The sequence below is a fragment of the Lutra lutra genome, chromosome 10 (genome assembly GCF_902655055.1).
Source record: "Lutra lutra chromosome 10, mLutLut1.2, whole genome shotgun sequence".
In the NCBI taxonomy this organism is placed as follows: Eukaryota; Metazoa; Chordata; class Mammalia; order Carnivora; family Mustelidae; genus Lutra; species Lutra lutra.
Genome location: NC_062287.1, coordinates 87,148,823 through 87,220,585, shown reverse-complemented (window position 1 = coordinate 87,220,585; position 71,763 = coordinate 87,148,823). Strand labels below are relative to the sequence as shown.

Here is a 71,763-nt window from a genome sequence, read left to right as displayed (position 1 = left end):
CAGTTTAAAGTTGCCTGGTTTTCCCATTTCCCATGGGGCCTGAGTCCTAAAACTGAGTCGAGCAGGAGGGCAGTGATACTGCATTGAGTCAAGGGAGGTCTGGCTCCACACTCACTCATCGTGGCCAGGAGCCTCTGAGATTGAAGACTGATGGCTCAGAAGGAAGGAACTGGAATAGGTTTTTGTAGTAGGAACCTTAGAGGTTTTCTAATCATTAAGGTCAGTGGATCTGTTCATTCTACATGGACTTTGTTGGCTTTGGAAAGCTTTGCTCAAATGAAATTTTATAGGAAATCACAAAGTGTAAAAGTCAACAAAAGTAGAATCAGTCTGCTAAAAATGAGTGGGAGAGCCAGAGTCTTAGCGTCTCCAAGGAGCCCTGACGTATTCACCTCTTCATTCAAGATGGTGGCCATTCAGCTGGTGGCAAAAGAATTACGTCATCAGCACGTGCATACAGACAGTGTGGGTAGTGGGAAGTGCCTGGGGCTTTGAAGTCCCTCGTTCATATCTCAGCTCTTCCATTTCTGATGTGCGTGGTTTGGGCCAAGAAAAGAACCTCTCTGAGCATATCTCCTCCCATGTAAAATGGCACTCTAGTCCCAACCCAAGAAAGTTGAGAGGAAAAAAAAGAGGCAGTAATAGATGAGAATGGCCTCAGACAGAAAACAACACAGAGAAGAAGAGAAAACAACTGGGGTGCCTGGGTGGCTCAGTCAGTTAAGAGTCTGCCTTCGGCTCAGGTCATGATCCCAGGGTTCTGGGATCAAGTCCCACATCAGGCTCCCTGCTTCTCCCCTGCCTGCTGTTTCCCCTGCTTGCGCTTGCTGTCTTGCTTGCTCTCTCTGAGTCAAATAAATAAATAAAAATCTTTAAAAAAAAAAAAAAAAGAGAGAGAGAGAGAATAGAAAACAACTGTTCGCTATTAGCTCATTGAACTGAGTTTTAGTTTTGGTTGGTTTTTGTGGTTTGTTGTCTTTTGTTTTTGTGGAAGGAGGAAGAAATTTGTAAGGGTTAAAATGAATAAAGAAAACATATCGTAAAACAAGCATACATAATCACCAAAGCTGAAAAATGCACATCCTCACCCTCACTCAATATTTACCTTGTGCCTAGAACTGACATGGGATAGACAATAGGACTATTACCTGTCCTGGAAGAACTTAGAGCCCACTGTATGCCCAATTGTACACACACACACACACACACACACACACACACAGAGGAAATTTCCAAACTCCGCTCATTGTGGCAAAACATGACAACACTGCAGCCCTGAGTCCTGGACTCTGGGAAACCCTACCCTGGTTCTTACTGAAGCAGGAAAAACACCAGAGGCTTCTTATATAGGTCTTCTCAACAGGGTATTTTTCCTTGATCATTATCAACATCTGCCTTGATTTTGCCCAGGTCTGGTATAAGGGGATAACCTGAAACCCTTATTTTTTTTTTTTCCCACACATGCCTCTTCCACCTCAACCTACCCTCTAGAAAGAAATATGAAGAACAGAATGGAATAATTTTCAAATGTTGCTTCTTTCAGGAGCTCAGACATAAGCTTTCTGTTAACATATTGAAATTTGAGATGAAAACAAACCTGGGGGGAAATAATTCCCATAGTTTCTGGATGCATAATAAGGTCAGAATTATTCTCTCATAAGGAGAACAGGCCCAGTCATTGCAGTGGAGAGGGACCAAGCCGAGTCAAGGGACCCACAGTCTAACCATCTCGCCCCATCCGGTTGCAGGCAAGATGTGAGCAGGAAAAAGACCTCGGGAAATGCCATGATCAAGAAACAAGAAGATGACTCATGGGTATGGAAGAGGCAAGTGTGGGATCTTGGGAAAGTTACTCAATATGTTGAACTTAGGATGAGAAACCAAATACAGGTGCATTAAATTATTCCACAAATATTTATTAAGCATGTATAAGGGGTGTGTTAGTATCTTTAATTATAGTTACTCTATAATTTAGCATCTTAAAATAAGAAACATTTATATTCTCATGCAGTTTCTGAGAATTGGGGGTCTAGGAGCTGCTTAGTTGAGTAGGTCTGGCTCACAATCTCTCATGACATTGTAGTCAAGTTGTCAGCCAGGGCTTTAATCATCTGAAATCTAGGTTGGGGTCAAAGGATTCATTTCCAAGCTCACTGATGTGGCCATTTTCTGGAGACCTCAGTTCCTCATTACACAGGCCTCTCTGTGCTGACTTCTTTTGGAGGAATGAGTCCAAACAAGAAAGAAAGAGAAGGGAAGGCTGGATCTCTTCTGTAGTCTGTTAGAAGAGACACACCATTACTCTGCCATAGTCTATTGCTCCCACAGACCAAACCTGGTACATGGATGGAGCATATTATACAAGGATATGAATACCAGGGAATGGGAATCACTGGGAGGTCATCTTAGAGGCTGGCTACCACAAGTTTTTTTATAATCCTCAATGCCTTTACCCCAAGGCAGTGAACCCGACTATTACTGTCCCAATTTAGACAACTGTAGAATTCTAAGACTTTGTCTTTGTCCTTCATCAAACAAGATTTTAGATGAAATCTAGTCATAGTCCAAGTATCCCTTGCACTTATTGAGTGGACACCCTATGTCAGGCAATGTGCAGACTTTATACAGATTACCACTGGGCTCTAAGCATCTTCAAGAGTAGGGAGTTCTGTGCTCCCAGAGACAGAGGAAAGGACCAGATGCTCTTTTGAGGTCCTTTCCAAACTGGGATAGTTTTCCCTTCTTCCCAAAGAACTTTTTTTAGTATTAATTTTACAGTAGGTATGTTAATAGCTCATTCCAGTAATTTTTTTCTGTCTGGAAAGTCATTATTTGGTTTTAACATTTGAAGGATATTTTTGATGGGTACAGAATTTTAATTTAGAAAACTTTTTCAGAACTTTATAGAAGCTATTCCATTCCAAAGTCTTCTGGCTTCCATTATTTCTGAAGATAAGTCATGGAACTAATTTTTTTCTCTGGTTACTTTTAAGAATTTCTCTTTGTCTCTTGCCTTTGTTTTTTGTTTTTCAGAGTGTAAAAGTGAAGCCTAAGTGTGGTTTTCTTTTGCTTCTTTCTTCTCAGAGTTTGCAGAAATCACTGACCTTGTGGGTTTCATCTATTTTGGAAAATTCTTGCCCATTACCTCTTCAATGTTGCTTTGGTTCATTCTCTCTTCTCTCATTCTGGCACTCCAATTATATAAATTTTAGATCTATTTACTGCCTCCATTTATATTTTCTATTACTTAGTTTTTTTCTAGGTTTTTGTCTTTTGGTCCTAGTAATGTTTTATTGAAGTATGTATGAAAAACTGTAAAGACATTGAATAATGTTATCTTCCTCTTTTTTTTTTTTTTAAGATTTTATTTATTTGACAGAGAGAGAGAAAAAGCACAAGCAGGGGGAGCAATAGATAGGCAGAGTGAGAGGGAGAAGCAGGACCCCCGCCAAGCAGAGAACCTGACTTGGGGCTCCATTCCACGACCCTGGGACCACGATCCAAGCAAGGGAGGATGCCCAACCAACTGAGCCACCCAGGTGTCCCTGTTACCCTCTTGAAAAGCTTCACTCTTTTTTTTTTTTTTTTTTTTTGTGAACCAGACAGATGAGGGGCTATCAACTTCCACCAATCAAGTAATTAGCTGATGTGAAGTGGATTTGCAATTATGGCAAGGATTCACCACTTGGGTAAACTCCACCTTCCGGAATTCCCAATAAAAGCCTCAGATGTTTATTGAATATTTTTCTGCCTGCTTGGTCCTGAATCCTAATCCTCAGCCCTTTAGCATTATGACACTAACAACATTCCATTCTGCTTTTCAGAGCCCAGGTTTATTCATCTCTTACCAGAAGCAGTTTCAGAATTTGGCAAATTGTGAGGGGTGGGGAATCTGATGGAGTGTTGGGATTAGTTCTTCAGTCCTCTTTTCTCATTGTTATTCTAATTCCTTAAGCGTCCACTTTTTGTCTCACCAGCCCCACAAGACTATCAAAACTTCCTTGGTTGCTCTGCCTCTTGGTAGCTGCCTCCTACCTGAGCTTTTTGTCTCAAATCCAAAATTGAAAATGACCTGAGATTAGAAAGTCACTCAAAATGTCAATTCACCTGGCATGATTCCATTTTCCTTGGGACTTTGTCCCCTCAACTCCTAGTTGCCTTAGGAGCTCTCAGTGTCTTCCAACCTTTCCAGTCCTCCTACTACGAGCTACTGTGTTCTGGTTGAAAGTAGAAGTCTATAGTATCATTTAAAATTTGAAAAAAAATAAAAAGATAAAAAATAAATAAAATTAAAAAATTAAATAAAATTTGGAGAGTTGGACCATAATTTTCATCTATTTTTATGAAAGGTAAGAATGGAAATATGCAAAAAATATATATATATGCAAAAAAAAAAGAAAAAAAAAGAATGGAAATATGCAGCTAGAGTTTGATTTATAGATAATGGGAAGACTTTTTAAAAGATTTTATTTATTTATTTATTTGAGAGAGAGAGAGAGAGAGAGCTCAAGTTGGCAGGGGTAGGGAGGGGCAAAGAGAGAGGGAGAAGCAGAAGCAGACTCCCCACTGAGTATGGAGCTCCCACGCAGAGCTCGATCTCAGGACTCCAGGATCATGACCTGAGCTAAAGGCAGGTACCTAACCAACTGAGCCACCCAGGTGCCCCCATAATGGAAAGATCTTGAAGGTGTTAATGCCCAGTGATTGCATGACTGGAGCTGTGTAGTACAGTTTCCTGGTAAGACTGTATGAAATAGAATAGAGGTGAAAGCAGCAGAAAATGGAGAAACTGGCCATTGTTTCCCCAGCTCTTATCTGCTTGAGAAATGACCCGATCTTTTAGGCTCCCATTCCTTGTTCTAGAAAAGTCAGAAAAAGGTGTTCTTCCTGCAATAGTGAGCTTATGGGTGACATCTAACAGAAGCGATAAAAAATAGATGAGGGGTAGAAATAAGGACTTTGAAGCCTGATTGACCCTGGTTTAAAACTTATCTCTGCCACTAACTAATGGTATGAATTTCATAGCATCAGAAGATTTTGAAAACTCTTTTGCAACCTGTACAATAGAAGTACTAATATCACATAGAGTTATTTTGCAGGTTAAATGGGATTTTAGGACCATGCTTGAGCCAGGATTCAAACTCAAGCAATCTGGCCTTGGAGCCTAGTGTTTAAGTACTACAATATACTGCCTCTCTAAGAATCAGAGATTGTTGAAATTCCCCAAGTCAAATATTACAAAGGCAATCTTCTCCATCATGCAGGTCAGTTTAGGGACAATAGAGATCGTGCTCAGTCACTCAAGTCCTACCATTGTTCTGGCTCATAATTCCAACCAGATGAGAGATCCGTGGCTCCAAAGCTGGACTCTTTCAGGAGGTTACAAAACAGGACTTTGTCCTGTAGATAGACAAACTGCAATCAAAATTTCTGATAAGAAGTTGTCAGCTTCATTAATATGAGGGAAGGTTGCTCTTACTCAGGATTTTGTCTCTACTTGTCCCAGGACTGAACTGTAACGAATGCCTTATAACATTCCACAAGAGAATGAAATGAGCTTCATCCATTTGGCAGGACAATTCCTTCCCCTGTTTCCCCACATCCCCACCAGGTTCTTGGCTCTTTTACATTTTCCCAGCACCACATAAGATCTTCCTATAAGGAGGGAAGCCTGGGTGACTCAGTCAGTTAAGGGTCTGACTCTTGATTTCAGCTCAGGTCATGACCTCAGGGTCATGGGGCTCCATGCTAAGTGGGGAGTGTGCTTAAGGTTTCTCACTCTCCCTCTCCTTTTTCCCCTCCTCCCACTTGGGCTCACAGGCGGGATCTCTCTCTCTCTCTCTCTCTCTCTTTCTCTCTCCCTAAAATCAATCAATTTTTTTTTAAAAGACCTTCCTACAAGGAAATATATGCTGTGATAGTCAAGTCTTCAGTCCAAGGTTCTACTCCTCTTTAACAAGAATAAGGCCCCTTGTAACTTGAGAAAAAACTAAGCTTGCAAAGACCAACCCACATGTTGACTGTTCTCTGGCCTCTAAAGCTTTGTTCATGCCCTTGCCTTTAAAGGAATGCTCTTTCCATCAATTCCTGTCACCAGCTATCTTCATAATTTCATTCACTAGTACTCTTCACTTTGCAATCAACAGAAAAGTCAGAAATCTAAAAGAAGAACTTATGCTCCTCTTATGAGGGCTTCAGGTGCAGCCTGATCCAGGGTCCATGATATCATCAAGGATCCAGTATCAGTCCTCTGAAATTTGGTTTGTTCTGCCCCTCCCCACTACAGTAACTTTATCCTCAGGCTAACTTCCCTTATGGAAAGAAAAAAATAGTTGGAGTAGTTCTATGATTCATATCCTCACATCATACAATCCTGAGAAAGAGAGTTCTAATCCCCACCTTCCCAGAAAAATCTACTGAGAGTCACAGAGCACATGAGCTTAGGTCATAAAGATAACCCTCCTCAAAGATATAGAATACTCTAATTTGCTCAGCCTGGGTCATTGGCTCCATTCCTGGAGCTCAAGGAAGAGCTAGTTTCCTCAAAACGACGTGGGTCCCTGGTGAAGACCAAGCACTACTGGAAAGAGAGAATATATACACAAGAGGGATTCAAAGGAATTCACCACATTATGAAACCCAGACATCTGAGAGGTGAATCCAAATAAAGAAATAAGTAAAAAAATGGATAACCAATGTAGAAGGACTGGTGGCAAACATTTAACACACTTAAATTTAGATCTAAGACTAGACAACTTTGGGAATCAGGGTTTTGATTTTATCAAAAAGAATGGAAGTATTTAATCCTCAGCAATAGCAAAATGGGAAAAAAAAAACACTAACTTGAATCAGTAAATAGGGGAAGGGAAATATGAGGGACAACACATGTTAATTTTATCGCCTTTCAGAATAAGGATTCAACCAATCCCATCTAAAATGGCAATATGTACCTTTAGAAAGCATAATCGCTCCAAGGTCAATATTCTTACTTTATTGTCTTGAACGTAGAAGTATCTTTTTGAACTAAACATATTTTATATTAAAGAAATATTTATTTGAATTCAGAGATCCTTTCTATTTCTTTTTCTATTTCTTTTTCTTCAAACTGAGTTCAAGTCAAATTGAATGATTTTTTTTGTTAAATAATGTTTAAGATCATATTTTATAAAATTCTTTCCATCTACATACCTATTTTGTATTGAGTAATTAATGCATTAATATGGTTCAGATATAAAGTTTCACAGGGAAAAGTCATGCTTTCCCCCATATCCTCTACCCTCCTAGTTCCCAGCTCTCAATCCATCTATCTTTTTATTATTCTAGAGACCCGGAATGGATGTCTACCAAATGTGTACACTGGTTATTTTGAGTGTGGGAATTTGATGTTTTTTTAACTTTCTACTATATTATATAACATATACATAGGTATGTATATGTATATATATATTTGGATATATATGTATTATATATATGCATATGTATATATATTAGACATCATTTTTTAAAATTATATTAAAAATGAAAATCCTGGGGTGCCTGGGTGGCTCAGTGGGTTAAAGCGTCTGCCTTTAGCTCAGGTCATGATCTCAGGGTCCTGCGATAGAGCCCCGCATCAGGTTCTCTGCTCAGCGGAGAGCCTGCTTCCTTTCCCCTCTCTGCCTGCCTCTCTGCATACTTGTGACTTGTGATCTCTGTCTGTCAAATAAATAAATAAAGTCTTTTTTTAAAATGAAAATACTTTCTTTCCTGCAATGGCCAATTAAATCCCACTCTTGTGAAGGCTTTGAAGGTGGTCAGGACCAGAAATTACCTCTTATCTCCATAGTCTGCATCCCTTCCTCAGCACTACTCACGCAGTACACACTTATTCCCTGAGACTAACGTTGTTTGTGGACATAGAATGCATGCCTCCTGCAGGAGCTCCCTGGGCGTCCAATCTGTGGTTCTACCACTAGCATTACTGGGATCAATCAGACTCAAGAAAAGGTGGTATCTTTCGTGAGTTTTGTATTTCAAATTGTACTCAATACCTCAGGGACCTGCTTATTTTTTGCACTTTTGGAAAATTCTACTTTCTATTTCTAAGAAAGCCTATTCAAAAAAGGGACTTTACCCAGCAGTTGAAACCTCAGGTGGTTCTTCCCTGAGTAGCTTAGGAATTCATGCAGTAGAAACACTGTTGCACGGGAGCTAGGTTTAGGTCCTAATTCTGCCACTTGTCAAATGCTCTAATCCTTCTGGTCCTCAGTATCTTCATCCAAAGGGGAAGATGGTCATAATGATATTACCTGCCTCATAGGATTAAATGAGATCTTACAAGCAAAGTGTATGATACTTTTCCTGACACAGGAGCACTAAATAAACATCAGCCATCACTGTCACTGATGAGCCTTTTCCCCAGGGAGCAAACTCACCAAGTGGACACGGTTCTTAGATCTGAAAGGATGGCTTCTGCTGAAACTGGCTATATACATCCAGGGGTCCAGACTCTACTGCTTTGTCTCCACTCCTCTCCCACTGCTACGGTCCTATAAAACCACCAGTGATGCCTCCGTGTTCACTTTAGCAACCCAACCCATCCCAGGGCAGAATCATAAACATTTACATGATATTTGGACTAGACTCAAACTTATTTTAATAAATTCCTGGATCTTTCTATTTGCAATGACTCCGGAGATGATCTAGTCCAAACTTCCAATTTACAAATGAAGAAACCAAAGCAAGAGGTTCGAAGAAACTTCCCGAAGGACCATGGCTAGTTGGTGATGGAGCCATGACCAGCTCCAAGGATTTACCTTCCTGCATTCTCCTATTATTGAGCACACTGCAATGTCATACCCAATTATTTGTCTGTCTCCCCTAGAAAGCATAAGCTCCAGCTTAGGAACTCCTGCTTGTTTATGAGGAACTTGAGTTTTAAAGAGAGAGGTTAGGTCAATTGGCCAAAGTCACCCAACTTATAGTAGAAGGAATGAGATTCGGAGCCGGAGTTGTTGCAACTCAAAAGCCTATGCTTTGTACTCTGTTGGCCTGTTTTCCAGTTCCAGTAACATAAGGGTATCTCCTTCCTAGAGAAAACATGGACATTGATGGACACAGCACAGTGGAGTAGAACCAGAAATGACATGGGCTCCCACACTAATCTGCATTGTGAGCCAGGACCAGTCACTTGATCTTGCCTTGAGTCCATCGTGTGCTCTGTGGCAGTGCCTGGTACAGTGCCTGGCACCTTGGCTGTAATCATTATGTACTTGGAAACAGTGAAGTACTTTGTCCTCTGTGCCATGCTGCCACATCCTTTACTCCTTGCCTTCCATCTCACCAGGAACTCAGTGGAAAGTCCAACATGGCCCCAGAATCCTATGTATCCCCATTCAGATGAGTCGTGTCCTCAGGTCAAACTTAAGAGATCACGTCTGTTTTCACAGCTTTGGCAGGGATCACTGACTCTATCAAGTGTGAATACACTGTTTGTTTTCCTTCTTCTCTTTCTGTTTGCCCTTGGAAAAGTCCATTAATGCTGAATGACATGACTAAACAGTCAAGGGGAGAACAGGTGATGTGTTAATGACTCTTAGGTAAATACCATTTGTTATTGTCACCACTGAGGCTTTCAGAGAGGTGGCACCAATCCTGGTCCAGGACTGTCCTCTTGTCAGCCCTCCATCTTTCAGCAACCTGGAAAGACGGGTTTGAGGCGGGAAGGAGTCTGAAAGGGACTGGTGAGCAAGAGGAAGGAAAGGCATGGGAAAGAAGTGAGAACTCTGAAAGAGACATAGGGTAAGAGCGAGGAAGGTGCACTTGCGTGCGCATGCACACACACACACACACACACACACACACAGAGAGAGAGACGCTGAGCAGAGAAGTCGGAGAGCTGATGATTCATCACATCTTCTATTTGATTTTGTATTCTCCATGCCTCCTCCTCAGCAGTGCCAAGGACCCTTGCATTTACGGTTTCTGAGCAGCTCTAACTTGGTCTCATCTGCTCTTCCACTGACATCGAGGAAGTGTGGGTTTTCCTCCCAGACCAGGCTAGGCTCCAGAGGGAAGATGATGTTGACTGGATTCAAAGAATCAGCATAAGAAATGTGCATGGCGTCGCCTTGGAGACAGAGGAAAGGGGGGTTCCTTGAGGATGTCCCCATGTTGGGGATGGAAGACCCCTGTGATTATGAGAACCTATAACGTGTACTTGTAAGGATTCATGAACGGGAAAACAAGCGAACTGGCTTCCCCTCCTAGCTAAAAGCCTGTGTGACCTTGGGTCTATGCATTAAGCTCTCTGTGCTCTTAGGACAGGGTTTTGCACCAAATGATCTTCCAGCTCTAACTGTGATTAGGAAAGGAGGCTTTTTGAACTGAAACCCACATGACTGGAGGTAGCCAGCCACATGACACTCAAAGGTGCTTTTTGGGCAGAGGGAAGAGCTAAAGCAAAGCCCCTGAGGCAGCAGTGAGTTTGGCTGTGACCTTCAACAGAGCATTTTCAGTGACTTGATGTGCACAGAGACCAGATCACGCTAGTTAATGGAAAAGCATTGACTTATAAGGCAATAGCCAATAATGGGTAAATGATGATTCAAAAAGTGAGTCTTGAAAAAAAGGAAGTATCATTTGTGGCAGACAGTGGGAGTTCCCAGCCATTCCTGCTTACGGACCTCTCATTTCCCTGCCCATTTCGGTGATCTTCCCTCAAAGCCAATATTCCCAACCAGAAAGCCGTATCCTTAGAACACTCATATTAATGACTGTAGGGTATGTGTGGGGTTTGGAGATAAGAATAATAAAATCCTCCCACTCCAAGTCTCCACTGACAGCATCAAACTTGTTTGCACTGGTAGCTACTGTCACCATTCCAGCAAACACAGAGAGATTTGCTTTGGATCTTTATTTTGATTGTTCTCTACAATTCAGGGTCACCTTTAGTTTCCAAGGCTCCCGGGATCTTATTTCAGCCTGAGTTAGTTTTGTTCACTACCCTTTCCACCCTTAACCTTATCCTCCCAGTCAGATTCTAGATCCCGGCTGTCCCTTCGATCTTTCTCTGATTATGGAAATGTTCTACGGCGACACCGTCCAGCACTGGAACCAGTAGCCATACGTGGCTGGGCAGCGCTTGGAATGCAGATATGTGACTAATTTCTTTTTTTTTTTTTTTTTAAGATTTTGTTTATTTATTTGACAGACAGAGATCACAAATAGGCAGAGAGGCAGGCAGAGAGAGAGAGAGAGAGGGAAGCAGGCTCTCTGCTGAGCAGAGAGCCCGATGCGGGGCTCGATCCCAGGACCCTGAGATCATGACCCGAGCCGAAGGCAGAGGCTTTAACCCACTGAGCCACCCAGGCGCCCCAGTGACTAATTTCTATAATTTTAACTCATTGATACTTCAACAGCCACATGCGGCTAGTGCCTGTAGTTTAGGACAGATAGTCCTAAAGAGTTAAAAATTCAGGGGGGTTCACAGTTCCCCAAATGGAGTCACTTGGCAAGTCCACTGTGATTGCTGACCAATCTATCAACGCAAATAAATAACACCCAGGGCAGAGAGGGAATTTCTTCCTAATGAGAAAGAAATAGAATATATTCGAAGTTGGCCAAGTGTGATATGCATGAATATTACCAGCATACTAATTTGGCCCAAACAGGAAAATACTGCTTCTCCAAAGTCTCCAATATATTGAACCATGAAGCCGTGTGTGTGCATGTGGTATAAATTAGTATCCCAATGAACTAGAGAACATCAGAATTAGGAAGATGGGTTTTGGGGAACTGAGGTCTGAGTGCACAAGGACAGCTTTACTGCTAATTTCTAGCTGTGTGACCTTAAGAAAGTCATTTAACCTCTCTGATCACTGTTTCCTTCATGTGAAAATTGGAGATCATATCTATATATCTGAGACTTGTGGGAGGATTAAATATAATTATGTATGTAAAGCACATCCCATGGTTCCAGCAACAAGAGGATCTTCCCCAAATGCTCACCTATTATTGTTTTCATATTATAGGCTATGAAGTTAAGAACTGAATGAGACTTTCTGGGCCCCAGGAGACAACATAGCTCTACCTATGTTATGAACAGATAGAACTCACTGCCTACCTTGAAATATTTGTTAAGCATCGTATGGGAAGCCTGGGAGTGAGTGGGAGATTTTCTACCTCCTTCTGTCCATCCTTCCGTAAGAATGTATGCTTGGCATTGAATGAATCCCTGCAATTCATTCGCAACACAACAGCCAGAGGGATTCTTTTAAACCAGAGGTGAGAGCAAGTCACATCTCTGTGGCTCCCCACCTCACTCAAAAGAAAACCCGGAGCCTTCATAATGTTCTCTGTGTTCTATGTCATCTAGCCTGCCAGAGACTAGTTTACATCATTTCCTACTATTGCTTATTCTGCTCTGGCAAATAGACTTCCTAGCTGCTCTTTGGACATGCCAAGAACACCTGAAGGAAACTCAGGACATTTGCACTTGCTGGTCCCTTTAGTACATTATCATTCCCCCTTATCTGCATGGTTCTTTTCCTTCTATCTTTCGGGTCTTCACTGAAATCCTTCCTCCTTACCCCTGGTGAAACTTGCATATATCCCTATATATCCCAGCACTCTCCAGTCCTCTTGGTTCCACATTTCTTTATGACACCTCTGATATTTGCTTGTTAGTGTTTGGTTTCTTGTCTGTTTCTATCCAATGAAACATGAACTTCATGAAAGTCAAGATTTTTATCGCTTTTATTTTCTACCATAGCTTAGAGTCTAGGGTAGTGCCTGGTACATAGGAGATGCTCAATAAATGCTTACGGAATAAATATGTGCGAGAATTGCATGCTTTTTGTTGCTGTAGACCAACTGCATTTCCTCTGGGCGATTTGCTGAAGCATGAAACACAATTACAGGCTGATCTCTGTGGTTTTTATTCATGTTTTCTGGGACCCATCGAACAAAAAAAACCATACTTCCAAAAATAAAATTCTTTCATACAATAAAAACACTCAGTTTGAATTTCACATAGTTTAAAGGATAAGATTTCTGATTTTTTTAAAAATAGTGGCAGTAGGATTGTTTCCCAGAAATTGTCAACCCAGAAGCCAAATGGGAGAAAAGCAAGAATTATGCAGATAGCTACAGAAAGATTAATCCCAATTAAGCTAAACTTGTGAGGGCTTATACGTTTCAATGGTTCATAAGGCACAGTCTCAATGGGTTTTTATTAAATGCTCTATCTCCTATTCCAGAAAAGGCATCCTGAGAACCAGTGCTGAAGCTAATCCAGCTCTGGTATTGTGACTACTATGCTGTTCCTTCTTTCACAGCGCATGTATCCATGCAACAGTGTCCTGTGGAACATCTCTTAAGTTCTGTAGAATTAAAGACGCTCCTCACGTAGATGGCTCCATTCTATGCCCACAGTAGGCACTCAACAAATGATTTTTTTAACTATAAAAGAATAAGATAATTGCCTTTCCCTCTTACTATTTTACCTTTTCCTCTATTGTATAGATTTGAAAAGCAGCACACTTGCAAAATTAAAATCTAATATGCACGACTAACCTTATCAAAAGATCCCTTTTTTTCAAAAAGACAAAAATATATATATAAACCAACCCCCAAACACTAGAACTGCTTTACACTTAAATAGCAATGTACATCATATAAACACATTCATAACCTTCATTGGTTAAAACAGGTCAAAGGTCCATTACTGGCTTCTCGTACCAGATAAGTCTCACAGCTCCTAACAAGGGAACAGAATTCTCATTCAACATATGTTGACTGGTGGAACCAAACAACCTGACTGTTTGGTTTCATTTCAGGACAAGTAGGAAGGCAAAGTAAAAAGTCTCACAGTAGAATGCTTATCTAATACATAATATGTTCTCGAAGTTTTGGCCATTGTGCTCTTATTCCAGTAAAGAAATGATTCACATCCCAATTGTGGATATGGAGAAGTCTTCCAGAAGACGTTCATTTATTAAGTCAATACATAACTTACCAAGGACCGAGCCCATGCTAGGTGCTGGGAAACAATATGGATAAGATCTAGTTCCTGCCCTTTAAGAGCTTACAGTCTAGAAAGGCTTGAACTTTGAGGAAGGACCAGCATGTTCAAAGGAAAACTCATCACCTGGGTCTGCCCTGTTCAGAAGGCAAGTTCAAGAATCTGTGGGTGTATGTCTCTGGGATCCAGGATCTTGCTCAAATTTCAAGAAAAATATCCAGGAGACTCAGATTATGTGAGTCTGGTAAAATCTTAGCAACACCTTTCTTGCCTCAGATTCCCATGAAAATGGCAAAAAGGCTTAAAGCCTAAGCCTTGGAGCTCAAGGAAACCAGGTGTAGGGATGTTGTGAACATCCAGCAGAGCTAAGCTTCTTGAGCGAGAAGCTGTGAGTCCCCAAGAGACGGGGGTTTGGGGGGAGGCTTCACTTGATGCTGGCTTATCTCTGGGATTTTGCTCTCCCTTGCAACACTGTGGTGGGAAGTACTCTGTTCACACCCCAAGCTGGCATGGCTCAATTCCCTTGAGTTCTCCAAGTCACGAACAGCACATAGAAAATGCATCAACTCAAGCCAAGACAATAGAGAGATATGCTGAGAACTTAATACTCCAGCCTATTTAAGCAGGAACTGGGTGCCAAGAAACCGTCACTTTCAACAAATAGCACAATCTGTTAATTATCTGCAGAACTGTTCCAATCGGTACTCCCCAGATTTACTTACTGCTGAGCAGAAATTGCTCTTCAGCGGGAGAGTGCAGAAAGAGCCAAGGCCAATTTGGAGGAATGTGAGAAACTTGCTGGTTTGGGGAAGGGTGAGCTCGGGGAAGGATCTAGCATCCCCCCCACCCCCGCCCCATGATGAATAGGCAAAGCCCGGGAAGAAAGAACAGAGAACGAATTAGCAGACGTCCCTAATAGCTCCACACGATTCAGATGCACACAGACATGCAAACATTTATGCATTTATACCAGTTCAGATGTTTAGATGTTTAATTTATTCCAGGTGAAACGTAGTAAAATGCTGGAAACGCCTCAGAGTCCTTCAGCTTCGCTGGGAAAGCAAGGTGCGTCTTTTAGGCAGCGTGCTTCGGGTCTGTGTGGCTCATTGTTATTTCTCTCAGGTCCCTCGGTAACTGTTACAACAACCAGTAACACCTCTGTGGAAGTGACCAAGCCAGGCAGAAGCAAAAACGGACTTGGTTGTACCTTCAGAAGATCATCTCGCTAAGCTGCCGCTCCAAGGTCACCATCCGTAATGGTTCTCGTTATGATCAGGACAAATTCTTAATTCTTACTTCCAACCTTCTGAATACATTACAAACACTCCACAACCTTTGACTATGACTCGTTCACCTTCGCTGGGTGAGACACCGCGTTAGGTGTTCTATTCGTTGATGACATTAGCTGTCTCCATCCCCATATTATTGCTCAAAATAGAGAGGCAAAAGTGGGGAGAAAGCGAAGGACGTGGAGAGCCAAAAAGAAAAGGTGCAAAAGGGATCTCAGGGTTCAAACCCATTTTCAAAGTGTCTACAGGCTCATGTTCCTCCCAGGCTGCAAGGCCCAGGAGTATGTCTCCCGGCAGCCCGGAGCAATGCCACTGGAGAAATCCCCAACTCCTTACTGACCATAACCCCTGAACTGAGCATTCTGTTTCTCTTCCATCTACCTTTCTTTTTTCTGTCTTTAAAAAAAAAAAAAAAAAAAATCCCCTGGACACAAATCTAGGCAACACACCATTCACTTTGGGATGAGTCCAGATAAGACTGGAAAGAAATTATCCAAAAGAGCAAAGATTTCCCCTGGATATCTCTCACTCTCTCTCTCTCTCTTCCCCCCTCTCATTCTTCTCTCAGCATTTCCTTTTGCAATGTAATTTTTACTCTGCATTGTCATTCTAGTGAAATGTCTTCTATTATAACTCTTGTTACATTGCTCTGTTTAACTTCTCTGACTTTGGCTCTCATCTGGGATTCTGAAAATCCCCTCTAGATTTCCCATTTCTAAAATTCCCATTGTCCCTAATATTTTAAAACGTAAAAATTGATTGACTTTGAAGTCTTACTTTTACTTCACTCTGGGAACTGAAAGATCACATATTTTTGTTCTGAGAGTAAATCGCTGTCTTCGTCTCGGCGGGCTGCCTCAGTGGTTCTCAATCAGGGACAATTTTGCCCCTTTTCAAGGGAAATATGGCAACATCTGAAGATGTCACAACTTTGGGGAAGGGAGGGGACTGGCATCCAGTGGGTAAAGGTCACAGATCCCGCTAAACAACCTACAAGCACAAGACAGCCAAATAATGCACAAAAAAGAATTACTCAGCCAAAAACATCCATTTTGTTCATCGAGAATCGATGGGCTGTAGGAATACAAGAGCAAACTCATCACCACTTCCTTTTCCCCATTTATTTTCAAACAATTGGGATTGAAAACAACCAAGGCTAAACTCTCTCTTAAATACCTAGAAGTGAGCAGAGACGGCATTTGAAGTTTTTTTCCCCCAATCATCGAAGAGGGAGGGAGAGAGACAGCCTTGGTGTCAGGTAAATCATTCTTGAATGAGTAGAAAGCCTTCACCATTATTCTGCTGATTTAAGCATGGCAAGTCATGTGATTATGAAGTGATTATAGTCCACTTGGATTTTGGAAGTCTTCATGCTCCCCTCACTGGCTCCAAAAGGTCAGGTTAAACTTCCCAGCATCCTTGGGTTCACCCTGTCAATCTGAGACCTTGGAGTTCACCTTAGTGACCTCTCCCGCCTCTCCCGATGAGACCATGTGGATGCTTACACACAGAGGACATGTCACCTTTTCCTAATATAAAAACATTTAATGCCCTCTAATTTTTTTCTCTTTCTCTTAGCAAGAAGCACAAGGCTACAGATCCTGCCTTTCTTGCCATGGAAAGGAACTTCACAATAGAGGCAAAAACAAATCACGACCACATACAGCATCATATTTCACAGAAAACTGTGTACGTTTGTCCCCCATATAGGACATACTTCAAAGTAACAAAATAATTTTATCAACTGTAGTGTTCCTTCTTCCCATTAGAAGTAGATGGTTTTCCCCCTCAAGGTACATAAATATCAGAGAAAAGTAGTCTTTGAAATACTTATGTCCAGGAGCTCTTGGCTGGCTATCATTTGGGGGAATGTTTGGGTTCGTGCTCAAAGTGTTGGCAGGTTCAGTTTTCATTTTCTCGCCATCCACGTGCATTCTTCCCAAATTTGTATACGAGTCTTCTTCCGTCTACACGTTCCAGAATTTCTCTTTTGTAGTAATATCTGTAACAAAGGTCATCACATAAGGTGGCCATTCAGACAAAGACCACCAAGGGAAACAAGCGGTCTCGGTCGGGGCTGGAAACACCTCACCTCATCGCTCGGCTGAGTTTTTCATAGGTCATGCTGCTGTTGTTTTTCTTTTTGCCCCATAACTGGGCCACAGCCTCTGATTTCAAGAACCTGAAGATGCCCTCAGACCGGTCTTCCCACTTGATTAACCCTGGGTTCTTGTCTGGGTTCAGGAGGATGTCACGGATGAATTCCCATAAGTGGGTCCCTCGTGGATCTGAGGACGAGTTGGAAAAGGAATTTATAAAGGGCCCAAGTCACAGCAAAGAAGGGGGAGAGGAAGCATAGAGTTGCCACATCTTCTATCAAGGAGAACATACTCAAATTTCCCCTATCCACCGGCACAGTCAGATCACAGAAGCACCATATATTATATCTTTTAAAAGGGCATTTGAGAACGAACTGGCACAATTGTTTAGTTTATACATCAAGAAACGGAGACACAGGGGCGCCTGGGTGGCTCAGTGGGTTAAAGCCTCTGCCTTCGGCTCAGGTCATGATCCCAGGGTCCTGGGATCGAGCGTGCATCGGCTCTCTGCTCAGTGGGGAGCCTGCTTTCCCCCACCCCCCGCCTATTTGTGATCTCTGTCTGTCAAATAAATAAATAAAATCTTTAAAAAAAAAAGAAGAAGAAGAAAGAAAAGAAAAAAGAAAAAAAAAAAAAAAGAAATGGAGACACAGAGAATTCAAGTGACTTAACCAAGATCACCCAATTAGCTAGTGGCAAAGCTAAGACAAAGGAATAGATCTTAGACCTCCTATGCCAGGGGAGTCTCTTTTAATTACTGGAGGATTCCTTGCTCAGGATTCCCTGCCATCTGTCCTTTCCCAGAAGAGCAAATTTCAACCACTTTCATTTAGAACCTCAGTCCAGGTAAAGCACTCTCACCCAGCAACTGTGGTTGGGTCAAATGCATGTCAGCACGGCTCTAGAACTCAAACTCCTAGATTATACTGGGACAGGGTCTGGTAGGAGTTGAGGGGGCCAATTTGACAATGAAGCAGCTACTACAGTAAGATTAGCAACCAAATCCTACTTGACCCCACAAGACCTGCCCCACACAACCCCTCCCTGCCATTTACTGTGCTGTGTTCATTCAGTTCTGGGGAATGACATGGAGTAACAAATAGTAACAATGTCCACTTGATTTCTTTCTGAGCCCTCCCCTCCACGTCTCTGACAGCTCCTATATTTTCATAAGGTTTTATTATCGGGGGAATGGCAACGTCCCAAGAACACTGTTGACTATTAAGAGTAAACAGTCCTTTCTTAGATCAATCACTCAACAAAGGTAGGAAGCCAACAGTCAACAAAAGAGAAAAAGAATACATCTCCATTGTCTCTGCTCATCTTCTCTTCCCATCCATTTTTCTGGAAAGAGCGAAATGGCTAGCCTCTTGCCTGCAAGCAGTTCTCACTCACTGGGTGTCTCAGTTTTCGAACAAAAAGAACAGCACAGGGAGAAAATATCCAGGGGAATCTCCACTTCGAGAAACTACGGAGAGACTCACTGTGCCCGTGAGGGGTGCTCCCACTGTCTCACCCTAAACAGGCTGAGATAAATAAGAGGAGGGGACAGGCAGAGGCAATATTTGCATAAAAGCTAGAGGCCTCCGGTTACACCCACCCTGAAGGGAAGGGGCAACCGCCACCAGAAAGCCAGCCGACTTACTGTGCTTTTTGGCGTGGGACTTCGCAGGGTGGTCTTGCTCCTTTTTCATCTCAGGTGACTCTGCTGAAAGGAACAGTGAGAGCTGCTTAATTTACCTGTCACCTACAGTCATCCATGCCACTCATTCATCCAGTCATTTAATTGATATTTATTGAGCACCTACTACATGCCTGGCACTGTTTGCGTGTGTGGTATATGAGCAGAACAAAACAGATGATATGTACTATGAAGAAAAATCTTGCAGGGTAAGAAATGGGGATAGGAGTGTGAAGGTGGAAATAATTTGTCATTAAATATAAGGCAGTCACAGAAGACATCTCAGAGAAGGGGACCAGAAGATGTGAGGGGGACAGCCAGCCATGCACAGACCTTGCAGAAGAACTGCCAATGAATAAGAACAGTAAATGCAAAGGCCCTGAGGTCAGTATGTGTTTGGTACATTCAGAGAATACAAGGATGCCAACGTGACAGTAAACAAGGGGCCGAGGTTGAGATCAGTAAGGCTTTGTGGGACTCTTTTTGGATTTTAGCTTTTATTCTGAGAGAGATAGGAAGCCACTGAAGGATTTAGGACATTGAAAGAAGTATGTGTGTGTGTATGTGTATATATGTGTGTGTGTTTTTACATAATACAAAATGTAAACACTTATAACAAAGAAAAATGGCTTTTAAGCCAGAGGAGTGCCCTTTTTTGGCATGCAAAGTTATATTTTAATCAGTCTGACAAAGGGGCCATTGACTGGTCTGCACTCAGTACAGAGGGCCACCAGTGGACTATGGAAACACAGATTAGTTAACAAATGACTCATTATGGTAACCCTTGTGAGTATCACCAAAGACACAATGACAGAGGCAGATCTGGTGAAATAAAACTTCTTAAAAAGAAAAATAAGTGGTCTAGTGATGCCTGTGCGCACGTATGTGTGTGTGTGTGTGAGTGGGCACTTCAGGCATCAGGAAGACCAAGGCATAGTTTACCAAAAAATCTCTCAATCAGTAACCCAGCAATCTGAATACAGAGCAGTCCCTAAATGCAAGCCAATCCTGTTAAGCAACCGGGCCGGTAAAATGCATCTCCCAGTGCATAGTACATCAGCGCTTCCTAAGCTAGGGTTCACTGATCCCCGTGTGGCCTTCCTGGGCATTATGGACTGACTAAAACTCCATGTAGATGGAGAGGACACATGGCATTCACTTCATTGTCAAGAGTGGCTGATGATTCGAAAAAGTTAGAATAACCATTAGCTCCTACATTCGACGGTTAAGAAAAAGCGCTACTGTTTACTGAGCCCTTACTATGTGCCACCACTGTGCTAGGCTTGGTACAAGAATGACCTAGTCACCTCACTCAATAGGCTTCTGAGGTGGGGACTATTACGAACCAAAGATCTGTATAGGAGCCGAGACACAGAGAGGTCAGGTGACTTGTCTAAAGTCACACAGCCTGAAAGTGGCGCCAAGATGTGAAGACACATGATTTGGATCCAGAGGCTTCAGTCACAACCACCATTCAGAACCAATCCCAGAGACAATGGCACCTAAGAGATTTCACAGAAGTCTTTCCTGCCGAGAATCAGGCTCAGTTTTCCAATGCCCGAGTTCGTGGGAAAAAGTCATTCCAGCTCAGTGATTCTGGATTCCCCAGCATGCATGGACACATCCTCACACACAGTCACCTATAGGAGCACCCAGCTCATCACGGCTCAATGTTCCCGGCTGTTTCTCCGTGAGCCGTGGTAGGAGGAGGAAAGGGATGTCATAAGCTCTGGTCAGCTGAAAAGCCTCTTCTTCATGCGGAGGAGCTCTCCCCCCGCACTGTCGGCAGGCGGGCCTGCACCTGACTTGGGTTTCTCTGAAATCTGGAAGGGCAAATTCGCAGGAAAGGCAAGGAGACTCCGCTCTCCCGCCCTGTCGGTTTCAGGGTGAGATTGCGACATCCCGTCAGGATGTGACAATATTGCGACAGGTCTGGCACTCACCCCGGTTTCCAAGTGATACATCACTCTGACAGGGCCGCGTTGTTCTGCGGACAAAGGGTGGCATTTACCCAGGAGGCCACAAGCAAAGTTCATTTTCCAGAGGCATCCAGAAGGGATACAGGACCATTACTTCAGAGCCAAGGTTGAATTCAGGAAAACTCAAGGGTTTTCAGTGTATTGGCCTCTATCATTGTTCAGGCATTTCGAGCAGTTATAGAATCAGTTACTTTGGAGGCTCAGGCACCTTTGTGACTAAGAAGGAAACCGTGGATCCTCTCCCCAGAAAAACGCATGTATGTGTATCCTCATGAGAATCTGTAAGCAACTTCAGGGATCTAGGCTTTCTCAAGGAGTCCGTGGACTCCAGACTTAAAGACCCCAGGCCAGACAGACCATGAGGGAATGTTCTCTGTGCGATGCCAGCCATTTACCCAGAATGGACCTCCATCCAGCTTCAAGAAAAACCAAAGACAGAAAACAAAATAAATCCCCCAATAAAAATGTTTCCATCATCACATGGAGGAATATGCAGCCAAAGGCAAAAGAAACTCGGATTTCTTTCAGCCTCCTCTTCCCGTCCCCAGTGTGTGTGGGCAAGCTGTGGGATCACCGAACCTGCCTTGGCACTGAAGTCTTTTGATCTGAAACCTCCCCTTAATACGATGGCCTCTCCCCCCGTGTCTTCCCCTCACCCTAAAATAAAAGCCAAAAGCTTTGAAGTTAGCCATGTGGTTAAGTGATTCAATCCTGTAAAATAATGGCTTGCTCTGGGGAAGTCGTCCGGCCCGGCTTTCTCTCGCTCTGCTCCCAGGCCCCTGAGGCTGAGGTCCCGTCTGGGCAAGGGGAGCACCAAGCCACGGGTGTGTGACGCAAGTGCCAGGGCATGACTTCAGCTATGCCGCTTTGCAAGAAGCGAAGATTAGAAGCATTTGCATGTGATTCAGCTGTGAGCCATTTCTTTACGGGATATACAAATGTCAGTGTTATAAGAGACCATGACACCCTAGCTCTAGGCTCAATAAGTCAGTGAATAAACACATCAAGCCCGAGTTGGCGTGATTGGCTCGAGGACTATCGGGCAGATCAGGAACATGGGCAGCGGCCATTTTGTGAAATGGGCAGATGACAGAGAAATCAAAACAAAGCCCGCTTCCCCGCCTGCGTTTATCACAGAGGGTATCAGTTTACGCGGAGCCTCGCCTACTTGGCTTGTAACTTGCTTTAGAGCATAGCAAGATGTTTAACTGCACCCGATTTCTTGGGAACTTGAAATCTACAGACTCCGACGAATGACAAAGGTCCTTTTTTCAGGGGGGGTGGTGTTCTGGTCCCCTCCAGTAGAGATTAAACCTTTCCGAAAGGAATGGACCCCCAGGCAAGGCTGTAATTAACTAGCCTTCTGGAGGACCCAGGGCTAGTTAATTACTCCAAAGAAGCTGCCAGCCCCAGACGCTGTGTTTACTCTATAAGGAATAATTCCAGTAGAGGTCCCCGGTTTCTTCACCGTGTTACAATCCAAGGATAGGAATGGGCGACAAGGGAATCCAGGGTCAAGGGAGATAAAGGAGTGCAGATCTGCAAAGCCCGTTTTAAGGATTATTTTTAAAATACTTTTTTTTTTTTTTTTTTTTTTTTGACAGAGAGATCACAAGCAGGCAGAGAGGCAGGCAGAGAGAGAGGAGGAAGCAGGCTCCCCGAGAGAGCAGAGAGCCCGATGCGGGGCTCGATCCCAGGACTCCGAGATCATGACCTGAACCGAAGGCAGCGGCTTAACCCACTGAGCCACCCAGGCGCCCCTTAAGGATTATTTAAAAATGGAATAAGGGGACAGTAAGTTCCCTATTCCTGCAGATATGAAAACAGAATGGTCCCATGTGGACTGTGAAATTCTAGAGGGTTAAGTCAGGACACAGAAGAGAGAAGGGCGGCCAGGCAGAGAGGGCAGGAGGGTTGTGACTATGGCTTTTCTGTTTTCCAGGCACCTCAGGACCCAACAGGCCCCGAGGCTCAGGAAGTGGTCAGTGAAAGTTTATTCTAAGCTGCAATTTTTTGCCATAAGCCAGAGACAGAACTGGAAGGACACAGGAGGTGCCACCTGATGAGGTGGGAGAGGAAGTCAGAGTGTGACCTGGTGGTTTCCTCGGTTCTGAAACCCTCGGTCTTGACTGGGTGACAATGATTGTTGCAGAAATTCCACGCCCCCCAATCGGCTCAGTTCCCCCAGAACAGCAGACCCACTGCAGAGCCTTCCCAGTATCTGATCTGTTTCCAAAGTTGAACAAAAACTAAGAATGACACCTAACACGGTACCCACTGTGGGAAGTCGAGAAACGAATTGCCCTTCGTTCTTAACCTCAATTCTAGAACCACTGACATTGGTTCCCATCCCTGTTTCATTCAAAACCTCAAAACCTCATGATTTCATTTCTTAAAAACACACTGAACAAAAGCAAAAACAAGGGAAGTTTTCCGGGGAGGAGAGGCTGTGTGATTCCAAGTTCCTTCACAGGCATGCATTTAAATCCCGATTCTGAAGATGCCCCAGCTTCAATTCCAGGAAAACAGCAATTGACCCATGACAAGTCTAAGCTCCAAATCTCATAGACCCAAGCGGTTTTACAAGTTCGCACCCAAGTCAAGGGATACCACAAAACCCTCTGTTCACCTCCCCTGTGCATTCATGCTCACAGGGCATGTCCCAATGGGCTTCTTTGTAAGGGGAGGGGGAATTGTCATCTGAAAACCCCTCTCTGGACTCCCAAGGGACCAACCCTTTCAGGGGAACCTTGACTGGGAGTCAAGTATAGCCCCCACTTGCATCCATTTTTAATCAAGCACAACTATCGTCAACGTAATTCATAAAGCACAGGGGTTCTGACTAATCAGAGTCTTAATGAGCCATCAGGGCTCAGGCTTAAAGGCTGATCTGTGATAGACAGGGTTCTAGAAATTTCCAACAGCTACCCCACTACCCAGAGATCATCCCTTCAGGTTCTCTGACCTTTGAAGGCCACTTTTAGGTTTTCTTTCTCTGAAGTCAGACATAGTTTGTTGAAGATTCAATACAGCCTTCTTCCCCCATACATAGACCCAAGTCCAAACACTTTTATCAGATAATTCCCTAAGAGCAAGCTTTTGCTGAAAGGATTTTTTGTTGTCACAAGAGACTGACTTGATTTCACAAGGGACAAACACTTTTCCTAGAGGCTTCCTTGCTGGTCATTTTCAAAGTACAGATATTGGCTCAAAAACAGACCTTTTAAAAATAGTAACTCCATTCCCTTCCCAGTGTTTTAACGAGAAAGACTCCAGCAAAGTGGAAACGTAGGGTATTGTGATTCTCATTAGTTTTCAGTAAGCACTTGCACGAGGCACCCTCAGCCCCTGATGTCAGGACCCCTTACCGACAGGAAGGTGACCCATGCTTGTCATGGAGATCTGGGCCCGACAAAATGTCTTGCTGTCCAACAAATCTGTAGCAATGAAATGACAAACGACATTAAGAGCCCCCTCCTTAGAATGTAATTCTGTGGCTGTTAGAAAACAGAAAAAAAAGAATGTCAAAGGCCCTTAAGTGTTGGGGAGTTAGTTACCTACTGTGCTACCATAGTTGGTGTCATATAAAAAGTTTTCTTCTTTCCAGGTGTTCATGATGGAAGGGTCTACAAAAGACAGAAAATGGGAATGGTCAGCCATCATATTTTCCTAGGTGATGAGTTTGCCTTTTCTAACTCACTGCTCATCAGAGAGGTGCTGGATCTTGTGGGTGGTCCTCTGAGAGGCAGGATAACATTCTGCTTCTACCACATGTTATTTTATAAGAATCTTAACTCCTTTTTCTTCCAGTGTCCAACGGGAGATGGGCTTTGTTTTGGCCCCAACCTTGTGTTCTACACCTATGCCTCTTTAGAAAGGTGAAGGGAACACTGTAGTGAGACCCTGGCCTAGGTCCATGCTTTGGCTTCCTGGGGATCTTCCCAGCATGCACACAGCAGGCAGTGGGCTCTGGAGCCTGGCCTCGTCCTGCCTGCTATTGTATAATCACCAGAATATTCTTACAGTAGAAAAAGAAATTATTATGGTCAAATAATTCTTAATTAATGACCATCGTTTCCTAGAAATATCTTCCTGGGAGAATTAATGTTTCTCTCAGGAAAGTCTAGTCAGTCTTCATCGTGGTGTTTTCATGACTGAAATTCTGGAAGCTCTCCCTCCAGTGGAGTGACACCCCCCTTCCTTCAGCATTTCTCCAATTAACTCAAGCGATGACATAAAATTCTCAAAACAAAACAAAGGAGAAGGCAAAGAGAGTGTTACCAAATCAAGCAGACAACTTTTAAGAGGGAAGCCCCATTGCCTCATCTCTGAAAAAGAAGAGCGCCCCCTCTCCCCCCACCACACCCCTGCAGAGGGCTGGGGAAGCATGTCTGACTCTTTGGATTTCGGATTCCAAGGAAACTCCCGTCCACCTACCCCAAATGAAGCCCAGCTCCTACACAACCCCCACGTCTGGGCTGATCTCCAACAGGAGCATATTCTTTCCTAGCCAAGAGCTGTGAGACAGGGCAGGCGTTCTCAGCTCGTCCCCACCAGGAACTTCCTGCTTTCCCCCCTTCACAGACGGAGGCTGCCCTCAGCTCCCCTCCTGTCTGCCTTCTGAATTTCAGGGTCAGGGTGGTAAGCCACTGGCCGAGTTTCATTTTGTTTTTATAGCATAAATAATATAAAGCCTGACTCACCGGCTAAGTCCTCCTGTTTACGACATAGGGATTTAGCTGGTATTTTAACTAATAGCTACGTGTTTGGGCACCCCAAGCCCGATCTCTTGGGGCTACACCCTCTCTCCTCGTTGGGTCACCTCGTACACCTGTTGTTGTCTCTGAAAACAAACTGAACCTAAAAGGTTTGGGGGGTGTTGGCCCCTCTAAGAGCCTCTTCTCCCCTCCTCCTAGGGTGGACCTTCTTCTCCACCCCTTGGCTCAGCTTTTCTGAACTGGCAACACGAGTATGTCTGGACGGTCAAGGAGGAATTACCGAGTTATTTGGGCCCTCTCCAATACCAGCAGGCTCCTCCAGTGGGGTTATCCATCAGGTCCCAGTGGGAATGGGGGTGGAGCCCCAGCCTCTGGGCCAAATCCTGTGTCTGCCTCTAGGGCAGTCAGACCCAGAAACACAGGCCATCCAGGGAACCCAAACCCTGGCTTCTGCAGTGGGTGGGGGTGGGGAGGTTGTGCAGGGTGGGGTGGGGGGCAAGGCCAGGAAGACCTAATGAACATGCTTAACAGCTATTGCTTTTTCTTTAATAATGGTGACTAGCCCCTCATAAAAGAGTAAATAACTGCATGGGGCCAATTTCAGCCCCTAGCAACTCCCAAACCACCCCGGGTCAAATTCTGTCCGTAGTGACCCGCATGCACGCCTCAAGGAGGCCTGTGGCGACCTCGGCCATCCGACATGGCTCCCAGTCTCACTGCTGTGGATGTGGGGAGCGACTCTGGGGCAGCAGCGGTCTTATCATGGCCAGGGGACCCTGGGGGACTTACGGAGCTCTCCCCGGACTGAGAGGTCATAGGTCAAAGGTCAACATGCAAGGAGCTCTAATGTATGCAAGGCGAGGCCCTGGGGCACATTTCTCCAGGCAGTACTGCCTGCCCCTCCCCCTCACCACCACCACAAGTCCAACAGGTCCCCAGGAGAAAGATTTGGGACAGAGAAAGGAGGACTGATTGGATCGGGAAAGGAGAACAAAAAATAAACGTAGATCCTATGAGACCGCAGACCCTACTCAGAGTCCAGAATAGTGTCATTTGTCTAAAAGTGCACCTGAGGTAGGAGTGGGTTCCGCAGCTGCTTTTGGATGTCCACCAGACCCTCCAGAAGCTACAGAAACTGCAACAGCAAATCTGTAGTTTCCTCCTTTTTGGGAAATGCACTCCCACCAAAGGATGAGCAGGGAGGAAGCGCTGGACTTTTCTCTTCTCTCCCCTTGTTTCTCCTAACTTGGCCCAGCCCAGGACCCTGACTCTCTTTGTGTGAGAAGGAGTCCCTCCCAAACCCTGCATTTTCCCCAGCTCTTGGACTCCAACCTGGATGATGCCTTAACCAGCAGCGGGAGGTGTGGACAGAGGTGTGGACAGCTTCAGTCTAGATCAGAAATAGTTGGCAGTCCCTGGTCCCCAAGGCAAGGAACGAGACTCACGGTGGGGTGGCCCATTGGAGAGAGCCAGGGAGGAAGCACCCCTTGGCTTCCTGCCAGAGCACTAGACTCGCCCTGCTCCCACCCTCTCCTGACGCCCTCCCAGCTGTCCTCCCCAGGCTTGGCCTCCCAAGTTGGCTACTCACCACTTTGTTCTGTCTTGACGATGACATTGTGTGTGGACTGGAACAGGTCGCTGCTGCACTGGCCTGTGGAGGACAGATGGGGAAAGTCAGAGCTGGACAATATGAAGCCAGAACTAAAACCAGCTGCAAAAGGTCCAACAAGGACAAAGCTGGCCTCTTGGAAGGGTTTCTGCCAGTCCTGCCACCTATCCACCTCTGTGTGCTTAGGTCAGCGGGCTTCCCTCTCAGCGTTTATAAACTGGAGCCTGGAGTCCCTGGCCCGAAAAGCAGGAACTGGGGCATCTACATCTGATGCAATTATTTGACCATGTCGAGGGAAGCCATCCCAGGATGGTGGAAATAGAACTTAAGAAGTCAGAAGGCCAGTTTTCCCACTGATAGTCACAGGCACTTGGCCTTTCTGGCTCTTGGTTAGCTCATCTGAAAATGGAGGGGATTAAACCAGATAAAGCCAGTAAAGGCCTCCAAGGTGCTTTCTCCTACTAATATAGATACAAGAAGAGAGCAAAAATCCAGGAAGAATCATTTTCATCAGCTTGATTCTTCTTCGATCTTAAACGTAATCAAACCCATTTTGATTAGATCCAATCTATGAAATATATCTGGATAAATGAAGCAATACTCCTCTTTTATGCCTTGCAACTCCTTTCTTGGAGATATATATATATATATATATATGTACATATTTTATATTTATATATTTATATATCAAATATAAAAGCATATATACACCACACATGTGAATGAGTTTAGCATGTTTTTTCCTCCCCAGCCAGGTTTTTACAAATATCTCAGGAGCAGAGGTCATAACTTTAACCTTTCTGACCTTCATGTATCCCATCTGTAAAATGGGTACAATATTTGTTTTTTCATAACGTCATTAAATGAATCAATTCACTTAGAGTGTCCAGTATTAACACTCAATGAATATAAGCTAATAGAATGTCTACAAAAAGGTGAACAATGAAACAAAGGAGAGAAATCTGGTCATTAGACAGTCAGAGGCACCGACAGCATGAAATGGGGACAAAGAAGTTATGGAAGGGCAAAGAGGGACAACGGCCACCGCCCTTTTGCTCTCTGCCTCCTAAGCCTCTGCCCCTGGCTTCAATCAGGGCAAAGCTTTGAAGGAGTGGATCTAATTGAAGGTAAGGAGGTAGGTATATTTACATCTTCAAGTGTAAGTCTGCTCCTTCTGAAGACTCCTGGGGGTTATTTATAGAGCCTTGTTTGCTTTGGTTCTAGTAAAAGAAAAATGAGCAACCATCTCTGTGAGGTGGATGGGAAGAAGGGAGTGCCCGGGAGCTGAATGAGGTCATCCAAAATGGCTTCCCCAGCTGCCAGCTTCATGGCCAGGCCCTGGGTCCTCCTTAGTGTTGATGCAGCTGTCAGGGTCTGAATCTGGTTCATAGCCCTGGACCTCACGCTTCCCAAAGTTCCAGCTACCTGCTCAAACATAGGTTCTGCTCAGACGTGCCTGTTCTGATATGGACAGGCCGGCTCACTACTCCTGTATAATATTACTGTCTTCCAAGATGCTTGAAGCTCCCAGAAGAACTTACTTTTTTTTTACCATCATTGTCAGGAGAACCTTATGTCAGTGTCAAAGACATTCTGCAAGACTGGTTGTTTTCCCTGTCGTGTCTTAGAAGCCAGGATAGAACATGTGTGAAGAAACTACCGCGGACGGACAGTGTTTGAGGCACTAGGCTGCCTCTGCTCTAGGTGGGGCCTCCAGATAGACACATAGGGGGCTCTAGGGCAGCACTAATTCCAGAAATCTGCAGAAACATCCCACATGTGTCAAGACCACTGGTTCTAACCTTTTCCCTCCCTCTCTTCTCTCTCTCTTCTTGAGTTTTGGACTCTAAGAATCTGTTGAAATATTGAGAGCCTTCTTCTCCCCAAAACAAACACAGACCTAATTAATCCTCCATCACTTCTTAACACATATAAGTCCCATCTTAAGAACCTCAGTCTAGAAGTTTAAAGAAAAGAAAAAGCACCCATGATGATCTCAACAAGCAAGTGACTGGAAACTAGGCTATCCAAACCTGTTTGTAGAGGTGGGGCAGGGGGCAGAAGAAGAAAAGGTTTTCTTTTTTTTTAAGATTTTATTTATTTATTTGACAGAGAGAGATCACAAGTAGGCAGAGAGGCAGGCAGCGAGAGAGAAGGAAGCAGGTTTCCCGCTGAGCAGAGAGCCCAATGCGGGGTTCGATCCCAGGACCCCAAGACCATGATCTGAGATGGTGACCTGAGACCATGACCTGAGCCGAAGGCAGAGGCTTAACACACTGAGCCACCCAGGTGCCCCAAGAAAAGGTTTTCTGAGAGCAAGTGTTCTGTGAATGCCCAACTAGCCTTGTCTCCTTAAAAATTAACCAGAAGGAGAAAAGCAATGACCTTGAGTTCCTGTGGGTTTGGACACCTGGAACCTCAGATTGTACCTGTTCTCTCACCTCCTCTCTCCCTCCCTCCCTCGGGAGACAGTGATTTGGAGGTGAGACACACACACCCCCACCCCAGCCTTGGATGTCTAGCGGGGTAGAGAGAGGTAATCACCATTCCACTTGAGGTGCTGCAGGTTGCCGTAGAGAAGCTGGCCCGCCGCCCCCGCCGCCCGCGTGAACTCCTGCAGGCTCATGCTGCACAGGTGCTCGCCGTTGACATCGAACTCCTGGAAAGGGATGCAGGTGGCGTCCAGCTGGTTGGTGTCCAGGAGGTGCTGGAGCCACTCCCACACCTGGTACTTGGTCCAGTACTGAGGATGGATTTCATGCCACTGGCCTCCGAAAAACCCGCTGGCAACTGTAAAACAGGGGGCGGTCCCGAGAGTGACCCGTGGTTCTTCCGGGACATAATCTCAGACATGGGGAGGCACCGCTCGGCTGCCAAGTGTGGGCACAATGGCAGTGGGGATGTTGGAGCATGAGACAGGCTCTAGAGAGGAGGCTGTCTGGAATGTGCCTCCCTAACTCTTCCCGTCCTCTCTAGCAGAGTACTTAGCCCTGGGCACTTCAGGAGGACACAGACCTGAAATGCCCCGAGATTAGGAGGGCATCCCACAAAGTACAGAGAAGGCTAACACATCGTTACAGTTTCGCCAACCTATTACCTATCGTCCACACCCACACAGTTCCCTTCCTCTCCTTTCTCACTCCCATTTTTACCTGTCTCTTACACATACACACACATAACCCCAAATTCAGACCATTTTCAACCAAAAACGAGGCCTGAGAGTAAGATTCTTTTTCTCCATGATGCCTTTGCTCCTCCCCAGAGTGGTCCTGCTTAGCCGACGGCTAACTGTGCTGATCTACCCCAGCCCCACACCGGTTAGAACAGCCGCTGTGATGTCACTTCCCTACTCTGCTGCCTTCAGGAGCTTCCCGTTACTCACTGAAATTGGGCAAAAAATGGCCAAGCCAGGCATCGAGGCTCTTCCGTAATTCTCCTCCAAGTGACCCATCACTTCTGCCCTTCTTCTCTGGTTCTTTCAGCCTGGTTTATATTCTGCCAGTCATTCCCTGTTGAATACTTAGCCAGTTTGCAGAGTTCGGCCATCCCAAAAACCATCACAGACCATCCCCCGCCAAAAAATTATGATTCAGGGCTTGATGTCCCCTGAATCTCCAACAGATGTTCTTGATATTTCTCCTAATGGCTTTTGTCATGTTCTGCTTTGCTTTACGCATCTCTAGGTTCTGGCTTATTCTCCTTTGTAAATTGTAAAGTCAAGGTCATGGACTCTGTCTTAGTCATCTTTGCCTCTCCTACAAAAACCACCTCAGAGACTATGCCATCATCATAGGTGCTCTCTGTATATTTCTTGGTGGAATTTTTTGCCAAAGAAGAGATAATGTAGAAATCTAGAAGAGTTCCAGGTGCATTCACAACCTGATTAAATTAAATACCAGTGAAGAAGTCAAGTTCGTCCAAGCTAATCGATATTGCTGAACTGGAGATGGGCTAAACTTCTACATAAGGGAATTCCCCGTGCTCCCTTCAGAGAACATCACAAAGTTAGCCCAAAGTGCTGGGAGGGGATGGAGAAGAGAGAGCTATCCTCTGGGCACATGGTAACGAACCTGGGATCTTACCGACCCCTTGAAAACAGAGGTCACAGGGAGGAACTCTCATCCAGGAATGATGAGGGGCAGGGATGAGGGGAAGACACTACTGGAGCCCACTGAGCTAAAGTGGGGAACTGAACTTAAGGATAGACCAACAGCGGAAAACAGAGGGCAAGAAAACTGTCCCTACTTTTTTTTCTTCAAAGGCACGTTAGATCAGTACTTCTCAAAGTCTAATGTGATTGTCAATCACCAGGTAATGTTGTTCCAATGCAGATTCAAATTCCATAGATCTAGAGTGAAGCCTGAGTTTCTGCATCCCTAGCAAGCTTCCATACGATGACGATGATGGTGATGATGACGATGAAGATGATGGCTCATGAATTCGGTTTGGGTGCCAAGGAGCTAAAGAGCTCCAAAGGTTTGAGTCTCATAATGGCCATTCCCTAGCCCTCAGCACCCCCAGAGAGGCTGAAGGGGGAATGTGTCCAACCTAGTCCCACTTGTATTCATCCCCTCTGAATCCATCCCCTGCTTCCAGACCTCAGGAGCACTAACGGCAGGAGATGGAGGTCATTTAGGGACAAAGATGAGTGCCATGGGTCACGCTTACTACTCACAGTATGTCTTCACTCCTCATACATCATGGCCAGACAAAAGCAGCCCTAAAACCCTCTGCCTGGGGCCTGGAGGGGAAGCCAGTTGTGGTGGGGAACAGGGACAAGGATCGGAACAATCCTTATAGAAATCCTAAAGAAATATTCCCAAATATACAAACACACGGAACTCAGACTGAATACTTCCATGTCCCTCCAATTTTGGGGTGTCTCACAAAAAAGAGCTGTTTAAGGATGGGATGTGGTTTTACGGCTCCCTGAGGCTTTGATCTTTTTTTCCAAAATAATTACATGACTATGACAGTACAGCTCTGAGTCTGCAAACAAGAGACAATAACTCTCAGTAACCCGACAATAAGCTTCTCTATTTCCTCTTCCAACTTCACATGATCCAGACAAAAGAACAGTTCCCGATATCATATCCTGTTAGAACCTGGGAGAACCAGAGGATTTTGTCTCAAATCGGCCAGGGGATTCTTCTAGCTGCCGGGGGGCTCTTTACATCCCCAAAGTTTTAGGAAAAGCTGTGAAATGCCTCTGAGTTCAGCTCTTGTCTGTTGATCAACTTACCTCCCACACAACATCAATCATGATTGGGAGCTGGGCCTTCTTTGGGGACCTCTGGAAGTTAAAACATACAAGTGGAACCCAAATACTACTCCCTGAAAAGCACACTGCCCCAGCTTTCTCCAAAGCATGCAGGAGGAACGCTGCCATGATCCAGGGCCCAGACTGGGAACGCCAAAGGCTTTCCAGTCTGAAGAAACTTCCTACCCAATTGGGAACCCTCCTTTGAGAGCCTCACAAAGAAGCTGAGGCCTGCCACAGCAAAGTTCACCACCCAGAAAGGACAGAAGTTTTGTGGCTAAGTGACCAAGTAAGGGAAGGTCCTCTGATCACACTTCCCAGCCCTGTTTGACTGGGGTTCCGCTGGAGAATACAACCCTTCCATTATCCTCTGCCTCCTGCTTTACAGACTCCACTCAGCGGCAGGTCCTCTTCTTTCCTCAGGAGAAGCAGGAGCAGCAGGACCTCCTTCGAGGAGATCAGCAGCAAATATGGGGCAGGAGAGGGCCTGGAGCTCCTTAAACCCAGGGCAGCCTGAGGCACCGGAGTCTGCAAGACCTAAGGCCTTCACGGCAGGGGGTGGGGTCAGATTCGGCAACGTCTGAATTCTGCTCGCGTCCATAGTAAGCCACGGCTTGATCCCCAAACCCTCTATTAAGCCCCCGAAGCAGGCCCTCCCTTTTCTGACCCAGGGCTCTAAATGAAAGCGCTTAAGGGAGGCACATGGTCTCCTAACAAATCTCTCCCTTTACACAGGGAGGCCACTGAAAGATGAAGCAGAAAGGATAAGATGCTGTGACCCTGTCTTCCCTAAGTTCCATGCTTCTGCACAACACACGCACACAGATGCACACGCACACATGAATGCAAACACGCACGTGCGTGCACACGTGTGCACACACATACACACCTTCCCCCCCACGCACCCCTTTCTCGATATCCTATCTTGATATCCCAGCCAAACACTGTTAAAAACATCAACAGGTGGCCTTCCCTTCTGGCATATCTTCTAGCACCTTCTCTGCCAGGCTGCCTCGGATACTGGGAAGAAACGATGGAAAATCTCCAACGGGCTTCTATCTGGAGCCCCAGCAGGCCTTGGGGAGCTCCAGCATGATGTGTTCTCCATTTCCCTGCATCCCCACACCCCTGCTGAATAAAACCTGTATTTTTCAAACATGAAGTTGGGAAGTGAAGCCTAACGAGAACAGAGGGGGTAAAGCCCCTGGGGGAGTGACACTGACACCCATGAGGTCCCCTTACCATTGCATGTGGGGTAGCCGTCTGTCCAGGCTGGCTGCTGGTGGAGGAGGTTGTTGCTGGGGTTGAGATTCATCACACCACTTCCTTCCAGAATCATGATCTGTAAGGGGACCAAACAGGGCGTTCAGTCAGGGCCTCCTGGACTAATGTCGTCTGAGAGCACAGATCATAGAGTTAACCCAGGAAGAAAAAAAAAAAAAGAATTTGTCCTTCCATCCATTGCCTCCAAAGCGTGTTACCACAGTGCTTTCAGTAAGAGCAAAACTCCCCGGCAATTAAAAATTTCCAGGTTCAGGGGCGCCTGGGTGGCTCAGTGGATTAAGCCGCTGCCTTCGGCTCAGGTCATGATCTCAGGGTCCTGGGATCGAGTCCCACATCGGGCTCTCTGCTCAGCAGGGTGCCTGCTTCCCTCTCTCTCTCTGCCTGCCTCTCCATCTACTTGTGATCTCTCTCTGTCAAATAAAAAAAAAAAAAAAAAAAAAAAAAAAAAAAAAAAAAAAAAAAAAAAAATTTCCAGGTTCAACTTTCATATGCATGAGGCAAGTTTTTACAGCCCCTTATTCATAAATGAATAATCTCTGATCAGGAATGAAGCAGAGGAAAAGGCAATAGCTGCTCGCAGGGCGAGTCTGGCCAGCAGCCACGGAGCTGGGGTTTTTTTTTTTTTTTTTTTCCTTTTTACAAAAGTGAAAATGCCAAAGAGATTTTGTGTGAAGTGGAATTACAATCAATAAAAATCCAAGCCTGTAGCGGCCAACCCCGGGCACCTGTGTGGGAGCTCGGATCTGAAATCCGACGTTCACAAGTCCCCACAGTGGAGCAGCCCTGCACTCAGACACGTAGACACTAAGATTCCTTAGTGCAGACAGCCGCCACGGCCCAGGGCCACGGCCACGGCCACATCTCTGAGGACTTGAGTCCTGTGTCCCTAGAGCGCCTCCAGTATTGGGCTCCATGATAACATCAGGGATCAGTCAGTTTCTCCAACAAGACACTGCCCCTGTCCTTCCTTCCTGGTGAAAATTCTGACAAGCTTTCTCTCTCCTTTTAGAGCCCTGGAGAATACCAGAGGCTTCGAAGCTCACCTGGACGTGACTTTCTCATCTCGTTTTTGCAGGAAAGGGCATGGAGGAAGAACCTTTCTCACATGGGGCCGTTTGGATTTTTTTGAAACGACGTAAAAATGTTACACTTTAGAAACAGTCACCTCTGTCCTCGGAGTGTATATTGTTCCCTTCCCTGAGGCCGGCCACCCTCGTCCTTTCAGACTCAAACCCTAGAAATGTGTTCAATCACTCAAAAGAAGAGTTGCCTGTTTCCAGAAGGCGACCCAGCGTCCCTCATGGCCTGTAAAGATAACCTGCTCTTTCTAAGCTGTTGGGGCTGGGAGAGGAGGTAACCTTATAGCAGCAGCTCATGGAAATTTTTCTGCCTGTTTTGGGGAAATCTTGCATCCTTGGGTCTCACCAATGTCCCCAGGGTTGAAATTGATCAAACAGGGCAGTTCCAGCCCCCCAAAGCCCTCCCTCTAATTTAGCTCTTACTTCTCTGGTTCTAGGTAGGGCTTCAGAGAGGGGAAGGGGGGTCTGGCATAGGCATAAAAATTCATTCGTGTATTGATTTATTCAACAAATATTTACCTGCCTTACAACGGGCTGGGTACTGTTCCAGGGACCAGGGACAGAGCAGTGACTAGGAGTCAAGCTAGTCCAAACAGGACATTTGTGATTATTATTAACAGTGTCATGGTTGTTTGGCAAGTAATTAGGCCTGAATTCTGCCTAAGTAGCAGGTAGAGAAGGAAAGATAGGACCCCAGCAGACCACGGGCTGGGAAGAGGGCAGAGCCGGGTTCTGGGTGGTGGCATCATCTATGTGAGCTTCAAAGCCAGAAAGAGCTTGATTCCAAGCTCTACCCCTTACCAGCTGCTTAGTACTAACCCAGACAAGTCACTGTCCTCTCTGAACCCATTTCCTCCCATGCAGACTGCAAGTCACCGTACCTACTGTGTGCTTTGGCTGGAGGTTAAGTGGGTCTCTATGCCTGGAGTGCTCAGCACGAAGTAAGGCACAGCTATATGGCTGGTGTGATGAGAAGCAGACTTGCTCCCCCTCTGGTAACTCAAACCAGAAACAATCGCGGGCCTCAGTTTCCCCGCACAAAAATATAAAGAAGGTGACTACTTCGATTCTTCCGTGCCAGGTCCGGAAGCCTCTTTGCTTCTCAATCCCGGAGAAGGGAGACCAACCCAAGTCAAACCTTCCTCTCCTTTTTCCCATCCAGCTTTCTAGAACACTTGCCCTCAGCTAAGCAATCCGATGGGGGGACTCCAGGGCAAAAGAAAACCTGCAGGTCCCCCAGAGAGGTGGCTGGGGGAGGGGAGGGGCATGGCCCAGTGTTCTGTTTGCTCAAGGCTGGGCTTGTTCCTTGGGCGTTTGTTCAACCACAAGCAGTAGAAAGGTTACTGTTTAACCCTCAAAAAGCTGAAGCTCGGAGCCCTGCCCATCTGCAGAGAAAAAGGACCGGCCCTTAGGCCTGGGGTTGGGGGGTGGGGAAGCCTTCCCTGAAACGCTTTCGGAAGGGTTTGCCTACAGGGCTGTTTCCAAGCGGCCGTTCAGTGGGAGCAGGCCGGGCCCTGGGCCAAGCCCCAGCTACTCCTCAGCCAGTTCAGGGTTTCCATTCCCCCTCCGCCCTCCACATCTAGAAGGCAGGCTGATATGAGGGCTAAGCACCCCAACTTTGGGTCTGGGGAGAGGTGGGCTCAGATCCTACATCCCCCACTTGCCATGCATGAGGTCAAGCCAGTCCCAAGCCTGTATAACCCCCAAAAGTTTCCGATCCTCCCTTTCCCCAGCCATAAAATGAGAACAACCCCAGACTCAAAGCTGAGAGAATCAAACGAGGTCGTGTGTGTGGAAAGCTTAGCAGGTTAGAACAAGGAATTCAATAAATGTCGCAGGACAGCACGGGCCACTTCTCCACTTGTGACCAAACGCCCACAAGCCCCTTCCCTTGGGGCAGGTGATCTTTTCTCTCTGCCATCTCCTGAAGGCATCTGGAACTACTCTCAACCCACAGAGAAGCCTTTAGGACCAGGAGGGCCCAGCAGCCCCAACACTGCCCGCCCCCCCCCCCCCCCCCCCCGCAAGAGGCTGGCCTATGTGCAAGAGCACTGCGCCCTTCTGCTCCCCTCCCCCACCTCCCCCCATGCCCCCCCCCCCCGCCACGTCCCACCCCCCACCTCGCCAGGGAAAGCAGCCAGTTCAGTGAAGGGCCTTTTTTTTTTTTTTTTTTTTACAGGGCACAGTAAATGGTTACTACTCATAAAAGAGTTTTATGTATCTTAACCCTTACTGAGTCAGAGTTCACTTGAGCTCACCCAGGCTCCTGAGAAAAGGAGGTCAGCCGTCATGGCGCTGCCTGGCCACTGCCCTGGGGTGGGCCCAGGAGGCCCAAGGCTAGCATCCCTCAGAGCCTCTCCCCAAGTCCTACTCCCTCTGAGGCCCAGTCCCTCAGGTGGAAAATGAGGACATTTGCCCCCCCACCGACAGCCTCCCAAGTGTCTTGAGGAGATCAAATGAGATAATAGATAATAAATGTCCCTGGAGAATTGTAAAAAAGCATGATTATAACCAGCTCACCCACACTCCCATATACTAAAGTACACTTTCTATGACACGTAGGGATTACTTTATGGGGTATAAAAAGCGATCCTTTTAATTACAAAGTATGGGGATTTTTTTAATGCTCCTCTGTAAGCTTCCCAGTTTACCATTAGAGTAGATTTTATTGTTTCTTGAAGAAAAAAGCATCACTTAGATACAGGTAGAGAGCAGATGTCCCATCCATACACCACGTGACCTTGAACAAGCTAACCTTTCCAAACTGAGTTTCTACTCTGGCCTTCAACGGGGCATGGAGGGGAAGGTCGATGACCTGTTTTGAAGGATGAATAACCTACTGGTTTGAAAGAGGGCTAGTCCAGCACGGCACATGTGTCCTCCAGCAAAAATTAGTTTCTTTCCCTTTCTTTAAACATCAATTCTGAAGGTGTTTCTCCACCACATTTAGCTTGTTCCCAAGACTGGAAGAAGTAAATTCGGAGCCTCAATAGGAGCAATTCCACCTTTTGAATCAAAAGCAAGCAGAGAAAAGAACCCTCGTCTCCTCGTCTCTATCTCAAGGGGGAATTCTGGCAATGACCCTGGCCTCGTGCTCAGGGTGAGAAGCCGACTTTCTCAGAGTCTGTGAAACTGACATCCTGGGCTGCGAGGGCTCCATGGCTGTCCATGCAGGATGGTAGCGTCCTCCCCAGACTCTAGCCACTGCAAGCCAGACACAACCGCTGCCAGGCCCCTCCCCACAAAACGTCCCCTGGGGCCAAATCACACCCCCCCACCCCCCCACCCCCCCACCCCCCGCCAACCCCGGAGAACACTGGTTAAAAGGGAGCCTGTGGTGGCCGCAGGCTTTGATCATGCTGGTGTGGTGACCTTGGGCTGTCCCCTAACTTTTCTGAGCTGCTATAGCCTCTCCTGGGAGGCCGGCATGGCATTAGGACCCACCGCAGAGGTTTGCTAGAGGCTTAAAAAAGATAAGGGGATTTAAAGCCCCCAGCCCCATGCAGTGCTTGGTACAAATAAAGAGTAATTGCTTGGTAAGTAGTGGTGAAGAAAATGCAGGGGCATCCGGGCCGCCTTTGTCTCTTTTAGGTGCTGTGCGTTCTGGGAATAGAGCAGAAACTTCTTTCAAACCCAAAGTGAAATGAAATATGGATTATCCAGAGGTTTTTTCCATCTGCATTCTCTTACCCCTCCCTCCCTTCACAAGAGGCATCAGGGAGAATGGTATTTGACTCTGCGCCCCCAGCGATGGTCCCGAATTCCACACGCAGCCAGGACCTCGCCCTCTGCACTGCATTTCCTTTCTTTCTCCCTCCCTCCCTCTCTTCTTTCTTTGACACAGAGAGAGATCACAAGTAGGCAGAGACAGAGGGAGAAGCAGGCTCCCCTCTGAGCAGAGAGCCCTATGCGGGGCTCGATCCCAGGACCCCGAGATCATGACCTGAGCTGAAGGCAGAGGCTTAAACCACTGAGCCACCCAGGCGCCCATCTTCTTTCCTTCCTTTTCTCTTTCTTTCTTTCTTTCTTTTTCTTTCTTTCCTTCCTTCCTTCCTTCCTTCCTCTCTTTCTTTCTTTTTAAAGATTTTTTTAAATTATTTTTAAGTAATCTCTACACCCAACACGGGGTCCAAACTCACAACCTGGAGATTGAGAACCACATGCTCTTCCAACCAAGCCAGCCAGACGCCCCGATCTGCACTGCAGTTTCTAAGACCGACACTTTTGGAGACAGAAGCCTGCTCTTCGTTTGAAAAGAGGGAGGCACGCACACTGCCAGTAGACCGCACCGACGCCTACCTCACGCCGGGCTTCCAGTCAGGACCTATTTGACCTTGGGCATCAACTCCCCTACAGATGATGAGCCGCTAGAGTTTGGCCAATCCCAAAGGCATTTTTGCAGAGAGACAGCGCTGCCGTGTGCTGGGGCAGCCACAGCCCATGTTCTGGGGGGAGAGACAGGCCACTTTCTGCTCCCCCCACCACTTTATTCATGGAAAGCTGCAGGTTAAACACAATCCCCACAGTGCCCTAATCGATAAGGACTTGGACCACAACTGCATCATTCACACGGAGAGACAAGCCACCATCCTCGTGGCCAGTCCTCCTCCAGGCTTCCGTCAAAGCCTGAGTTCCCATCTAATACCAGCTTGACCCCAACGCAGAGGGTGGGGTGGGTAGTGGGGATGGGGAAAGTGGGGGAGCCAAAGGGTTGACGGGGTGACCCAGCACCTGGCCTGGCCCTGAAGTTTAAGAGTCTCACACTTTGGGGGCACCTGGGTGGCTCAGTCGTTAAGTGTCTGCTTTCAGCTCAGGTCATGATCCCAGCATCCTGGGATTGAGCCGCACGTCAGGCAAACCCGCTCAGCGGGCCTATTTCTCCTTCCTCTGCCTGCTGCTCCCCCAGATGTGCTCTCGTACTCTCTCTCTCTCTCTCTCTGTCAAATAAATAAATAAAATCTTAAAAAAAAAAAAAAAGAGTCTCACACTTTGGCTACTGCTCAGGGACGCAAATGGGAGATGGTGGAGCCTAGCACAGAGACTGAATGTCCCTTATATAGTCAAGGTTTGCGGAGCTCCAGACCTCGCCTCGCGTTCGCGTCTCAAATGGCTCGTTAAGAGGAAGAGCTCATGCCTCCAATGGTAAGGCTTGAAATCTTTTTTTTTTTTTTTTAAGATTCTATTTATTTATTTGACAGAGAGAGACACATGAAAGAGGAAACACAAGCAGGGGGAATGAGAGGGAGAATCAGGTTTCCCGCTGAGCAGCAGGCCTGATGCGGGGCTCAATCCCAGGACCCCCAGATCATGACCTGAGCTGAAGGCAGACCCTTAACGACTGAGCCACCCAGGTGCCTGGGGTTGAAATCTTGATTCTGAACCTTGGCAGGTTGTGTTGACCTCCAGGAAATACTATTTTCTCTAAAGCTTCAGTTTCCCTATATGACAAAAAGTGGGGGGACATGGAGCTGATGTGTGGGAAAAGTGAAAATGTTTGTAAAGTTCTCACATATTAGCTTGTGCGTGACAAGTGCCCCCCACGCGTCAGCTATTAGAAGTTCTGCCCGTGAGTCTCTCTTTAAAGTGTATTGGTTGGCTTCAAGGACAGTCTTGGGGTCAGGGTAGACCCTTCAGAGACTGGTGAGTGCAATTGTTGGGAGCGCCAGGCTCTGGGGTCAGACAAACACAATTCACATCCTGGCTTTGCCAATTTGCTAAAAGGGCAAGTTTGGACAAGTTATTCAGTTTCTCTGAGCCCTAATTTTCTCATTTATAAACTGGAGATGATATGAAAACGGTTGTTGAAAGACAAAATGAGATGATGCCTATAAAATCCTCGGAGAAGTGTTCAACACATAGTAAAGACTTGGGGAATGTTAGCTGGTTTTTATAATTATTATTATTATTATTATTTATTTATTGTGTTATTACTAGGATTTTATTGAATCTCCAAGGATGAAATTGACAGCCAAGTTTTTTCAAGCAAGGCCTGGAACTTCTACCATCTACACAATGTTTTGCAATTCTAGCTTTAGCTGGCACAGTCAAGTCTATGTTGGACCTCCTGCCTCCCCACCCCTCGTCTGGGGCCTCTGTGTGGAAATGCTGTTAGGCTCAGCTGTGAACCGCCCCTCTTGGCCCCAGCTCACAGAAGCCGTGCTATGGTCCTCTGGGCATGGTCCTTGCTCAGGGACTAAAAGCCATCCCTCCTGCTCCCCTTCCTCCCAGCAGACACACCATGCTTGGGACTGCCAGGAACCATGGGAGAGCACAGCCCCACAGGCTCTGTGTTCTGGCCTCCGCATTGGACTTTCACCTGGTTTGCAGGTGCAAAGGACAGCAGCATGTCTAAAATAGGGGTTCCTGGCAGAGGGTGGCCAGAGAGCTTCTCTGTCCTCCAGGCTCCCTTAGCACAAGGAGCGCTCTGTCACTGCAAAGCTGGGATTCCAGCTCACAGGGACAGAAAAGCAGTGGGAAGATGGCACCCCTGGGACTCTGGCAGGTTGCTGGAGCCATTCACCCCAGAACCTAGAAGGTTCTGCCCATCTCAGGGCCCCTGACAAGGCCAAGGACTGCTCGGCCGCTCTCTCTTCTTAAATATACAGAGAAAACCTGCCAGCAGAGACAAACACAACCAGCTTGGGTCGGGAGGGAAGTATGCCTTTTGCTCCGTATGTGGAGGACTGGACGCTTTAAGCTATAAAAATACATACGTACATACACACATACATATGTAATAATATACTATAGAAGCTGGGGTTTATTGAACATTTAAGATGTGTGAGCTCTGTGCTGAGTTTTACACATATTATCTCAGTCAATACCCACAATAGCTCTGTAAGGTCTGATATCATTCAACAGATGGCTTATCTAAGGCTCAGAGAGGTCAGGTAACTTGTTCAAGGTCACACAGCTTAACAAGAATTAGAACTAGAAGAGATTTCAAACTTGGACTGTCTAGCAACAAACTGTGGGAAATGAGCCACTTTCTGCTGAGAAGGGGCTCCTTTGCCAGAGCATAAAATCGCCTTCAACCCATCCTCACCCCCACCTGCTGTCCATATATAGTCACAGCCTTCTCCCTGGGCCATCTGGGGCCTCACACCTTTACCAAGCTTCTCCAAAATTACAAAACTCTCTGGCTCATTCAATTATGCTGGGACCCCGGTTGAGCCCCTCTTCCCTCTTTGTCAGATCAACCTGTAGCCATCTCTCTTGGCAACGTATCCGAGCGAGCCTTCAGAATGAAAGAATAGAAAGTCGCCTTCATTTCACCACTTCATGATATGAGCAGGTAGGAATGCGTTCATGGCTTAAAAGCTAGGCCGTGATACTCCTTTAGCCATTAGAATAGATCTCTGCATATATACAGTATATGTGCACACATATATATGAACATATATGCCATGCATACATACATAATATAAATACTTTTCCTATGACTCAAAGTTATTTTTATTTTTATTTTTAAAGATTTTACTTATTTATTTGACAGAGAGAAATCACAAGTAGGCAGAGAGGCAGGCAGAGAGAGAGGAGGAAGCAGGCTCCCCGCTGAGGAGAAAGCCCGATGTGGGGCTTGAACCCAGGACCTGGGATCATGACCTGAGCCGAAGGCAGCGGCTTAACCCACTGAGCCACCCAGGCGCCCCTAAAGTTATTTTTATTTTATATTTTGGAAATAAACTACCCATAATTATTTTCTTCAGCTGAATTAGACCTCAGGACAGAAAGCCTGGTGTTTGCTGTGAAGGTGAAAATACACTGGGAGCAATCAGGGTCACAGAGTAGATCTTAAGCAAGGCTTGGCCTGCATTCCCTGTCACCAGGCCCAGAGGACTGTGAGTCAAAGTCACGGTCTGCCTTCCTCCTGACTCCTTTATTCATTCAACCACATCATCCCCAAAGTGCCACAGAATTGGCTATCTTGTGGGTATTTTTACTCCTCAAGCCAGAGGAGCAATTAGGCATTTTAAATAATTACTTTTGTGATGACAGCGATATACAGACCATTCTCAGGCCTTAATCAAAGTTACCAGCAGGTGAATTCACAGCATTTGCCCTAAGGATATTGTAACAGCTTGCTGACTTCCTGTTTCAATATGACTATCATTTCAAAAGAACTACTCACAAAGAGGAGAAAAGAAAATCCACAAACATGTGAAATTTAACTGGATTAAATCAGGCAATAATTCATGCTTTCCAAATGAATCAAGATGTGAATCAAGCTTAGGGAATGCATTTGATCCTCTCGGGATTACATCACAGGTAATTTCATACCCTCATAATGTGTTTTGAAATAGACATTTCATGTTCCCAGGGGCAACATCTGAAGTATTATTCCTGGGCTTTCAAGCGTTTTCATGAGTGATGATGTCGTGTCGGGAAGCCAAGTGTTGATCCATGATAGATACACTTTCCTGACGGTAAGCCATCTGGAAATATACATGTTATGCCGATCGTTATCATTCTTGGTGCCAGACCCAGACAAGATGCAGATACTGACAGAGGGCAGGCACCAAAGTCGATCCAAAGACAAGATCGCCTTACATGACTTTCAGGGCCTTTATCAGTCCCTTTCAGATGTGGCAAACTAAGAAGAACGAGGCAAGCTTGACTCTAAAAGGTCATAGAACCTTTTGACATGGGACTCTCATCTACACTCATCCCTACCTTGCTTTGCATATATTCTGGGAGCGCTGGGCCCTCTGAAGACCATCTCTACAGATCATTGACCTCTACCTCATGGATCTTTAAGAAATCTCTCTTACATCCACGTTGGATTGAAATCTAAAGAAAACTTTGTAGTGGAGTCAGGGTTAGGAGATGTAAATGTATTCCAACCTATGAGAGAAAGCCTCAGAGATTTTATTCTTGCCCTCTTTCTTAGAATGGGCATGGCTTATTCCCCTACAGTGACACCGGGAAGAGCCCCACTGTCCCTCTTCATTGACAGGTGAAGCAGGAACCAGACTGCGACCAGCAGGGCCATTCTGGACCTCCATTTGTCAATGCAGTAATGAATTCACCATTTTCCTCACATCACTGTCTCCCTGCTAATCCCCCTTCTCTAGTCTGAAACCAAGTAATCATAAAATAGAGAGGAAAATGAATAGGAGAAGAAAAAGAGGCCTTGCTTCCTGTACACCCGTAGGTCTCTGTAGGTCTTTGAAAAGGCACAGATATGGAGACGGGAGCATCCAAAATTCCCAGGATGCTTCATTTCCATCCAGGCTGAAGAGGCCATACAGGGCTTCTCAAGGTTTGATCTATAGACCACCACCACCATCATCATCACCTGAGGAGGGGCAAAACGTCAGGTTTCCTGGGGTCCTACCCCAAACCTCTGAACCAGAATCTTCATATTTTAGAACCTTCCTTAACCAATCCTCAAGCATTCTCATGGTTGAGAACCTCACCTCCTTGCCTTCCCTCGATGTTCACAAGAAGATAACCGACTCCAGGAGATAGTATCCTTGAAGGAAACACCTATGATGGAAATCCATGTAAAGCCAGAGACAACACATCCCATCCAGAGAATGGGAGCTCCAAACCAGCTGTGGAGACTCTGTCGATGTATTATTCGCCAACTTGAAAAAGGTCAGCTCCTGGGGCTCAGTACCACCAAACTGTGAAATTCATCAGCGCTCGGTTACTCACAAGTACGAGATTCTGATCGCTGAGTGAGCAAACCTGGCCTCAGAACACAGCATTTGCCAAGGATTTCTACGACCATCACTTCCATCCAGAGAATGGAATACCTGGCCGAGACACCCCTTACCCAATCCCACCTCCATCTTAGACCTTCAAAAGATGACTTAGCCCCCCTGGATTGCAGGCCTCATACCCCAGAAAATCGACGTCTTAGCCTTCAGTGGAGAGAAAGGGTCAAGGAGACATGCTTGTCTTGCTAATATAAATATTCATTCATCCCCTCCAGTTACTATATATTTATTTAATGTCTACCAGATGCTGGGCAGTCTGCTAGGGGCAGGAGACACAACGATGAACAAAACACAGAGGTGTCTTGCCCTGATGGGACTAATTCAGCAAAGACACCACTTCCCAAACAATGGTGGCTCTTTCCAAAGTCTTCTGAGCTCATTCCCCACCTCCTGCTGCGGACAGAGTGAAGCTTGCCCAGAGGGGAGCCAGGCCACCTGTTGGCATCTGGAAGCAACCAACCTTGGAAAGAACTTCGACTATGTCGAAAAGCAGGTCCTCTTCTGTCCGGTAACCCCAGGGCCTTGCCTTCACGGGAAACCCTTACTGAGCTGTCGAGTTGGCGGCCAGGATCATGCCCCCGAGTTTCACAAAGCAGCCTCAGCCAAAACCAGTCTCCACTCGGGGCAGGATAAAGTAGTTAGTTGTCTGGGTGGCTGATTGTCTCTCCCCGAGACAATGGCGTGTTTATGTGCAGGAGGGTAGGGAGCAGGTTGTTAACACAAAACCCACCGTAAACAGAGCTGTTAATTCAGTTGCTGGCAGGGTCTTCTGTTATCTTCTGAATACCTCCCAGAGGGTATAAGCCCTACCTTTTCATTTGAGTTGGCAGTAGAGTTATTTTTTTGCACCTGTTGCTCTGCTCCAATAACAATGCAGTTAAGCATTGATTTGTTGGAAAATAAACAGAAAAAAGCAAAGAAAGGCATCTGCCCAAACAGCCTGAGCTGGTTCGGCTAAGCATTCATGCCAATTTGTTTTTCCTATAAAAACCAAAGAAAAACCTGTGCCTTCAGTTTGGATGCTACCTTCCCACTCCCTCAGAAGAAAAGGATGTATCGAATTGACCCGCCAGAGCTGGCAGGGCCAGGAAGCCAGAAGACACTGTACTTTTCCATTGGCTGGTCCTGTGAGGGCACTGAGGGGTGTCCGAGATCTGCAGAATGACATGGCCAGGCTCCAGTCAGCCCAGGTTAAGCTAATGAATCAGATCAACAGGGGCAGAGAAGGGACTGCCAGGATGTGATCAAAACCCAAACCACACCCTTCCCCATGGTTGACTTCCGAAAGTCAACACGGCCCAGGGAGTAGGTGTGGTCTACAGGTAACCTAGAGCAGAGACTCAGCGCGTTGTGCTGAGTCTCAGTCCAGCCTCTCCCACAGACTTCCTACGTCCAGCCCTGGGCAGCAGGCATAATTTGAAAACCTCTGGTCCCTGGACCAGTTTTTCCATCGGTGAAATGAGGCTAGCCATACCTACCTTGAACGTGGGCTGTGTAGACTCGCTCATGTCCTGCTAAGTGACTTGAGATCCCACGTCCCAGGTAGAAAGGACCTGAGATGTCTGGGTTCGGGGTGTGATTTCTGCATTAACTCAAGCATCACCGCACTCCCTTTCTCATTGGTTTGTCAATATCACATGAGGAGCTCAAGCCAAAAAGGGCCACAAAGTGCTAAACAAATCACTCCAATGCAGATCACAACAACACTAATTAAGCAATGGTATCATCACACAGCCTTCAACAGACACACAGTCGGAGAAAGCCCCCCGACACCTCTTTGTAAGCCCTGAGAAGAAAGCGCAGGACATGGGCAATGTGCAATGTTCCCCTAGATTGCCACCTTCCCCCCGCTTTCTCTCAGCCGTCGGGTCTTCATTACCACCAGACGACTGGCTTAATGGGGGAGTCATGGCAGCCGGGGGAGGCCTCCGAAACACCGCTTTTCAAGGAGCGTGAAGAACAGGGTGTTCCGACAGAGGAGGGATATGGCTGGCTGGGCAGTCCCCGGCATTCTTGTAGTGATCAGGGCAGGGAATGGAGAGCCTCAGAACCAAAGCGGGCAGCCAGAAAAATAAGAGATTTAACGACACCCTCCGTTGACTGAAAAATAAACAAGACCAACTGTGCAGGAATGCGGGAAGGGTGGAGAGAGGTAAGAGGTGGGGACTGGAGCCAGGGAGGGGTTGGGAGGGCCTGGAACAAAGGATTTGACCATTTCGAGATTGAAGTTTCTTTCCAAGAAAAAATCAAGATGTTCCAGCCAAAGAAACATCAATAGCAGCTACATGGCACCTCACGGACTAACGGCAAAATAACAACCAAAACTATGACAGCGATGATAGTTTCTATTCTTGGAGCATCCCCAGTGTGCTAGGAATTGATTGAGCTACGCTTTACATGAATGATCTCATTGAATCCTTGCCATACTCCCGGACACGGGTACTCATATTACTCCCATTTTACAGATGAGGCCCAAGAGGTTAAGTGACTTAGCCAGGGACACAGAGCTAGTAAATGGACTGGATATATTACAATGAATGTCCTGGGGAGTTGGGGAGGGTGGAAATGACAGGAAATGCAACATCGTTCTCTGTCACTGAAAATGGATCCTTGTATTTCTAAAGTGGAAGAGGATGTCTTTTAGAACCTCACACTTCTGTTTTGCGAACTGAGATCCTTTTAGAATGGCTCCCATCGTTTTTTTGCCCTAAATGTGAGTAGGAAGCACACCTCTCCTTCTTGTGCCCAACAATAAAACATCCTTTAGGGGGCGCCTGGGTGGCTCAGTGGGTTAAGCCGCTGCCTTCGGCTCAGGTCATGATCTCAGGGTCCTGGGATCGAGTCCCGCGTCGGGCTCTCTGCTCAGCGGGGAGCCTGCTTCCCTCTCTCTCTCTCTCTCTGCCTGCCTCTCTGTCTACTTGTGATCTCTCTCTGTCAAATAAATAAATAAAATCTTTAAAAAAAAAAAAAATCCTTTAGGTGTCCAACTTTCCCAGCGTTATAGAAAGAGCAGATCATGGCCACGCCAACCCACCTGTGAAAACTTTAGTCTGACTTCTTGTTGAAAGCCCCAGATTGACTCAGGGGCTGGGCTTGGCTGCTTGAAGCTACCTCAGACTTATTAGCCATGATAAAAGAGCAGTAATAATAACAAGGGGAAAAAAAAAAACTATTGAGAAGTGAAGGGGAAGTTATGGCTCCTTTAGAAGAGCTCTGGACATCTGAGCCGTCACACAGGGATCCTGATGACAGACCTGCTGTGTCGTGTTGTAGACATCACACTGTGGACAGACAGACTGTGGAAGTGTCATTTGGGAGCCTGAATTCCATCACTCTGACCAACAGATCTAGGAAAGCTCCCCGCATCCTTCTTCCACCATGTCCATGACCCTGGAACAGTTTGTAAAAACAGAGCTATAGAATGCAGACGGAACCTCACAAGGCTTATTCCATGATCATCTTTGAACTTGAGAAGCAACTATTATCTGAATTTCCTCATAGATTAGAGGATTTCCTCTTTAGAAATAGGGTCTTCTTTCTGCACAGATAATCGTTAAGTGAAAATAGCCAAGAAGGCCAAGTTCCTGCACATCACCCTCTTAACAAGAATGATAGATTCTCATCACACCCGGTCTCATTTTCCCTTCTAGTAACACGCTTTGCTCTGCTTCTCCTAGCTCCCTGTGTATATAGTAAACACCCTGGAGAATAAGAAATGAAAAAACCCATAGGAAAGTAAGCAACTCCCTACCAGAAAGACTTTCCAAGGAACCAGGTACATTCCAGCTGGTTATTCAGCCTTTCCTCCAGTTGCTTTGGAGGAAAGAAATCTTTACATTAAGAAAAAAAAATCACAAAATTCACCAACTCAGAAACTACAGCATCCTTCAGCTTTCCACCAAAGGTCAGCTAGATGAGTAAGGGGGATCTCCAAGCAGATTCCCAGCTTCCCAGTATCAGGAGCTGTCATACATTACAACAACTTCATCATATGCAGGAATGGACCAAGCTTCGTAATTCACAGGGCTCGGTATCCCGCATTCAAAAGCTTTTTTTTTAAGAATTTCAAGACCGCAATAGCAGAGCATTAAACCATGCCCAAGGGGCGCCTGGGTGGCTCAGTGGGTTAAGGCCTCTGCCTTCAGCTCCGGTCATGATCCTGGGGTCCTGGGATCGAGCCCCACATCGGGCTCTCTGCTCAGCAGGGAACCTGCTTCCTCCTCCTCTCTCTCTGCCTGCCTCTCTGCCTACTTGTGATCTCTATCTGTCAAATAAATAAAATCTTTTAAAAAAATAAAAATAAAAAATAAACCATGCCCAAGACCTTTCTAAGCATGGAGCCCTGTGTTACCGCATGGGTTTTATATTCAGGACACTGACCCTGTCCAGGGGGTCAGTCCCATCCCTTCCCTTTACCTGCAGCAACACTCTGTCACCATGGGGAGCAGGGGGGAATCTTTTGTCTTTGCCCCACAAATGACCTCCTGAAGTAGGTGGTAGTATTAAACAAAGTATGACATTGAACATGCCTGTAATAACACCTGGCTTACAGCAGGCACCCAGCAAATGCTAGCTGTTATTACTATTATTACTATCATTATTAATTATTATTAATCATTATCTCCATTATGCCAAGATCCCTCCACAACTCCAGAGCCACCCATAGGCAAAAACAATGAGTGGGAAGAACATATACCCTTGTTTTAACAGAGACCATCTATTAGCTGACATCATTCACAAATCATTTCAATGGCCCCATGCAAGAGAATGATATAAATTAAGGGTTTCTCGACTTTTTTTTAAAAGATTTTATTTATTTATTTGACAGAGAGAGATCACAAGTAGGCAGAGAAGCAGGCAGAGGGGGGGGGGGGGGGAAGCAGGGTCCCTGCTGAGCAGAGAGCCTGATGTGGGGCTCGATCCCAGGACCCTGAGATCATGACCTGAGCTGAAGGCAGAGGCTTTAACCCACTGAACCACCCAGGTGCCCCGGGTTCCTCGACTTTTATTTATATACATGGACCCATTTTGCAGTCTGCTGAGACCTATGGACCCCTTCCCAAAATAATGCTTTTAAATGACAAATTAAAATAACAAGATTAGAAAGGAAGTTTATATTGAAATACGATTATGAGTGTACTTCTTAAAATTAATGTGTGAAATCATAATAATATAGGTGCTTCTTTATTAACACATTAAACAAGAATATCTAGTGCAGGTCAAATAATGTCCAGGAAATCAAAGTAGTGATGAACATTGATATTTTGAGACATCGTCAACAGGCATAATGTGATACGAAAATATCTGTTAATCTCTCTTGGGGACAGTCAGTCACAGCTAATGCTATCCTAGATTTTGCCTATATTTATATTGAGAGAAAATGTTAAATTTTAGTTAGATTATTAAGAATAAAAACATCATTCTCTTACACATCCAAGTTCACCAACTCCCTGAATTTTTTCTACGGACGCAAGGAGCCTCTTGGATTCTAGGTTAGAATCTGGCTCTTTTATTAACCGCAAGGACTGTTTGTTCAACAGCTAGAAACCACATCCCCATGACTAAAACACACTATCAGACACTATAAGTGTCATTTGAACAATTTACCAAGAGGCAGACCCCATGGGTCTTGGCGATTTTTTTTCAAAGCCTCTAGAACCCTGAGGGTAGTAGTCAGTATACATCTGGAGACCCTATCAAGAATTTTCAGGGTGGGCAATGGTATATGATGTTGTGATTAGTCAAGTGAACTGCCTGGAGGGGAATCAGTTTCTTCTGGAAACCCCTTACATGCCAGGCATCAAACACACAGACAGGAACGTGCTGGGTGCCCACATCAGGTCTTCCCTGGTACTACCCCAGGATGTGGTTTGCAGCCAGCTCAAGACAAGCTCAATCCAGAGGTCCCCCATTAAGATGGTTCATCCCATGTCCTGTGCAGAACCTACGTTGACCACCTTAAAAAACAGAATCCCAGAATTCTACATCCAGTCTGACCCAAACAAGGTCCTCTGAGAACGCCCATTTTGAGGACTTATCCTCAATTTCCACTCTACAGATTACTAATTATTTACTCACAAGCATTTGTCCGGGTGTTTTCAGATTTTTCTGTAATAATTTAATCCTGACAACAGCCATGGGCAGATGCCATTAACCTCGTTTTCCAGATGAGGAAATTTATAATCTAGAGCTTACATAACTCACCCAAACTCACTCAGCTACTCAGTGGCAGAGTCAAAACTGAACCCAGGTACTCTGACTCTAGACCTGGTATTCTCTGTAACACATTCCAGCTGCTTCCAGGCAACCAAAATCTCATAGCCTCCTGCCCAGTTCAGATACACAAGCGGCCAAAGTCTACTACTGTCGTCAACGTCGTTCCACCCACAGCCTTCCAGCTGGTGGAGTTAAGACAGGTGAAAGGTGAGCTGGGACATTGGGCTGAACTTGGGGCCCAGTCTGAAGCCCCCTGCAAAGACAGAACAAATCTTGTGAGTGGTTATCATGAAGACTGTGCCAAAAATAGCCTTCACCTTCCAGACCTCACTAAACTCATCTACCAGAATCTATTGTTGGTCCTCCCGAGGGAGTATTTTCAAAGGTTCCTGAGAAGGATCGCAAAATAATCTCTACAAGACCACCATATTCTCCAAGCTCCATTGTCATATACTAAACGTAGAAAGCCCTCTCTGTATTCCATGAAAGACCCAATAGGCTCTTAGAAGACGTTTGTATCAAGTTGAGAAAGGGCAGGCAGGCTGGCAGAAACTTCTCTTATCCACGGTTGACCCAATGAGACCCAGCCCTCAAGACTGTTTGTGGTGTGTCCATGACACAGAGTGAGGGGGAAGTGACAAAAGATGTAATTTTAAGGTCACCACAATCACAACAACTTCAAAAAAAAGTGGGCATCTAGATGAGGTCAGACAAAAGTAAAAATAAGCAGCTATGGTAAAATAATGAGGTTAATGAGGAGGTGTCTAAAAATATTATGATAAGCATTTAGGTTCCTTTTTATTTTTTGGCTTTGTTTTCCTCAGAAAACATGTTTTAAATAAATAGGTAGATACTCTAAATAATGATGAAGGTGCTTCTAAGAAAGACAGAGAAGGAGGCTCTAAGGGTCAGGGTGTGCAGGAAGATAGGAAGAGGAGAGATAATGTGAATCCAATGAACCAGAACAAGGCACCCAACCCACAAAACAAACCGAAGACAGAGTGTGGTTAGGTGCTAGTGAAATGAATTTTCAAAGGAGTATTTTACAGGGTGTCTCTTTCAAAACAAGACCAATTAACCCCCCTGGAGCGTCCTTAAATGGGCCACTCTGTCTGACCCTATTGCAAGGTCTGGTTACTCTAGATTCAGGCTGAGGCCCTCTGAGAACACCAAGTCTCCAGGGGGGCTGTCCGGCAGCCAGGCCGGCCATGCTCTCCTTCTGCGTTCGTCTCGGTTCTCCTCTAGGAGATGGGAGTCCATCTCTGGCTGATAATCACTGGGCAGCCAGTCAAGCAAGCTGATCAGCACCCCGCAAACGGAGTGGGCTCCTCTGGGTACCCGAATGTTTTCAGCGGGCTACTCTGGTGTCCTACAGAAGACAGCATCAGAGCGCCCCGTGGCCACGTGCTTTGGTCCACTTGCACACCCCCACCCACCTCGGACGCCCGAGGCACACTGATAGAGATGAGACGTTGTCACACGAGCAGACGCTAACACCCTTAATGAAGACTCCAGGAATCTGGGCGTCGTACCTCCCCCGGGGATATCCCTTCAGCCAAGTTCTGAAGACCTTAAGGAAGGGCTCCCACTGACCTTTTTGCCTGTGTCATCCTTACCAAGGTATCCCCCAGCCCTTCTCAGCTGCCGCAGACTCAAGCAACACCTGCTGACTGCTAGGCTAACCTGCCTTCTCCCAGCATCAGAATCTGAAGGTGGAAACAGATCTTAAAAATAATCAGGTTCAAATGCCTTTGTCTGGAGGAAGGAACTAAAGCCCAGAGAGGTGGGGTGTGCCGCCCTGGGCACCCAGCTTTGCCAGGACTAGAAAACCAGGTCTCCTGACTGCCAGTCTGGTGGACTGCCTTATGCACACTCCACTTCCATCATTCCAAAATGTAAGTCTGAAATTCTCTGGGGGAAGATTCTTGAAGAAATTTTTTTTTTCTTCCCCTCTGCAGCCCGATACATTTTTTATCAAATAACTCTAAGGGATCCATGGAAATTTCTACTCTAGCACCTCTCAGCTTCCTGACATCAATGCCATTTGGCTTGAACATACGCCTCACCCTAATATTAGCTGCTGTGGGAGCCAATATCTCCACTGCATTATTTGTTCCCTGCACACCCCAGTAACTTGGTCTTTTAAAACCCCATCAAACTGAAACAAACATGATATAGTCACCTATGTCTAGCGAGAGCCCAGTCACCTGCATCTTAAAACAGATCATGTTATTTAAAATCATATTACTAAAAATAAGACAAGAAAACACTAAATAAAATTTATTATCGTCCTCATCTCTTCCATTGTTGGGCAACAGATTTAAGACAACACTGGCAAGATTGTGCTTGCCATCCTCCCTCTGTCTTCAGAGGGCAACTCTCTACCACAGACTCAGTTTACTCAAGCTGAAAGCCTCGACGCGGCATCAGTTACCCGGTAACAAACCAGGGTAGCAACGCGCGCTCTCTAAACACAGAGCCCACAGTGGACTCCATGCCTCCCGACCAGAGCCCCACCCAAGCAGGAATGACTATCACTTCAGTTTTACCAGAAAGAGATCTCAAACTAGGGAAATGGGCTGAAACAGCCACCAAAAGGTGTCACCGATATCAAGTTCCAAGTTCACATTTGGTTTCCTACAACCGTGGCGTTACTCCTCAAATGCGTTAGCCGGCTCTGCCGTGACTTTCTTGGTTTCCACCCCACCCCACCACCCAGGGTTCTCTGAAAATCTGTTGGAAAGGGGGGTAGAGAGGCCTCCACCTGGAGAAAGGGGAACAGAGTGAAGGGCTTCCAAATGATTTAACCTTTTCTGTCTGTGCCTGATGCTTTGGCATTGAGCAGAGGCGGTCTAAAGCATACAGCCCAGGGCTAAAATTCCCTAATTTGTGGAGCAGGGGGAGAATGAGGAGAACATAAAACATTACAAGAGTCCAGAAAGCTAAATTCTACTTTCTAGAAGTGAACTTTGGCCCAAAGCACTCACATTCTGACCTGGGACCCATTCTGAGTTTCTTCCACTTTCCAATTAGCTAATTGAATACAGTTGAGTAAATATTTTAACCTCTCAATTTCCTTTTGGTCTCAGCGTCTCAAGGGTCAAAAAGATATTAAAAGAGGTAATTTAATGGGAGCCAAAAGGGCATGGAACCATTAAGTGTGAATGTAGGGCTTCTCAGAGGACCAGAAAGATCCAAGACATTTCCATTTGGGGGAGCTCACAATATATTAAAAAATGGAGAAAAACGATCAAAAACCTGTTGTTTGAATTTAACAAACAGATGCTTTCTAACACGAAAGGACAAAATAGAATTGAATTTGCGATCTTCCGTACATACAAGGCCTGAATCAATTTCCTTGCTCTGCCCACAGTCATTCTAGAAGGGGCCTAATGCCGCCATCCTGAACAGCAATGCAAGAGAACCTACAGCAGTCATGCCTTCCAAGTTATTTTCTTTTAAAACACTTCTATAAAATACTTCGAAACGTGAAGAAGGACTGTCTCCATTATATTTGTTATTTTTTCCATTGTGATCACAGACTTCCCAGGGACCCTCATTTCAAGTTCCCATGGTTTTTCACATCCATCCACACCAGTCATCAGCAGTTGGTGTAGAAATGACAGGTCCTACGCCACGCTGGATTATAAGAACACAGAATGGATGACTTATTTCATAGTCTCAGAATGCTTGATCTCCAAAAGAGGACAAGTGAAACCTTCTGTCAACTTCAAATACAGCTGTTAAAATTACTCTTGAAATCTCTGAAGAGCCTTTTTCTGGTGGGACATCTTACCCATGAAGTGCTTCCTAATGACTTCATCTTCCCTATTGGAAATCAACACGTCCCTTGACCTCCATGGCATGAACGCATGGCCACTTGTGGTCCTTGTCTACCCTTTTACACACTGAAAGTCTCTAGCTGAAGACATCTTCACACCCATGCCTGTAGAACCAATTCCTGAATTAGTCCTCCATGGAAAAGTTCTCAATCCAAAATCCCCCACTTTCTCCCTGTGACTAAGGTCAGCGCAGATGACTAGCAGAGACACCTGTGAACATAGATGCACGGGGTCTCCCAGTTCATCTTAGAAAGACACATCCTTCCACAACACTCAAAGGCAGGCAGTGAAAATGTTACTTTCCTGACTCGATGTTGTTATTTACTGCCAATGTAAGTCCACACTGTTCCCAGTTCTACCCACATTGAGACCAACGATGCTTCTCTTTGGTGGTCAAACAAATGAAAAGAGTCCCCGTTTTGGAAGGCATTTGGTGCTGCTGACTCACGTCCACCTGTCCGGTCTTGGTAGCCCATGATGGCACAAACGAAGGGTTAGTCTGTCCCCTTGCAATGTGGCAAAATCCTTTGTCATTTTTTCTGGAAAGAGCCATTTTTAAGTGTTCAGCTCTCCCCAGGGTCCTCGCCTCCTTGGGCTGCCTGACCACTTTTTCCAGTGTGAGTGCATATGCCACCACCCGTTTCCAGCCATTTTCCAACAACAGATTACACCAAAGACAAACCTGCCTTTCTCTCTAACCGGTGAGTCAGAAAAACTACCAAGAGGAGACGTCTCTGGAAAGTGAGAACATGTGCTCTGAGCCCCAATGGCTATTCAGCCAACCCCGTGTTTCACCGAGTTATCTCACGGTCATCTATCTCTGTTTGTTTCAGAACTCAACCCAGGGACATGGCTTTGCCACGCAGAGAGAGGGAAACCAGGGAACTCTTTAAATTCGTGGTGGTTGAAAGTCCAGACTCAATGCAGCAAATTCACAGATAATATCCGAAGACGCTCAGCTGCCTCCCAAAATAAGACTCTAACCGGCCCCAATGAGGTAAGCACAGGTGAGGCGAGCTGCACTTCCCGCCAGCTGCCTCCGGGAGCCTGTTTTATTTTCATCTGATTCAAGGCAGGCTGCCCTTTCCACTCAGGTGTTCGAATTCCAGGTTCCAAAGAAGGTTTAAAAATAAAAGACTTACCTCATTTACCTAAAGATTCTGGGTGGGAAATCCAATAGCTGTGGCTAATGGAGGGGAGGCAGCAGGCAGCCCGCACGCCAGCTCCCACGGGGACAGGGAACCACGGGTGTTATCACGTCTGAGCCCTCATCAGAGTGAAGATAAATGCATATGACAATAATTTTAAATCATTTTGTAGGATGTTAAGCAATAAGCCACCAACCGGGAATTCCCTAAGTCACTTCCCCCTCTTCTGATTGGCTGCCGGGCTCTTTAAAAAAATAAAATAAAGGATTACAAACATTGGCTCATTTGCATTTGGCCAACTCACACGTTAGTGTTCAAACAAAACAGGTCTAACCAGGTTATGCCTGTGTCTCAAGAATAGAGAGACGACCTGTTAATGGATGAGGAATTGATTTGGTGGTGACTGTTCTTTTCAGCTTAGAGACTGTTTCGGGTGAAAAGCGCCGTGCTAGCCCCCCAAAGACAACATCTCCCCCAAGACACGTTGAAGCGAACTAAGCAGAGGTTCAAACATGGAGGATATGATGGTACTGGGGAGTGGGGACCCTCTTAAACACCTGTCTCGTGTACTAATCTGTATTTAGTCGACTCTGCTTTGGTATTAAGACCTGTGCCCTGGCCGTGCAGGTACCAGGGTCTGATGGGGCTCTCCCCAGGCGCCATGATGGCGTCTTTGACAGAGACACCTGGCAACGTCAATGGACTTGGAAAAGTCACTCTCCCCCCGACCCCAGCTCCAGATAAGAGCTTTGGGAAATCTGAAGGAAGAGTCCTGAGAGGGAGGGTCCACTCTGAGCTGTTCAGACAGAACACTCAACCCTCAAGGGCTGACGATCCAGTTGGAGGATCACCCAGCTTCTTTATCCCTTCTTGATACTTACATGGTTTTTTTTTACGTTGACACTCCCTATAGGAAGGAACTAGAGAGAAAAAGAGCTGAAACTGGAAATAAAACAATACAGTGTGGATAATGGGACACCTGGGTGGCTCAGTGGGTTAAAGCCTCTGCCTTCGGCTCAGGTCATGATCCCAGGGTCCTGGGATCGAGCCCTGCATCGGGCTCTCTGCTCAGTGGGGAGCCTATCTGCCCCCCCCCCCCCCGCCTGCCTCTCTGCCTACTTGTGATCTCTATCAAATTAATAAATTTAAAAAAAATCTTTAAAGAAAAGAAAACAGTGTGGACAAGAACTATATAGTCATAGTCTCTACAAGGGGGTATCCTGGAGAGGATCCATGAATTTCAAGTGCCCTGGCAACCCCCATTCCCCTGGGCCAAGGGCCTGCTTCACTGGGTCACAAATGCATTCCCACCATGTAGGTGAGTGACGGCTGCTGGTGAGGAAAAATACCACCCCCTAACCATTAACTTTCTCTCTTGGGTCTTCCTGGACACTGGCCTGACATGAGCCAAAGGTCCATGCAGACTTCTTTAACTCATCAGAACTCCCCTTTGTGGGAAAGAAAAGGGAAATTGAGTTTTGGCAAAGAAACAAAGATTTTGTGATCAAAACCAAGAAGTTCCTCGTATAAAAAAGAAAGTGTGTATGTGGGCAAAGACTGAATAGAACAAGAAGTAAGTGTTTGTGCTATTCAGGTGGAATGGTGAGGGGAAGCAACGTTCCCTCCTTGCCTGTGTTCCTACTTTATGTAATCTGAATGCAGAGGTTTGGGAATGTGTGAAAAACTTGGTGGGAGAGCAGGGGTGCATTGGGGAGGGTCTTGGAACTCGGGCAGGTCTCGGAGGTTTGGAAGGTTTGGGGAGTGCAATTTAGGCAGCCCTGAAAAACCCCTTTGCCTCCTAGCCTCCACCAAACATCGCCACCCTCCCCTGTTGTCCACCTGTGTGTTTCCCAAGGGCCCTGTTAAAATGCAAATGTCTGATAAAAACAGTAAATGTCATTACTGCGCATTATCACATTAGCCCCAATTAGTCTATCAGCTCCAGATCTGAGAGCAGAGCCCTGAGGGAATAGACTGGTGATGTTTAGCTTGAGAGATGAATCAGGAGCAATCTCAAGGAGCACCTCCACCCACTGGGGAGTACTTGCGCATGCACTTGTGTGTGCGTGTATGCACGCACGTGCACATGTGTGTGAGGGTGTGTGTGTGTGTGTGTGTGTGTGTGTGTGTGTGTGTTGGGGGCAGGGTGCTGTGGGCTGTTATTAGTGCCAGTGTGACTCCAGGAAGTGAACTTGGCCTTCTTTACGATTTTGACTGAGATGAACCTGAGACCGCGGTGGGGCAGGTGGCAGAGAGGGGCTGTGTGGTCAAGAGGGTATACTTTAAAGACAATCCCAAAAGTGGTGTGGCTCACTGATCCAGGTCCAACCACTTAAAATTTACAGTCCCTTTCATTCCTAGCTAAAGAGTTCCGAGTACATCTGTGTTCCTTTATTCACTCTTCTGCTATTTTCCATCAAAGGACTACTCCCATAAGGCAGTCCCCAGAAGAGCCATTTGGGGATGGTGGCAGTGGAAGGGGATGGAAAGATGTTACCTCATACTCACCAGCTATTCTATTTGTGGTGTCTTCATGTATATAAAATACCTAGCGATGTATCTAGTACTGGGTTCTTGTCAAGTATTGGTTCTTTTCTTTGCCTGGATCTTAGCTGAACCTCCTAGAAGAAGGACAAAAACAATACTTCCTCTCCCCCTCCCCCCATCCAAAAAACACCCAACCTGGATTTTTTTTTTTTTTGGCATGTCAAATCCATAGAGAAATTTCTTCAGAGTATAAGGTCTTTCACCCTACCTATGGTCAATTTCAACAAGAAAGCACTTGCATCAAATTAGATGATTGACTGATAGATGATAGATCAATAGATAGATCGACAGAGAAAAAATGGGTGGAAGTCCTGATTTTTCACTGAGAATGCTACAAGTTGGATTTAGGGCTGAGACCTTCTGTTACAAGAGTCTCAAATTACATCAAGCACGTCTCTCCTGCATATGAAATTTACAAGTGTAACCACAAAAACATCAAGGGCACCAGAGCCTTTACACAGATACGTCCTTTGTTTTCTAAAAGTCATAACCTTCTTGAGGAGGAATCAGGCAAGGTTCTCGTTATCATGTCAGACCTCCAATCCTAACACAGATGCCTTCCATTCTGTGCTCCCAGGACCGGGGAGGGGGGTGCGGGGAGAGATTGAAGAAGACACAGGAATGTGAACAGAGTGCTGAGACAGAGCCAACTGCCTGAGCTTTACAGATGGGAAGTCTTTTTTTTTTTTTTTCAAAGATTTTATTTATTTGACAGACAGAGATCACAAGTAGGCAGAGAGGCAGACAGATGGGGGGGGGGGGAAGCAGGCTCCCCGCAGAGCACAGAGCCCGATGTGGGGCTCGATCCCAGGACACTGGGACCATGACCTGAGCCGAAGGCAGAGGCTTCAACCCACTGAGCCACCCAGGTGCCCCTACAGATGGGAAGTCTTAAGAGAGAGGAAGAAAATGCAGGTTGCTCTCAGGTCAAGATCCAGATAATACTGGGATCGGGAACCAGCTCTACAAACCCAGTTACTCTTCCTGGTCTTCCCTGCAGACCCAAGGCCCCATCTCCCTCTCCCAGTTCTGCACAAAGACACTTGAATCAGGTCCTGATGCTGGTTCCCACAGAAGAAAAGGAAGGTAGAGCACACCAGACCAGGCAGTAGGTAATAGCCCGGGACCCTGAGTTCAGTTAGGTTGTCTACTAGGAAACTCCCCTTTTCTAGTAGACATAGAACCAAAGAACCCCAGGAGACCTTACTTCCTAAATCAAGGCCAAGATAAAGAATCTCTCCAAGCCAAGTATAAAGCCCTAAGGGGTCTGAATCTTAATACCAACACAGGCTGTGGTTACAAGGTTAATGAGAATTCCGTGCTCGCTTTGCGAGAAAGAGGATGCTTGCTTACTTTACAATGCACCTTTTAACTAGAGGCCCTATATTTATTTTTGAAGGCAAGTGTGTGTTTGTGTATATTTCTGTCTATCATCCCCTCTTCGTGACATGGAAGTTACCTCCGGGGCAGAACCTGACAACTGTGTAGTGAGAGCCACACGAGAACATCACTGTAGGACAGACAGCAATGAGAAGTTCTGTCTATGGTGGAAGGAAGGTTACATAGAGCAGAACATGATCACCAATTATGCTGGCTAGAGTCAGATAAAGAACTAGGATTCATAAATAACGTCTTGCCTCTTAGCCTACTCCCCTCTAAAAGCCATGTTCCCCAAATCCTTACATTTTGACTTAGATTAGATTCCCAGGAATCTTTGAATGCCCCAAGGAGAAGTTTCATGGGCTCCGAAGGTTCTGTCTAGGAGGTCTGACACTGACAGTTGTCCTAACAGATTTGCATGGCACCTCTCTGATCATGCCTTTTGCCATCACTTCTGTGCCTACAAGCTTAGCAAATCTTCCACCAATGGCACATACCACTGAGCCTCTGAGGTGGGGGACAACCCTAGTGCTAGAGAGGGACAGGGTGGCTTACCCCATCTGGAAAGGATGACCCATTTCCCACAGGCATGTATGCACACACACACACACACACACACACACACACAGCTCCCCTTCGGGCCACGGAGTAAATCGTCAATCTCAATCATGCACAGACTAGAGTTTTCAGAACTCCCCCTTCATATTTAATTATTCTCAACATACCCATTCTTGCCTGACTTAAATCACCCTGCTCTGTTCCTTCACCTGCGAGGTATCGTGCTCTTTCTTACCTTATCTTTCCTCGCGAACAGCTCTATGCTCAGGGCCAACTTCACTGCTGAGATAAGCACTTCGGTTCTCCAACCCAACAGCTTTGAGTATTGAAACAGTATGCCCGTCAGCGACTCCGAGAAGGCACATTTCTCCTTCTCAGAGCAGGTGGGGAGACGAGGCAAACGTTGGCCACTTCCAGGCAACTTGCTTGCAGCCAGTATTTTCTTCTTTTCTGTTTGGGGAGGTTTCTTATAATTATAGCCGATGTTTTATATTGTTTTAGCTTAAGAACCCGTGTGCCACTCTCACGGAGCCCCCAGACAGAAAATGGAATGAAGACATGCTGCTGTGTGTGGATTGGGGGGGACACAGCTGGCCTCTCCCCTAATCTATTGCCCTTCCTGGCTTCCCCCGGCTGCACACAGCTCTCTGCTAGATGGTCCTTCTGACTCTGTTCTTTGCTCTAAGCTGACGGAGCCTCAGAATCACCTTCACAACTCCAGAGGCTCTTTCCACGCCCACCAGAGTGACACCTGTGGGGTTGGGTGACAGCAGAGACAATAAGCAATTTTTTTTTCATTACGATCTATTTATATTTTGTGAGCTCCCGTATTATTCCATTCATGATAAACCAGAAGACTGGGTTCCTACCATCTAAAAGGACATTTTAATGGACCTGACCTTGGGTGAAGGTCTCCCTGCTTGGTCTCTTTTACCCAGGGACTATGAGAGACAGCGGACTCTCAGACCCAAGGAGAAAATATGTAAAATCACCGCCTAGATGCCTAATGATTTCGGAGAACCCATCATTTTGGAAGGCTAGGGGTGCTCAGAACCTATTCTCTCACCCTAAAAAAACAACATGGCTCAGCTTTCTCGGGAGCAGCCTGGTATGATAGGGAGGAAATGGATTTTGGAGTCAGGACAACCTTGTCACATCTACTTAAACTTTAGGTCTCAGTTTCCCTAGCTGTTCTTTGGGAATCTTGACTTCTAGGGGAGCTGTAGGGAGTTAAGTGAGAAATTGTGTAAAGCATTAGCAGAGTGCCTAGGACTCAGTGGGCTCTCAGGAAATGTGTACTGTCTCCTCTAAGTAGGAACCTTCAGTCTTCAGTGATCCCCTTAATGATACATGAGGCTGTGTACAATGGTCAGCAAACTAATTCTCCATGTTTCAAAAGACAAAAGAGGAAAAGGGGGTTGAAGATGGAAAAGTCATAAGAACAGACAGTGATAATAACTACTCACATTTATGAAGTTTTAACCATGTCCTGGTCACTAGACCGAGAATTTAATTTGCATCTGCTCATTGAATCCTCATAAAATTCCATCAGAAAGGTGTTATTACCATTCTTACTTCGCAGATGAGGAAATTAAGCCTCATAAGGCTGAGAAGTAATTTGACCAAGGTCACACAGTAAAGCTAATGGCTAGAGCTCAGACCACAGTCAGTGTCATTCCAAAACGAGATCTCCAAACCACAACCCTCTACCCAAAAAGAGAAGCTTAACAGCTTGTTGAAATTTGGACTATAATACCTTACTGAGGCTGGGAAAACCAAGCTCCATTCTGGAAGGCAATTGGAAATGTGAATGTTTTTTAGAAGAAGGAGATGGTAAAGTTGAAATGAGAGAAGTATGAAATAAACAAACAGGTCTGGATCCTATTATGAAAGTTCTCAGCCCCTGCCCTTCGGTACCAAATACGTAAAAAAGCTAAATGCTCAGAGTAAGAGTAGAGGGGAAACCCATTGGAAAAGCTGTGACTTGGTCTCGCCTGGGAAATCATGAGACTCTTTTGACACAAAGGTCACTGTGCCACCCACCAGGCTTAATAGCACTAGGCAGGCTAAATACCACAGTGAGAAGCCTGTAGGCATCTTGGTCCAGAAATGGCAGAGGTGTAGATCAAAGAGTCAGTGCAATGATGAAGCCATTAAATATGAAGCTTGAGTGGAATCTAGTTGAGGGTGCGAATTGCTATCAATTCCTAGTTTTCTTCCATCCCCGTTCTCCATAAGCAGTTGAGAGTGGGTCAAGGTAATATTAAATGCTAATTAATCAGATTCTGCACCTAAATGCATTCCAGATAGAAATTAGCGGGGGAGCCTGGGTGGCTCAGTGGGTTAAAGCCTCTGCCTTTGGCTCAGGTAATGATCCTAGGGTCCTGGAATCGAGCCCCACATCGGGCTCTCTGCTCTGCGGGGAGGCTGCTTCCTTTCCTCTCTCTCTCTGCCTGCCTCTCTGCCTGCTTGTGATCTACTGTCAGTCAAATAAATAAATTAAATCTTTAAAAAAAAAGAAATTAGGAATTCTGGGTCTGCTCATGCCTCTGGAAAGAATGCATCTAGACACCTCCTGGAAACAGTATCTGAGAGTTGACAAACACATCCATTGGGACTGTGCAAAAAACTCATTTGCATAAATAAATTATCCATTCAGTCCATTCAAAACATGTGCACCTGCACACTGGTGGAATGTCAAGAAAGAAGCCCTCAGAATTATTTCTGAATAATTATCCCATATTTGGGGGAAGTCCAGATGAAATTTTCCCTCGTGTATCGTGGCATGTCTATGATTTTTCTCCCCTATCTCTCCCTCACCCCTGTTCTTAGCAACTACATGTGAGTCCAGGGTTTGAAATTACTCAGTCTGTCTTCCTGGACAAGGACAGTGTACCACACAGTCATATTTTGAGACCTAGTTTCTTTTATGACAGTGCCCCAGGAAAGTTTTATGAGAATCTCGATTTAAGGTTTGAGGTTAATGGCTCTGAAATTCTGAGAACCAAAAAATATTGTGTAGGTGGGTGTACAGTAAAAGTGAAATGAGGAACTCCTTCTCTACAAACTTGACCCAAAATCTGTACTGTTGGTTCATCTGAAAACTTCTCTGTCAGTGGGCAGGGGGGCAGCCCTACTTTAAAAGGGACCAGCCACAGTCTATCCACTTCCTTACAGCAGAAAACATGGAAGCCATCGAGTTCTGTTATGCTAGAAAGAAGGGGACACAGCAGGTGAGGGACAGGAAAAACTTCTGACAAGGTGACTGTGTGAGAAAGTCACGGTCATCTTCCCGGGGAGGTTCTCCAGCAATAGCAAATTCGGTGTGGATGGACTTTTTCCAAAAGACTTCAAGGTCTGCCCAAGGCTCACCGTCCTCAAACTCACCAGTTTGTGGGTCTCCACATTGCCAAAGCCACCAGAGCAGAAAGCCTCAGGGACTCCAACCCCAGATCTCACAATTGTGTGGGGTTGAGGTGGAGGGGGGTACCTTTGGCAAATGTCTGATTTTTGCTGATCTCTTTTCTTTCCAGCTTGGCAGGTCACCTTAACTTGGAAGCTGAACGCACAGCTAGGGAAAATAGGCTGGTTAGGGGATGGGTCAATGCTCTGCAAGCCTTGGCTGGGGGTAAGATTCTTTGAACAACCAGGTAAGACAAGTCTAAGGAAGTCACAACACTATGCCAGTGTGGATATAGTCAAGAGGCTTCCAGACCCACCACGGATCACCGCACGGCCCACGGCCTCACTGAGAGTGCGCCATTCCCCTAACTGCAGGCGCCATTCTCCAGAGCTCCCGGCAGCCAGCGTTAGGTCATAGAGCTGAGCTGCTAGGAAAAAGGGTGTAGCGAGACCAAGAAGGAAAGAGACAGCTGCACGTTTTATCCTGATGCCCACAGACAGACTGGGAAATGCCCCCACAAACTCACCCTGGTAATATTTCTTACCATTTTTGTCACAACTGTACCAGAGTTTCATGCCCACGCTCCCTTTCTTCATGTCTGCTGCCTTCTCAGAAAGCCACTAGATCCTTCCCTCAGTCACCAACGTTTGCCACCTCTCCACTCCCTGGAGGTGTTCCTCAGAGAGAAGTCTACCTTACAGAGGCTAGTAAGCGAGAGATGACTTTCAGTGCAAATCATAATTTTTATTTTTTAACAGTTCTGTGTTTTTGACGTGAAGTCAAATTTAGTTAAGCATAAAAGGGAGTCCATGTAAGTCAATGTGAAAATTATGAACTGAATAAATAGGGAAGTACACAGACATGGCAAAAATAGTGTTCAGAAAATATAAGATGGAAATTGGAAAAACAGTGGCTTCAAGATGCACAGTCCTAACTCCCTGAGGGAAAGCCACTTACCTGCCCTCCCCTACTTGGTCCCCACCAGTGCCTGAAGTCCGCTGGCCCCCAGCTGGGGTGCCTCCCAGGCGCGGTGGCCTCCCACAACTCCTGTGCATGCGTCACGAGTTCATCAGCTTCTGGCATTTCCCACCCCTTGCACCATCCCGTCCCCATCTTCACCCGGTGGGACGCACCCCATTTCCTCCCTTCGGTCTCCTACAACTGCTTCATCGAGGTTGAAATCACCAGTTCGTTTGTACAGATGGCCCCAACTTACCATGGTTGGGTCAAATAATTTTTAAACTTCGTGGTGGGGCAAAAGTAATCCACATTCAATAGAAACCATACTTCAGATTCTGAATTCGGATCTTTTCCCCGGTTAATGATACGTGGTCCAATCCTGTCTCCCGATGTTGGGTTGGGCAGCTACCCCATCAGCCCCATGACCCCAGGAGTCCACAACCAATACACCCAAAACACTCATGTGCCCACCCAACAATTCTGTCTCTCACTCCCAGTACGGTAGTCAAGAAATTACATGAAATATTCCACACTTTATTATAAAATAGGCTTCGTGTTAGAGGATATTACCCGACGTGGGCTAATGTAAGTGTTCTGAGAACATTTAAGGTGGGCTAGGCTAAGTTAGGAGGTTTGGTAGGTCAGGCTTACGAAGCGCATAACGGACTTCATCATTTTTCAATTTACATGGGTTTATCAGGATGTGATCCCACCATGCATCAAAGAAGAGCTGTACTTGGGACCACTCAACAGCCAGCAGTGAGCTAAAGTTTATTGAGGTTCTTCCATGTGCCAGGTTCTGGGCTGGCAATGGGGACGCAGCCATAGGAGGGGGAAAAAAGGTACAACTCCTGCCATCACAGAATGTAGAATCTGATGAAGCAAGATGTCAGCATGTTCCCTATTCTGTTCTGCGGGGCCACTTTGGGGTTCTGCTTTTCCCCTCCCCCAGCCAGCCTGCCTTACACAGACAGACAGGGTTTTCACTGTCCTATCCCCAGAAAGACTGGACCTGACTCCCTCTTGAGCAGCGGGACTTTGAATTGGCCGTTCCCAGAGGTTGAAACTCCAGACCTGGGGCTCAGGGGTCTAGAAGCAGTGATATAACCCCCACACCCTGTGGATCTGTGGTGGTTTAGAAACTGTTCCCTCTGTGTATCTCCTTAGATCCTCCCAACATCCTGGGGCATGTGACACACCAAAGATAGTTGAATTGATGACCCTATTGGGGTCTTGAGCCTCTCTGTGCAAAGTTCTTTAGCAACTGCTGAAAAGGAGGACCTCCCCCGCAAGAATCCTATCGGGAGCAGGAAAAGCCCTGGACATCTTTCCAGAAACAGTGCAAAGTTGCTCCTCCTGTTCTCTCCCTGCATCTCCCTCTTGTCCTCTGTCTCACCCCCATCTCTTTTCCAGAACCACGGCTAAGCCTCAGCAGGGAGGCTGCAGGTAGAGTAACCCACTCATCCCAGACATCCCCCAGGTTTAGCAGGAAACCCTGTGAGCCCAGGAAAGCCTAGCTGAATGTCACACAGACATTCTGCTCTTCTCTAACGGCTGTGTGACCTTGGGCAGTTACTCGCCTTCTCTGAGTCCCTATTTTCTCAGCCGCAAATGGAGATACCACCCCCAGAGCTGCCACAGGGATTATAAGAGGTGATGTAAGAGGTCTAGAGAGCCACCATGCACCATAAAGTGCTGCTATCAATACCTTTGCAGGTGGACTGGAAGCTGTGTAAAAAGGGATCGCTGCAGTTCAATCGAAGGACCTATGAGCCGGTGTGCCAGGGACCTTGTGGCCAAAACAGATAGCATCTCACCAGGGTCCCTGATTGAGCAGGAAACAAGAGACTTGCTGGCAAAGCACTGTAAACCAAACCCACAATCCACTCGGCACTGCCTTATTCTTTTTCTTAAGCACTTATTATGTGCCAGATACGAAATACTTTATTTCCATGCGATTTCTCACTTAATCCTCACACAGCCCCTCAAGGTAGCATTATAATCCCCTATGTTAAGGATGAGGAAGCTGGAGCTGAGAGATATTTAGTAGCTGGCCCAAAGTCACACTGCTGGAAAGGACAGACAGAAACCAAGCCTGTCAGACCTTGGAACCTAGATCCCTCGCCGCCCCCTGCTCGTATATAGGAAGCATCCTCTTGCTGTGCCTCGGCAGGAGTGGACTGCTGTTCTCCACCAGCACAGAGAAGGAAACAGGGCACCGAGCAATCTCATCAGCCTTGGAGAGAAGGGGAGTTAGCAGGTGAGCCCTTGCTTGCTGGGGGATGGCTTACCCTAAACCCTGCCGGGCTTCCCAGAACCCCGAATAAATATTTCCATAATCTCATTACGTTGCTCCTGGCTTCAGACTGAGGAGAGAACATAGGACCAACTCACGCCAATGAAAGCCAGATTGAATGGGTTGTTTTTCAGTCCTCAATAGTCTAATACGGAGACTCATTCGTGAAGACTGTCCATCACAGGGGAAAGGTTTTCTGACTTAGAAACAGACGGAGATTTTTTTGGTTTGTTTTTTGGGTTTTTTTCCCTGAAAGATTTATTCATTTATTTGAAAGAAAGAGAGAGAGAGAGCATGTGAGAGCATGGGGAATAGCAGAGGGAGAGGGGGAGAAGAAGATTCCCTGCTGAGCGTGGAGCCTGACCCAGGGTGCGATCTCAGGACCCAGAGATCATGACCTGAGCCAAAACCAAGAGTCAGACCCTTAACCCACTGCGCTACCCAGGCACTCCAGAAACAGACAGGTTTCATCCTAACTCTACCACTTAGTAGCTATACCACCTGGGACAACTTGAGTCTCAGTTTTCCCATCTGCAGAGTGGGTGTGAACTTTGTCCTTGGATTATCAGCAATAACATCATCCCTCATGGAGAAATCACATTATGTGAAGCACGATACTGGCATCTTAGCCTCGACTCCTCCCAAAAACGCTTTGAGGCAGTCACTGTTTTAATCGCTGTTTACAGTTGAGGAAATCGAGGCTCAGAGAATTTAGGAAATGGAGCCAAAGTCAAACATGGAGTAAACGAATGAGCCTGGGTCTGAAAGCCAGGCCATCCAAGACCCTTCCCCTCTCTCCCACTTTCCCTCCTTACCCCCCATCCTATCTCTTGTAGCATGTACCCCATGGCTTTCCATGAGGTGACCCATGTGAACATGCCCCACTCACAGGCCCCCTGTGGTCGCGTCCTCCTTCCCCAGGTTCTCAGCTCCGCCTCCTGACAAGTGCCAAGAGAGAAGAGAGGGGTTCGCCACTGGAGCACCCTTGCCGTGGAAGCACCTCACTCTTTCCCAACTGCATCGCCCTCCCCAGTGACAGCAAGGGACTGACTCCTCAGTCCCGGTAGGTACGTCTGAGCCCGGGAGTGACAGGAATCCCAAGGGACCTGCATCTCAGGGATGAGCTCCTCACTGCAGAGGAAGGCCAGGCAGCAGCCTGTGGCAGAGCTAATTAGCTAATTGCAGTCAGGAGAGGCACCATGAAGGCCAAGGGCTCCATCTGGCCACTGGAGACCCCACTGGAATTTTAAAATTAAATCCTCCCCCATCCTGACCAGCACACCACACAACCCTCTTGCCTCTCTTCCCCTGGAAGTTGGTGCCAAAGAATTCAATGCCAACCACCCCTCCCCACAACACACACAACTTCACCCAATATTCTCAGAAAGTATGGGAGGATGGCTGGGATCGCACTGTTGGGAGTGTGACAGAATTGTCAAATACACAAAAACCAGCAATGTGGTTGAAAAATGGAAGTCGTGGTTCTTCGTGCGGCCCTACAACCAGGCAGAAATAGATCCTTTTTCAAAATAGAAAATGAAAACCTGCTGCTATCATATCGGGCAATCTGGGACAGCATCCCCTACCCCGCCAGGTGAGTCCCGCCTCGCTGAAATAGAGACTCTACCAGGCATTTTGGTTGTTAAGTCTGACAGACATGAGTTTGGTTCCATAGCTGCTATTTGCAGCTGTGTGATTCTGACCAAGTGACTTGACCTCTCTGAGCTTCCGCCTCCTCATTTGTTAGATGCGAAATGTAACAGTACTAACTGTGTTGGGTCACTAAGGGGATTACATTAGATAACCTATGTAAAGAGCTACTTTGTCAGTTATTTTCTGCATTATTCCTATAATGCTGAATTCTGCCTCCTTGTTCCCGGTACTTAGCCATCCTTTTTCCACAACTGCCATTGGTCACTGTCTCCCCATAGACCACTGGGCTTGACTCCCTGCCCGAGTTGGGCGAGTTTTAAAATGGAGCCAGTTGAACTGGTCATCAACCCAGGTCTCGGGTTGCTGAGTCTCTGGTTATCCCAGACATGCCAGCTGTGGGGCCTGTGCTGTCGATAATCCAGTCCTGGAAATTTCCAGTGGCCCCTTGTTTTAGGTTTCACAGGCTAAAGACTCCCCGTTCTCCCCCTGCCACCACTCTCCTGCCCCTCCCCTCACTGTGAGTGCTCACTCCCAGAGGTCATGGGCTCTTTCCATGGAAATGCAATTTGGTTACCTGGTGTTTTGCATTTTGTGACACCCCAGGCCTGGATGTGACCAGGACATGTGACCAGCACAGCCTGACAAAGTGACACTTTGCAAAAATTAACACCTCAGCCTCCACATCTTCCTCTTCTAACTACCATCCCACTGAGCACAACGGAGATCCATAAGTCAGAACTTCCTAGAATAACAGAAACCATCCTGACCACAAAAGTGCTAAGTACTTCAAATAGATTAACTTTTGCTTCTAGACTTTCTGTTTGGAAATGGAGATACTCCATTTAGCCCTAAAAGCAAGCCTTCCAGATAAGCTCAGGCCTGGTGCCTACCATTTTATTGGGTGACCCATTGTCCCATGGCACTTGTCCACAGCAGTCATATAACACTCCAGCAGAGGAGCTAGGAATACTGCTGGCCAGTGGCCCACAGGACCAGTGCAGGGAGCAGGAAGGTTTCATTGCTTTAAAACCCCCAACAGAAAAGGCAGCACCCAGCGTTGGTTCGAGCAGGGGGAGGCAGGAACACTGTGGGAGGGTATTTTTGTGCAATCTTTATAGAGAAAACTTTGGGGGAATCTATCAAAATTATAATGCTTACATCCTTGGACTCAGCAATCCCATTACTTAGAATTTCTCCCATAGAGATATGTACATAAGGCCCACAGAAATATATGATGAAAAATCGAAAATAACATTAGGGCTCCTCGGTAGGATACTTAAATAAACTATGGCCCCTTTACACCATGAAGTCCTGTTAGGAAGACAGAGCTATATGCTATGACATGAAACAGTGCAAAAACAAAGCTTGAGCATAGAGCTTAAAATATGATGCATTCTTTTTGTTTAAGCACATGTATTTTTATCATTGGGTGAATATGTGACAAATGCAGGAACAGTGGCTGCTGGGGGGGTGGGATTGGGGAAAAGTCCACATTCGTCTTTGTTTAGATTTTGTGACAGGTGTATTTATGTCTACATGACAAAAATATCCCAACACAATGGATCTCAGCTTTTCTCCCCTACTATCCCTCTGGTAGATTCTTCTAGCAAAGAATGCTTAATCACCCCCAAATAAAAACTTCCTCAGTGCTTTGCAGTTTACCAAGCACTTTCACGAACAAAATCTCCTTTGAATCTCACACTATCCCCATCTGATTATCCCCATCTTTCCTAGACAGGCTTCTAGAGAAGAGGTTCGGCGGTGTGGGAAACAGCTGGTGGTGGGTAAAGCCAGGGCAAGAAGCCCAGGTTGTCCTCCTCCAACAGTGGCACCTTCCCAGCCCTCCCAGCTGAGACCTGCAATACTCCTTCCCTGGCCCAAATCAGATGATGCTGGCCTCCCATCTTCTCTAGCACAGGGTGAAAACCAGAGTACCTTGGCATCGCTAACAAAGCTGAGGGGGATGGTGCTGGGGGTGTGGGAGGGGAAAAGCAGTAGGGGAGAGATTAAAAAGGTTTGAGAAGGACAAGATGCTTGGCATCCTGTTTAATCATCCTGTTTAATAATTCCTGTTTAATAATTCCATCAGCAAACCAGGTAAGCACACCCCTAACTGGCGCCTCCATCCCAGGACGGCTCCGTTGTTTGGGGATGAGTCATTTATCCCCACCTTGCTCAAAGCTGAATGGAGGCAGGCCTAAACCCCAGTGTGGTGGTGGGACCACTGCCATCCTAGGTATGCCGCATGAACTGCTGCTCAAGACACCCACAGGGGTTTGTCCTCAGAGCGACAGTAGGAGAGGAGATCTCAGAGGCCTTTCTATAACGAGCACCTACTTGTTTCACATGCATTAGTGGCCCCGTGCCCTTTGGAATAAAGTCCATCCTCCCCAGCATAATTCGTAAGACCTCTTGTGATCTGCCATCCCCTTCTAAGCCACATCTCCAGGTATTTTCCCCCAGCATTCTGTGCATTGACGTCACTCAGTACCCTCAACAGGCAGGCCTCCCTCCCCTGCTCTCCCCTGCTCCGTCCTCCCTCCTTCCCAGACTATTCCATAAGCTGTACCATCTGCCCAGAGCATTTCGACTCCCCCTTCTGCTGGCTAACTGCTCTGCGTGCTTCAGATTTTGCCTTCCTCTGGGGAGAGTTCCAGATAGGCCTCCCCTGCCAACATCCCCCCCACCCCACTTACTGAGTGGTTGCCCCCATTCTCCCTGAGTCTTTGTCTCTCAAGCACTTGCCACACTGCATTTGTAATGGCTTATTTGCTTGTGTCTCTCCCTGGCTGGACTAGCACCGCGTGGCTGATGTGTTATAGGAATCCCTAATTATATAATTAACAAATGAAGAATGGCATGGTATGGCTGTCACCCCATGGTAGATGACAGGTACCTGTCTTTAGCAGTGGAACTTGGCCTTGGCAGCCCTGGCAGGCATCACCCAGATCCTGCTGCCTTGATGCATATGGCCAGCTCCTCTCTGCCATTGTCTAGGAGGTATTAAGTCTTGAATGACAAGGTCTATTATGAAG

The 71,763-nt window shown here is 46.2% G+C and overlaps 1 protein-coding gene across 2 annotated transcripts; it reads right to left on the bottom strand.

Annotated features, from left to right (window-relative positions):
* Nucleotides 1-12,901: 12,901 nt before the first annotated feature.
* On the bottom strand, nt 12,902-56,078 carry EHF (ETS homologous factor). 2 transcript variants are annotated; one of them, XM_047693041.1, is made up of 9 exons: nt 55,926-56,078; nt 33,880-33,979; nt 29,922-30,167; nt 27,357-27,419; nt 24,608-24,676; nt 24,419-24,487; nt 19,036-19,095; nt 17,384-17,579; nt 12,902-17,293 (listed from the first exon to the last, which is right to left on the bottom strand). In XM_047693041.1, exons 2-9 carry the CDS (start codon nt 33,974-33,976, stop codon nt 17,194-17,196), a joined length of 900 nt encoding a protein of 299 aa, XP_047548997.1. In that variant the 5' UTR covers nt 33,977-33,979; nt 55,926-56,078; the 3' UTR covers nt 12,902-17,193. The 2 variants fall into 2 exon arrangements, with proteins under 2 accessions (XP_047548997.1, XP_047548996.1); XM_047693040.1 differs by having other exon boundaries at nt 13,047-17,293; nt 19,036-19,098; nt 55,926-56,077.
* Nucleotides 56,079-71,763: the final 15,685 nt, after the last annotated feature.

Excerpts from the sequence above, each read along its gene's own strand:
- EHF (XM_047693040.1), bottom strand. The coding sequence starts at position 33,976 with ATGATTCTGGAAGGAAGTGGTGTGATGAATCTCAACCCCAGCAACAAC. Across the intron at positions 24,677-27,356 it reads CGTCAAGACAGAACAAAGTG|ACCCTTCCATCATGAACACC; the intron begins GTGAGTAGCCAA and ends TGTCTTTTGTAG. Across the intron at positions 24,488-24,607 it reads CAACTATGGTAGCACAGTAG|ATTTGTTGGACAGCAAGACA; the intron begins GTAACTAACTCC and ends TCATTGCTACAG.